This window comes from Lutjanus erythropterus, chromosome 5 (assembly GCF_056507025.1).
Source record: "Lutjanus erythropterus isolate fLutEry1 chromosome 5, fLutEry1.hap2, whole genome shotgun sequence".
Taxonomy (NCBI): Eukaryota; Metazoa; Chordata; class Actinopteri; order Lutjaniformes; family Lutjanidae; genus Lutjanus; species Lutjanus erythropterus.
This window is the reverse complement of record NC_139321.1, coordinates 20,138,379-20,210,467: the sequence shown is the minus strand read 5'-3', so window position 1 is coordinate 20,210,467 and position 72,089 is coordinate 20,138,379. Positions and strand designations below refer to the sequence as shown.

Sequence of the window (72,089 nt, the reverse complement as noted above, 5' to 3'; positions counted from 1 at the left end):
GCCTATAAAAGAGGTTAACAGAATATAACAGACTCAAAATAACAGCAACAAAACAAGGTGTTAACTGAACAAACTGACCTAACAAAATGAAACATGAGGGAACATGTATACTGGCTTAGCCAAACCAAATAACACAAAAGGGGAAAACAAAATGGGTATCTACTAAAACTAATACACAGAAAAAACTAACTAAACCCAAACCCCCCTCTGACATGGCTGGAGATGGTACGGCCTGATGAGCCGATTTAACAGGTTCCACCCCTGTGCCACACCTTTTGCCTGTCCAGGAGGAAACCACCCCCACCAGCATGGTAACTCAAAAGAAGACAAAGAAAAATGATTAATACAACAGAAAATTACTCAATTTAACCTTACAGTGTGAAAATGTGTGCACTCCATTTAAACAGTGTAAAGCTAAAGGAAAATAAAGAAATTATAACTCAAATAAACTGTAGCGTGGACCTGAATTGTTTGGGGCGTGGTTGACTGCAAATTAAATCAACCTGCGCATTGAACAAAGGAGTGAGGTGAGTGTGTGCATGGCTTTACCCTCGACTGTCCATTTGTGTGGCCTTTGCCATCACAGATACCCAAACTTTGTCTCAGTATCTGGTTTCCAGTTTCATAGGCACACTGATTCGTTTCATGAAGACTATGCCTCTGGAAAAGCATTTTGACGCTGGAAAAAGGGAAACAATGCATGTATGAGTAATAAACACTCAGCACATGTTTTATGAACTGTTACAAGCAGCTCATATACAATGATAAGATTATTGACAGCAAATATTCAGTCATTCTGTCATATGATAACATGGTAAATTAATACACACAAACCATTATAAATGATAGTGTTACTATAAATCATATATCGTTAAGTTGTTCCAGTTGAATCATTATAGTCATTTTCCATTACAGGCCTGTTCTGTCATCTATAAATCAAAGAGAAAAGTTACGCTTTGCACCATTTAGCTGTTTGGTTATCCACTTCCTGTTTTAAGTCTCACTCAACTCAAAAATATATTTTGCATCTTAGGTTGTTTGTTTGATGTTTGAGCGTCACTGTACAGAATGATGTATGTGCAGAGTTTAATAGTACTTCAGTCCACAAACAATGGGCTTTTCACTCAAGGATACATCGTGTGTCCAGTATGAAGTTTTGAAATGAACAATATTTGCATATTTAAACATTCTGGACTTTTCAATGTGGTAGGAGTGGATGTTGAAAAAACATGTAGTTGTTGGTGTTGTGGTTTATTCAACTGGGAGTCCTGGCATGTTACTATGTTGGTAGGATGAGTGTTGCATAGTGTTTTTTTTCCTGTCATATAATCTCTAATAACGATGTCCAGGTGTTGTTATTAGCGCTCTCCAGTGGACGAGCAGCGACACTGACATTCACATCCATCGCTTTGATTGAGAAACAGCTGATCTCAGTAGATCTGCCATCTGCCACTGTGGCCTGTTACACCATTACTGCGGGGCATGGAGCCCTCTACAGGGGATGATCTACTGCAGCCTATATGTTTTACACGCCTTTAGAATTGCAGCATAATTATGCCTAAAAAGGAAGCAATATACATTTTCAAATACTCGAGATTATACGTTCAAACTCCTCTAGGAATATGTAAAATGTGCAAATAACAGTAAATGTCACAATTTAAATTCTCCTTTCACAGTCCTGAGTTTTTATACACATTAAAGTCCAGAACTACCAGAAACATTACAGAGATTAAAAAAAAACAAAACAAAAGAAAACAAAACTTTGTTATACAGAGTAGCTTTTGAACTCCAAGTCTCAGCCCCACCCGGGCATCCCTCATCGCTCCCTCCTCCTCCTCCTCTTCCTCCTCCTCCTCCCCCTCCTCCTCCACAGAGCCGCTCCGCTGACCGTCGCTCCCCGTGACGCCTCGACCGGAGTCACAGTACACGGACACCGGCTACACCGCCCTCACACCGCAGCAAAGAGCTTGTTTTCCGCATAGAGTTGAGACCTACCGATGGGAACCTTGGTGCCGTCTCCATCTCCGTGTGCGCACTGTAGTCTCCAGCTGAACAGCCGATAGTAAGAGGAGGCTGCAGGAGCGCTCAGTCGGACACCATGAAGTTGGCGGTCCTCCTCCTCCTGGTGTCGGTGTCCTGTCCGGCGTCCCTCGCTGCCAACATCCCCGGTAAGAAAACTCTGATGTGTCTTTTCTAATTATTTTTCAGTATCCACTACGATGTGGTTTCTGTTTAGAGAAGAGGATCAGCACAGACAGACCATGTGCTGCAACATTCATCTCTGATTAAAACTGAAATCAGCTCCGCATTTAACCTCTGATGACCTCGCCAGCCAAAAAGTACAACACCCTCAGTCGCTGATCGTCCAAAAGTAGTCCGCTGTTGTTCATTAACGGCAATTTTTCTTTCAGAATTCGTGTTTATCACGTCCATCATATCTCATTTCATGTCTGTCATTCAAAATATGGAAGAAGCTAACGATGAAAATTTAAAGGTTCCTGAGAGCTGCTCAACTTACCTCTGATATTTGGAGGGGGAGCCATCAAAACAACACACTTGTGGGCTGGATTTGTAATTGCAATGACAATAATGCAATGGAAATTAGAGCCCAACCAATACTGGATTTTTGGAGTCAATACCAATACCAATATTATTATTATATAGAGCATCGAATATACATAAACATTATTTTCAGTGGTCACTCAAAACATTGTTTCAGTGTTATTTAAGTCACCTTGCACTTTGATTCCCAGAGAGACATTTTTCATAATGCCTCTCAGATATGTTTAGTAAATATGACAATAAATGGTTTTGATTTATGGTGATGGTTTGAAATGTGGTTATCAAATCCCTGTGACAAAGATTTGTAATGGAGACAGGATATTTTACAGTTCAATATTAAACTTTATGTTCCAAAATTACATCAGATCGCTGAAACAGTAAACTTTCACCTATGTTTTTATGCCAGACGCTATTTGCACCCAGAGTGGAATAGCCAGTGTTCCTATGGTGTGTATATAGCCTAGCACAGCAGAGACAAGCTCCCTGGTTTCCATAACCAACAAAGCTATTTGCACTCAGGGTGTAAATGGCCAATGTGGCCATTTACACCTGCATGGCAGAGACAAACCATGATCTTTTCCTAAAACTAACCAAGTAGTTTTGTTACCTAAACCCAACCAAACTTGAGATAAACTTGCTGTTTAGCCATGTGTTTGCCTTCATGAATGTGTAGCATTCATTTCTGAGGACATGTGCAATCATTGCTCCAAATGGACGCTGGATACGCGAGACAGCCATGATGCATATGCAAATATATAGCCAAAAGAACGTATGTCTCCAGGTTAAGTATAAAAATGTAGTTAACACTGGCCTCTAATTTGATACTAGTCTAAAATCCTCCTCCGCCATGGGAGAGCGAGGTTCAAGTCCTATGCTTAATCCATTCACCCTCTGCAGCCTCTTGCTAACACCAAGGTTCATATTGACGCATATCGAACAACATATATGCCAACTGCCATATAGATGAATCTAGCTCTAATAGGCCAATATTGGGCTGATAATATCTATTGGAAATATACTATTTGGAACATTGTAACTGTAATCAGTTGATATCAGAGTTATTCCACCTCAGGTCCACTGCACTCCTGCATCAACCAGATGAGTTAATGTTGACTTTATCTAATGTTGACTTTTTTGTGTGTCACACGGGACACAAACTCAGGCCTCTGAGAGAAAGTCCCATGTTAGATTGCTGCATCCATCCATCCCACAACTAGATGAGATTTTAAGCAGCACAGTTGAGCAGTAATGTGTCAGGGCCCAGTTCTGTTTGTCCCGAAGTCCACGGGTCAGGGACACAGTCAGGAACACAGGTATTGGATGTCAGTGTCCAGCTCTCAGCGCCTCTCACTGAGAGTCCTTGAAAGCACAGACAGAGGTGATCCAATGGGATTAAAATGCCCTGTTACTGATTACAGAAGGTGGTTTTAAGCTGGCCTTACTTTACATGAGTCCAGACAGATGTGAAGCCAGAGGAGAAACCAGCAGCAGGTTAAAGGTCCACACTCCTCCTCGTTGCACACATTAGTTCTTGCACTTGATGTCCCCTGTGTCTGACATTACAGCTGTCTCTGGTCAATGTTACTGTCTCTGTCCCCCCCCAGAGACGTCATATTGCCTCAGGCGGACTGATGTGCTGACTGCCTGGCTTCTGGACAGTTATATTATCTCTGTACCCTCCCCCTCCATTTGTTACTCGGTGACGAGCTGCATCATTCACTCCTCATCCTGTCTTATAGTCCAGTGTATCTACAATACCTGCCTCTGTACACAGCTGGAGGACTGAAGTTATGATGATTCCCCAGGCGAAGAGCGCATTGCTTCTTATGGATGATGAAGGGATGTTTTATAGACTTTTGTTTGCGCCTTCTATTCTCTGTGGTATCCAGAGTATAACCATGTTTCAATAGGGTTACTGTTTATGGTGCTGACACATATTTTCAAGGTTTTAGCCATCTTTCTTCTGTGTGAAAGCTCTATTCTGAAAGCTCTCACTTGTGGGAGCACACTTACCTGAATGTCTATGTGCTGCCGCCAACCCAGCTGCAGTTTACAATCAGACTTCACCTTTACAAAAGTAGCTGAAAACTTCTCCAAAGACGTATGTAAGGGACAGTAGGCTGTTTTAAATAAAATACATGAATACAGTACCTCAAAACAGTGTTTTGAAGGTAAGTATTGTCATTTTCTCTCCCCCTTTGTTATATATATTCATTATTCAATGGACTATATTTATTATTCATTGTGATTATTAAAGCTTTACTTTATCATTACTTACTTCTGCTTCATTCAGCAGTTACTGTAACACTAAGCATTATAACAAACAGTTGTTGATCTATATTCCCTCTCTTTTTTCCAGCTAAAAACGAGTTTGTGTCCTTGGCGGAGATGGAGGACACCTTACTGAAGAACCTTTTCCAAGGCTACCAGCGCTGGGTCAGGCCCATCCAGCACGCCAACGACACTATTAAAGTACGCTTCGGACTCAAGATCTCCCAGCTGGTTGATGTGGTGAGAACACATGAAATTACAGACACAAATTACAAACACATATCCATACATTTCTGTCCTCATGAGAAGATTTGGTGTCTTATATTCCCAATCCCTCAGTCCAATAGCACATACACAACTAAGACTTTACCTTTATCTAAACCAAATCCTAACAATGTCTCCCAAACCATTGTCCCTGCTAGTGGGTCTGTCACGACAAGCACACATTGAGTTTTTCACAAAACTCTCAAAGGTCAATGACATAGAAATGTGCTCAAAAAACAAGAAAGGTACAAGATGCTCTTTCAACAAGTAGTGAAAAAAATCTTTATTCAGAGTACCTTGTACCTTTCTTCTTTTTTGACCTTTTGTGTTCCCTATCAAAGAACACCTTCATTACACTTTTTCAAACTTCTGAACATTCCAGACTTTTTCTTTCTTGAATACAGAAATGTGTATTCAAGGTTCATTTCACCCATGTCATGAAAAATATGTCAGCGACCAGATAGATATATGTAGTTAGATAAAATATGAATGTGACATGCACGGAATGGCAAAATATTTTTCCCATATTTAAGCTCATCGTGCCTCTGATCTTAAAGAACCAGTGTGGAGAATTTGGTGGCATCTCACTTTGAGTTCGGAGATTGCAAACACCTCACTCTCCCCTTCCAAGTGTGTGAGAGAAATTACAGTGGAACTACTTGAAAAAACGTGAAACACCTATCTAGAGCCAGTGTTTTGTACTGTGGGAACCTGTCTCTACAGAAGACGTCCCGCATCCTCTGTAAATATAAACATCCCATTCTAAGGTAATGAGAACACAATTCTTATTTTCAGGTCATTATACACTAATGAAAACATATTTATAAATATTATATTCCATTACTGCCATATTTTGCCAGTATTGCTTGTGTGGTCAAAGCCTGATATAGCTTATTCCTCTGGAACATAGAAACTGTTAAAATCAGATCAGTGGATCAAAACTGTTCCTTTTTTTTACAATGATAATGGGCGCTGTAATTTATTTGGAATCAATCCCACATGTATTGTTCTGCTGTCAGAAATAACAAATCTGTAAAGAGTCTCCAACAAATGAGCAGTTAACTCCATTTTGGCTTAAAGATACCTTCCACTCAAAAATGTGTTTTTCTCATGTTTACGTCCCTTAAAATGTCTGACCTTGACCTTGAATTCACATTTTTTTCCCCTTACCTGTCAGGGATTTCATCTTCCGAATGCAATGAGTGGCAATGTCTATTTACAGAAATCATGATCTGGTTACTCAAGATAATCCACAGACTCTGTTATGAGCTGTTTCATGTATTGTAGGAACTACTTTCTTCAAAGAAAGAAAGTGCTATGAGCACCATCCAGTTCCATGATATTCAAGAGAAGGCTGACACCTCTACAGCTGATGTCTCGGCAGCCCACACCAAAACAAACTAGAGGGACAAATACCACTACAGACCAGTGAAAAAAAAACAGTATTTTTGATTTTGAGGTGAGCTGTTCCTTTAAGAAACATGAAACTATAACAACAGAGAACTAAAGTTAGTTGTGGTTCGTTCTTGCTCGAGTCTTCTGTCTCAGCAGAGCCGTGTCTCTGTCCATGGTGATGAAACCAAACAGGCCACTGGCAGCTTCACAGCGAGGAGCTTTCCTTGGTCCTGAAATAGATCTGGAACACTCTCGCCATATCCACAAACACACACAGACTCTCTCTGGAGTGTTCCTTTAATATTTCAGAGGCTGGCTGTGATAGGTTGAGATGGTTTAGGTGTTCAAGAGGAGAAAACGGAGGAAGATAATGGAGGAGCCGCTCTTCTCGGCTTGAAATATTCATCTCAACCGGTTTAGATTTAACTCTTCGTTTTTCCACCTAACATGGGCGCCTGTTAAAGTAATAAATTAAACAAAAAACCTCTCATGGTTCCAAAGAGGAGAGAGATTTAGGTTGGTGATCGGTTTTACTTGGGAAAAGAGAGCAGGAAAGAAAGCTTAACAAGGAACACAGCAGCACAGCAGCAGCTTGGCTTCTCCATGGATGTCCCTTGGGCTGCTGCATGGCTCTGTATTAGATTATGGTTCACCTCTGCTCTATATGATCACCAAAACATCCAACTCGGTCTGACAGCTGAGGCCTGGTCTGGATATGCTGAACAGCTACATCTGTGTATATCTCTCAGTCAGGTTTATTTCATTCAAGCCTTGTGTTCTCAGTCATCTTATTTTTCAAACTTGCCTTCGGTGATGTGGAAATAAACCTGTGTTAACCACTCTCCATCTCTATATTCCTGTCTTCCTCTATTTACCCCTTGCTGCATTTATATTGCCTCGGCGTGGTTCACTGCACCCACCTCTGGTTTTATGTTTCTTTGTGTTGTTTGCTAAGGAAGCAGCAGAGGCAGGTAAATGAGATTCTGTCTGATTTCATGGAAAAGATGATTTAGTTTTACTTCCAACCAAGTCTCTCGTCTAGTCCGCTAATCAAATCTAATATTGTGATGGAAGCTGCGAGATCAGACAGTTTGTGCTGTAAACAAGTTGAATCATATACAAGCTTAAAACTTCTGTTGATTTTCTTTCTTCTTGTTAGTAGAGATAAATATATTGTACATATTGTTGATTTACATCATTTCAAAGTACCAATATTTGCGTGTTGTTTGTCATCTATGTTGATGTGTTAATTTTTTACAAGGATCTATTGGCGGAATATGGCAGAACTGGAGTATAATATTCATAATTATGTTTTCAACAGTGTAAAACCAACTGCAAATAAGAAACAACATGTTTTAGTCAACTTAAATGGTGTGTTTTGAATTTTGGTGATGTGAATCCACTTTTGTTTCAATTGTCATAATGAAATTTGCCTATAACCGACACACTGTTATCTAGCTTCTGGGTTTTTTCCCCCCTCAAATATTACTTTTTTGTCTGTTCTATTTGTCTGTTCTAGGATGAGAAGAACCAGCTAATGACAACCAACGTTTGGCTGTGTCAGGTGAGCAGGACACAAAAATGAACTGAGGCTATATGGTGACACTCGGTCTTGCCTTCTGTATTTGCAGAAGACGCAAGCTCATATTTATACAGTCTGCAATAGTCTGTTGAGAAGATTTGAGAAGATGTTGAGAAGTCCGTTGATATGATTTTGCAGGTTTCTTTTACAGAGAGACAGATAGCAGTCCATATACTGTAAATTGAATTCAGCACTAGTTCTTGAAGAACACTTGTTTCCATCCTGTCTGAGAAGTGTGAATATGTTTGATTGTAGGACACAGTAAAATATTTTTGTAAAGCGTTTTCAGATTGGATTAATTTTCCAGACATATAGCCACCATTATTTTGTAAACAAACAAATATTTCTTTGTTGTTCCTTTTTTTATAAGAGGTTGAATCAGAAAAGTAGACAGACAGGGGAGACACAAGATGCTGTTGTAGATGTTTTTCACTTCTTATTAAAATGCTGCTTCTTCAATTCTGATGTGGTATGCAGGTCTAATTATATTGCATCCTGTGTCCTGTGTTTATGTTGAACAGGAGTGGATTGATTACAAGCTGCGATGGAATCCGGAAAAATACGGAGGAATTACTTCCATCAGAGTTCCCTCTGAAAATATTTGGCTCCCAGACATTGTCCTTTATGAGAAGTAAGACTCTCTGATAGCCCAGGAACCAACTGACAGACTTTTATCTTAAAAGACACTCTGCCAGAATGAAGAGTACAGAAACAAAAAGTCAATGTTGTTCATTCATTTTTAAATATAATTTTTTAAATGGAGTTTCATTTTTAAGGTAATAAAATTTTCATATAGATTTTTAGGTCTAATCCTAACACATTAAAATATTATTTTGCAATACTGTAGGTCTCTCTTTCATTTTGTCAATTCATTATCAGTTTGCAATAGATTGTTAGTCTAGATAATAATATTAGTGATATTAAGACTACAAAAAACATATATGTATATATTATTTTCCTTAATTGTGGTATAAAGTGTTTCATGGTAAACTAAAATCATACTGTAAAAGATGCATAAAAAACCCTAAATCATTACAGTTCTTTTTCATGTTTCTTCAGTGCTGATGGGCGGTTTGAGGGCTCCCTGATGACCAAAGCCATTGTCAGGTACAACGGTGCCATCACCTGGACGCCGCCTGCTAGTTACAAATCTGCCTGCACGATGGATGTCACCTTCTTCCCCTTCGACCGCCAGAACTGCACCATGAAGTTTGGCTCCTGGACGTACGATGGCAACATGGTGGACCTGATTCTGATAGACAACCAGGTGGATCGGAAGGACTTCTTCGATAATGGGGAGTGGGAGATCCTCAGTGCCACTGGCGCCAAAGGGAACAGGAAGGACGGCTTGTATTCATACCCCTTCATCACGTATTCCTTCATTCTGAAGAGGCTGCCATTGTTCTACACCCTCTTCCTCATCATCCCCTGTTTGGGTTTGTCGTTCCTGACCGTCCTGGTGTTTTACCTTCCCTCAGATGAAGGAGAGAAGCTGTCACTCTCTACCTCCGTCCTAGTGTCGCTCACTGTGTTCCTCCTGGTCATAGAAGAAATCATCCCCTCCTCCTCTAAGGTGATCCCGCTCATCGGAGAGTATCTGCTGTTCATCATGATCTTTGTCACGCTCTCAATCATTGTCACCGTCTTTGTCATCAACGTGCACCACCGCTCCTCAGCCACCTACCACCCCATGTCGCCTTGGGTTCGCAATCTCTTCCTTCAGAAGCTGCCGAGGCTGCTCTGCATGCGTGGACACACCGACCGCTACCACTACCCAGAGCTGGCTCCTGAAAGTCCTGAGCTAAAGACTCGCTCAGGAGGTCGGAGAGGGGTCCAGAGGGCGAACAGCGGGGCCCACGGACAGACAACTTCTGAGGGGAAGGAGGATGAGGCCTGGGCGACCATGTTGGACAAGGCAATCTACTCAGTGCGCTACATCAGCAGACATATCCGCAAAGAGCACTTCATCCGTGAGGTGGGTTTAGCTGGATCACACTGCTTAAGAAAGATTGAAGTAAACATTAGAATAGTTGCCATCACAGGGTGGGCAAGATGACCTACAATTTTTATTTATTTAATTTTACAATATTATGGTATTACAAAAATAATGAGGAATACTTGACTCACAACATAATTCTCTCTCTTTATACTCTATTAGTAAGAAAACAAATCTTATGAAAGGAAACAAATATTTAAAAACAGATGTGTTTATTGGCTCCTAATAGAAATAAAATTGAGGTATGGGTCTACATGTGTCTTGAGAGGAGTAGCCTGTTTCATAATGTAGGTTAATTGGTAAACGGAATGAAGACAAGGGCTGGATCAGGCATCTAAGAAGTATTTGTTTGGCAGAAAACCCAAAGTATATAAATATAAGTAAAACAGTTCGTCTACCACAGGTCAAGTCTATCAGTACATCTACATACGGCAGAAACAGACACACATACCAGCTTGAGTCACACAGCAGCGGAGGCGTTTGTGTAAAACCAAAACCAGATGAGCTCGTGTTGCAGTATGAAGATCCACGAAAAGCAACATGATGTCCCACATCCTGCCTGCTACTCTGGTAACTTAACTGACTTCAAATAACATTCCCACAATTCCTCATTACTGTCTGTCAGTATTACAGCATTGGCCAAACATCGTCCAAGCCACGTGCTTGCAGATTACAACAGACTATCTTGCAAAATAAACAGTAAAGCAACATAAAAACAGCAAAACTTACATCTTCCAGTGTTGAAGATCACTCTGAAGTTCGTATTGTTCTGGCCCTCATTAAAAAAGCAGTCTGTAGTCAAATGGTAAACCTAGCACACATTTAAGAGTTTTACAGTTATTGTGGGGACATTTACATCAAAAATGAAGTTAAGCCAGTCAATCCTTGGATGATGAGAGTAATGTTCAAAGACTTTTGTCTCGGTTCTTGAAGCTGACAACAGAGGAGTTGTCCTGCTTTGCTCATAACGTTACCTTCCACATCTTCCTGGTACACAGTCACATGTTGAACTGGAGTTGCGCTGGCAAGAAAAATAGTAGTTACTGGATGTAACTCTACTTATGAATATGTGTGTAACCCTCTACCTGCACGTTATTGCAGCCACAGTAAAGCACATCAGTTGTAATATGTTAAAACATTTATCATGGTAATGACAGTATTACAAAGTCCATGTCCTGGCAGAACGTGACAGCAGTGACCGTCTCAAAACCTCCTATTTCTTCTATTTCCCAGGTGGTGCAAGACTGGAAGTTTGTGGCCCAGGTGTTGGACAGGATCTTCCTGTGGGCTTTCCTCACTGTCTCAGTGCTCGGCACGATCCTCATCTTCACTCCAGCTCTGCAGAAGTTTTTGAAAATCCTTCCTCCAGCTACAAGTGAGGACCCACCTTCAAACTAGTAGCAATAACGCATCTGTTTTACAGGCAACTGACGATCCACCTTCAAGAGCCTGCAAACCACTGAGCAAGAGGAAGCCACTACAGGAGAACTTTGACAGTTTGATTTTTAGTTGGTTAAGTTTCTTTAATGTTGTTAATGTTCCTTATGTCATGTTCTGTCTGTCCGCATTTTTCAAATTATTATGATGGCATAATATTTTGATTTTACATAAACAGCGATGAGTGAAAACTGGTGCAACATGAGTTGCTTTTCAGCTGGTCCATTAAACTACACATAGTGGCTTTAAGTAGCATGCAACTATCAGTACACTAGATTACACATGGTATTTATGCTAAAATTAAATTTAACATCAACAAATGTCTTTCAGCATCAGTGAAACAATAGGATGATCGGTTTGATTTACGTCCTTAACTCACTTCCTCATTATTGTTTTATGTTCCTAACTGACATTACCTTTCATTTTCCAGTTATTTTCCACTTGACTGAAACGAATTTCCTCGTGGATATGGTACAGTTTCAAAGAAGCTTTAAAAACAACCTTCTAAAATGATCACCATCAAGCTATTGCATCAACAATATTCAATTATTAAATTAATTTTATATTAATTTTCACAATAATAGTGATAAAGTTGTTTTTGTTAGCACCTACCTGATGCACAAAATACCTCTTAATGTAACTACTTGTTAGTAGTGTATTGTGAAAAAAAATTAATGAGGTATCAACAACATTTGAACTACCTTACACATTCATCAGAGACGCAACAAACCTTAACATGTTTGCAAAATCTTTAAAGAAGTTAGCATATGTTAGGGGAATAAAGTCATGAACTGACTGATCATATTAACCGATTGATTTTCTGTTAAATACTGTGTCTTTGTCTGTTTTGGTCGCTGCAGTTAATGAAACCATATCAAGCAACATAATATAACGTGTAACGAATAAATGAAGACTTATTCTTCTTTAAACAACACAATACTCAGAACTACAGTATTCGTATTGTTCAGGTATACTTTAATACACTAATAAAGATGTTTTAAATGGATGATGATTTGTCATAATTACTGACATTTTTGCTTCTGCTCCTCCATTCAGTGAAAATTAAGATTGTTCATAATGTAATTGATAATGTTCCATTAAAACATTGAAACAACTCAGACATACAGATGCCACAGATAACAAAGGCATAAAAAAGGAATATACTTCAACTACAGATGGAATGAGTGAAGTGACAGCACCACCCAGTGGTAAACCAGAGACATAGAACATGACACTAATACAGAACACATAACTTTTTTCCTCAAATAAGAAATAAATTCTTCTTTTCTCCTCTCGTGCATTAAAACAAATTCCATTTCCAAAAGCACAACATGCAGGATTTGTTATGGATGGATATAAACTGCAAAACATTGAATTTCTAGAAGTATCTGTTCAACATATTTTTGCTTTTGTTGATGTTTGCTGAACGAAACACTGCAGCTTTAAAAAGCACCATTTCATTTGCTTTGATTCTAACTTTTATTGAATAAAATGTGTACACTTATAAAAAAAACAGCTGTAATGGACACATTTTATTGTGAGTATTTAAAAACATATTAAGTTGTAAATGTTACACAACTGCTGTATTTAACTAATTCCAAACAATACATTTTTTTTCCCATTTTAATTTAGAAAGGAAAAAAAGAGCACATTTCATATTCAGTTGAAGCCTCATAGTCAATACAAGATTGTGGACATAATTTTCCATAAAAAACTGTTTATAAATTGTTTCTGTTGTCTTGATACTTGTCTGATATTAAGGACATTCAGTTCAACTAAAATGGACAACTGAAGTGTAGCCGAAACATGTGGACTGTTGTTTTTTAAAATAAATTCTGACAGGTATACTATCTGATGCACCTTTTTAACTGGAACAATTTTAAACTCTAATGTCAATTTAAACAGTATTTAAAGGCAAAATTAACACATTCCTTCATAAAAGTAGCTCACGGTCAAGGCTCAGAATATGGGAAATGTATTTCACCCTGTAAATCACATTAAGGTATATGTTTAAGGACTTATATCTGTCTACAATGTGATTTATCATCCCTTCAGTTTTCCTCTTCCCGTTTTTATCTGCGTCCACCCGTCTGGCTGTCCAGGTGAGCTCGTGCATTGCGCAGCATCTCCATATATAGCCTGTTGTTTTCCCTGTAACATAACCAGACAGAAGAAAATTACCAAAAGAGGATTAAAATTTTAAAGAGCTGTGAGTAATTCTTTCATTGTTATAGCATTTTTAAAAGCAAGATATAGCGCAGGGGTGGGACAAGTGTCAGGGTTCAATTTGAGTACAGATGCAGCTTCAAAAAACAAGAAGAGGTGTTAGAAAAAGAATAAATAGACTTAAAAAATGTGTTTAAACAAGTGTTATTGAGTAAGGACCTCGATAGATAATAGATAAAGTGGGGTGCATTGCCTTGTGTTATAAAGTCATGATACTGTAAGGCACATTGGATAAAAATGCCAAACAACTGGCACATGCTTTGCTGCTGATTATCTCACTCACGTAGCCACAGAGCGGTCAAACATCAGGTTACTCATGTCCATGTAGTACTGAGCATCTGTACGGAGGGCTGTCCAGTACTCGTTTGCCTGAGGAGGAAAGACGCTTTGTCATAGAAATGCCTCTTTAATATCTGAAAAGTATTCACACCGCACAGCACAGCGTTACCTGTTCCTGAATGGTGTAACCCCACTGGTTCTGAGAGTGGTGTGGATCCCAGTATCCTGACTGTCTCTTCAGCCTGATGAATTTCTTTGCCTCCTCTTCCTTCATGAACGGGGCCGCAAAGACCCCTGAACACAGTGTTAAAAACAGACAACTGGAGCTTGAGGAGCAAAGAGATGGCAAGCTGACAAACAAGAATAAGGAATAACAGGTAACAGAGTTTAATCAAGTAATAAAAAGATTCGCTAAAGAAAAAGTGTCTTAAGAAAGACACTGAATGTGTTTAATGGCTGATAAGGTCTGTAAATGATACAAATGCAGGATAAATTCAAATATATTTAGAAATAAACAGATTATATTGCTCAGTCTGAATATTCAAGTGGATTATCGCTTAAGTCTAAAATGTCACCATTTAAACAAACAATTAAACACTTTAAATAAAAACACATAGTCACTCATAAAATTGTCGGACTTACCACTTAAAAGAGCAAACAGGATCACAAACTTCATGTCTATAAAAGGTTAAACAAATAGTGTAAGTTTGAAGTTCTAATAATAAAGGTTTAATGATAAAAATACAGCACAGAAACATTAAATCATTTTAAAAGTAATTAGCAGCTGGCCTATTTTGAGAGATCTAAATTTTAGGTCAGTAAATAAGCAGTGTAGATGAAGAGTTGTAGAAATGTGGGATTTACCTGCAGTGTGAGCAGTGAGCTGATGATCAGCTGAATGTCTGAGTCTCCTCACGGCTCAGAATCTCTCGTCTGAACGTGAAAGTGAACAAGAGTTTCTTTCACAGACTTTTGACCAGGAGAGGAATGAATGGAGTCAAGCATCGGGCCGTCCACTCAAGGTAAGCACCTCTGTGGCTGCCAGAGCTCTGAATGACCATCCCAAAACACACACACACACACACACACACACACACACACACACACACACACACACACACACTGGTGCCTCCCGACAGAAACAAGTCCAGCTCTCAGAGGCGACATAAAGACGAGCCTGTCCAGACGAACAGTCTGTCGGTACTCAAACACACTGCAGAGCAAACGCATTTCTCCATTTTTTCCAGTCAACATTTTTTGAAGTTTGAGTCATAATATCACTACGGGGAGTTATTAAAAAGTTAGTATATTGATATTTAATTAATGTATTTCTTGTTGTTGTTTTGTTTGTTTATGTCTCTGGTACTTTTTGCTTTGATTTACCGTCATTAATAAATGATAAAATTATTTTACTGTTAACAAACAATGAAGTTATGATAAATAATTTACAAATACTGTAATAAAGTATTGGTAATGCTAGAATTTATGGTATTTCATTGTTAGTTTGTATTATATAAAAAAGTTTGTTATAGTTTGTTTCATAGAATCATTTTATTGTTGCACACATAACAAAGACCAACATCTTTTTACCATTCAGACACAGAAACATCTAAATAAGCATCAGATTTTGACTGTATGACATGTTTTTGTGGTCACCAAAGAATGATGTGTGTTATTCATATACAATTTTTTTTTTTATGTACATTAACATTTCTTCCACTGGGTGGAGTCCTAACCACAGTTTTAGCTGGCAGACAGTTCACAATTTCTGCCTCAGGCATTAATGAGTGACTTAAAAGACTTAAATATGAAAAAAAAAAAAAAAAAGATTTTGTGTTATTACAAAATCTATTGGAACCTGTCAATGGATCAAAAAATCAGGAGATGAAAGCAGACCTGTTCCAAAATAGATGTTTGCGAAATATTACGGTGCAGCAAATGATGGATATAAAAGTGATAAAACCTGAAGATATGAATTAAAACAGTATGTGATGCATCTAACAAGAGCAGGAATATCACCTCAGGGAGGGGAATTTAATGACTTGATAAGACCTCAAAAATTTCAAAGCCGGTCCCAGGAGTATTAATTTGGGTTCCTGCTTCTCAAGGTGCTGCATTAAAGCTCCGTCTCTTTAAAGTATGAGCAGACGAGCAGGAGGCTTCCTGTGAATTTCTTCATGTGATGTAATATTTACACTTCCACTCAAACACTGATGCACATGAAAATGACCACTTAAAAGCTGAGGTGAGGATAAGAGTTGATGCACCGAGGCAATGACTTAAAGTCCGACAGAGCAAAACTTATTAATAATGTAAACTCCATTATTTATGAAGCAGAGCATCTCTAAGTATGTGAATATAAATGCGTGAAAGTATTTCTCTGCATGTAATCGTTTGACCTCTTCTTTCTTTGATCACACATTGTTGGTGTCCTCCCGCACAACTGTGCTTTGTGTTCTGTTTGTGTTTTCAGACTGTTTGACTCTCTGTCTCACTTGTTTGCACTGCTGACCTTTTCCACAACAAACTCCTAAGTGTGCGTGAGCGGTCTGACCTTTCTTTGACGCCACCTGTGCACTGTAACGGAGACAAATGGCAGCAGACAACAGAGGACGAGCAGAGGGACCAAGATGCACTTCATCATGTGGGCAGATCTTCCAACACGTACACCTAAAAACAACAAAAAGACTCACATTAATTATTGCTTTTATACTTTTTCCAAACATAATCGGCTAAGTGGAACCTTTTTGGAGTTCTGCCTAGAACCGAACATCCCTAGAACCAAAATACCTAAAGTTATACCTACTCTTTCAGAACCCCATCAGGCAGGTTCTACAGATAACCCCCTATGGTGTAATGGATCCACCCAGAACCCTCTAGTTCTATCCAGAATCTTTCCACTCTCTAAGGCTGCAAACAAGAACACACCCAGGGGGGTTCTGGCGTGAACCTTTTAATATTCCAGGGGTTTTATCTGGGGCACACCACAGGGGTTCTGCCAAGAACCTTTTTAGATTCCAACACACCAAGGGGGTTCTACTGGGGACCATTAGGGTTTTATCTAATACACACCCAGGGCATTCTACTGTGATCCTTTTATATTCCAACAGTTCTATCTAGGACCCACCATGGGGGTTCTACCAAGAACTTTTTTAGAGCCTGAACCCTTATAGTGCTAAATTAAATTAAATTTCACCAATCCTTAAAGAACTCTTTCTTGCAGAAAGGGGTCTTTGGAAGAAAGAGGTTCCTAATGAAGGCATTAGTCTTACAAAGAACCCTTGACAAACCATTTCTTCTGAAGCAAATGGTTCTGGGTAGAACTTCATCCCTTCAGGAGGAATCCTTATTTCTAAGAGTGCAAAAACAAGAAGGCTATCATTAGTTGCTGCTTTTATAACTTTTCTAAACATAACTGGCTAAAATTCTGTCATGTGTACACACATTTCTGAAAATACCCCAAAAGACAAGCATGAATGTGCAGTTGCAGACGCAGACACACATCACACGCACACTCACACACATATAAACAAATGCAGATTCACAAAAGCATGCACACACACACACACACACACACACCTTGGGTAGCTCTGGGACCCTTGTGCTCTCTGTCACTGCAAAAGCTCTGCGTCTTCCACACATCAAAGGTAGAGACTCAGACAAAACTAAAACTCATCTGACCCCATTCTATCACACACACACACACACACGCACACACACGCACCCTGCTGGGAGAGGCGAATATTCCAAATATTTAATTTAGAAACGGGGAAAGGGGGTGAGGTGGATGTGTAACAAAATATAGGATTAAAAATTTTATACAGATCATTTGTGAAGGAGTGTTGATTGACATTAAGTCTGTCTGTCATCATCTTCGTGAGCTGGCGTTTACATACGAAATAATGTAGCTCTTCCTCTGTTTTCAGCAATTATGTATTCACTAGGTTTGTTTTGAGTAAGCAGCTGAAGAAGACAAGCGGGATGTGGGGAAAAAAGGACAGAGAGAAGAGAGATGCAGTGGTAGCCTCACAACATTGAAGTCCATTAGTAGAACACTTCTCATTTATAAAAGATATAGAATTAGCAGCTCCCCCTGGTCTTCGCGCTCTTTTCTGTGCTTAGTCTCTCTGATATTGTTCACCTCCTATCAGTGGATCGCTGCATTTAAAAATGCCAAAATATGATGCAGATTCCCTTTCTGTCCTATTTAGGGTGGGGAGATTGTAGGGTCCAGTTTAGTATCGAGAGGTATTTAGTATTGAGAAACTCAACCACTCAGGACACTCAGGATTATCTGAAGTGCAGTGTATAAGTTACAATAAAATAACTTTTGTCGCCGACCCTGTTCACAACACTACATTACTTAGCTTCATGCTGGTGCTCTTCTCTGCTTCTTCTAACTGAGGATGTGCTGCCTGCCATCTATTGTAGGTAATACACTGACAATCAATCAGTACCTCATACATTCCCACTTCAAATAATCTGATTCATCCCTTTAACTAAATCTACAAGTGTTATATTTTCTATCTGATCTTTAGTCTTTCAACAAAACAGTCTGGCTGCCACCCAAGAGTCAAACACCTGTGGTGCTTCTGAGAAGTGCTCTTTCTTTGTTGTTTCACCTGATAATTGTCAAAGAAGTGATAAAACTGAACCGAGGGCTCCGATTTAAGTCAGTCTCAAAGTTTCTGTCTGATGTTTGGCCGAAAGAGACCAGAGTCTCAGCAGTTAACAGTTTGCTGATAGAGTGATTCTACACTTTTTTTTTTTGTTAGGATTTTTGTTGTGTGAGTTTATGCATTCTTTTCTCTAGTGTGTGACAGCATGTGTTTGCAGCCACTCTGCTCTCCCCAAAGGAGCACAATGATGTTGAGAACACATGGAGGAAATATGGGGGAACGTAAAATGTATATTTATGGTGAAACAGATTCCCAGATGCACTGCGCAAACACACACAAAAAATATGTTTATCCTGCATGCATATCCAGATGTACATCCTTAAGGAGTTATAATGTAATGCAACAATTCAATAAATAGAAATGAATTACGTAAAATATCTCAATACCTTACTGGACTGTCAAAATCTGTACTTCCGTATTACATGGTTAATTATTTTATTATCTTTATCTTATTTTATTCAAGAGCTGCTACTCACTGCTCCATTGTTTTTGGTTTGCTGTTATACACTCATTGCTAAATACATCATGACATGTTTTTTTTTTGCATGTTTAGGTCATGGGTGGCTACTTTATTTTGTCATTGTCAAGTCATTAATTTCCTAATTGTATCATGGACTTTTTATTGTAGTATTGTCATACCTTGAGTTTTTGGGATCATTACATCCCTTCCTATGAATGTGACCAGTGTTCAGATGGTGCCAGCAGCTCTTCACGATTCACGCTGTCAGACATCTGTGCTTCAAAGCCTTTTTTACGTTTCAAAATTGATATGACATGGTTTTCTTGTTATGCGTGTTCTTTTGTCACACATGGCAAATCAAATCTGACACTTCCAACCGTGAGCTGCCAGATCAGACTCATCAAAGTTTATAACAAGCCTGACTTCAAATAATAAAATGACATTTGTCATGTACTGATGTTTGATTTGCATGTTTACAACTTCTGTACGTCCTGTGGGCGGGTTTGCCATGTTAAGTTCTAAAGTGGAAAATAATTCATAGTGTTTCATTTTCTTGTTTGATAATCTTTTTAGAGACCAAAGTGTGACTGTGTTACCTTTCCATTCATTAGGGAGGAGGAGACATTACATATGAAAATAATGTAACTGAAATATTGTATTGACACTGCATCTATATATAATGTACAAAGTACATTATAATGTATATTATAAATGTACTTTAATTTCCATTCACACAGTAACATGGAATGAAGAAAAAAAAAAGAAATATAAACACTAGAATTACAAAATGCATTGTCACACTAGTCTTTTTGTCTGTAAATAGGACAATACTTATGAGTAAAATGGGCTGCTATAACAAATATAATATGATATAACATATATGAAAGTGCAGCCTCAATTATAAAGACTGCAGTAATGGTGTAGGTGCTCCCAGTTGGACATGAACCAATGTAAGTTGACTGGAATTTGACCAGATAGGTTGTAGAAGGAAAGTTGCCTTTTTTTTTTTTTTTTATCATCATCCCGAATGCTTGCATATTTTGCTTTGTTATTTTTACTTTATTTACATATATATTTTTCTCAGCTTGACATGAAAGCCCTAATGTATCTCTGTCTTACCTGCATGTGTTTGACTTTCACTGACTTTTTCTGTCTGACATTTCTTTTTAAAAATGTGCAAACAGACATAAACATACCTCTTCACATCTGTGTATTACATCTGATCACAGAACAGTCCTGCTGGTTATTTCAGTACTATGGATGTCTCTTCAGTAAAGTCACTAGACTTTTTAACCAAACTTTTTTAGCTGGCCCGATATGGTTTCCTTGGTAAAATGGGGATTATTTTAATGTTACTGCCTCCTCGCTGACTAGACTTTCACCCAATGAGAGCAAGTACAAGGACGAAGGTTGTGATCAGAGGTTTGACTGAGCCCACTGGGGCTGTTGGCCCACCTACAGCAAAGACAGATATGGGATTCTGTACCAAACCACATCTAACAGCATAAATCTTCTCTGATTGAGCTCCAGACTTAGGAGACGTACACATGTGGGGTATAAAAAAACAGCAAGAACTGGTCTAATACCGCTGGCACAGGACTGCTTCTTAGATGATGCACCCCTGTTCCATTGAGAGGAGGAGAGGGGAGTAAAAGGGAGCCTGGCGGTGAGAACATTTGCAGAAATGTGCAGTGTTCCCCCTAATCGCTTGTCGGATCCTATTTCCGACTGGAATTATTTATGGACTGGAATAAATAGGTCATTTGATTATGAGCCAAGCTTTGCACAAAAAGGTGACAAATACGACAAAAATGCAGTTGATGAACCTCTTTGTAACATCGGGAAGTGGGAAATTGCAGTGTGACACACATTACATTCATAAATGATCGTCTACAGCTGTGGGAGAAGGAGGGTTGAGAGCTGTGCCTTCTTTAGAGTTTCAGGCCTGGTTGTGTCCAGCACTCATAAAGTCGTGTCTTATGTGACTCCATGGCCTTGACTTTGCTTTAAGCCAGCATTAATCGATTTCTGGCCACTCTGAGGCCGCTCACCAACACTGACTTATTATTAATTTATAAAGCTGATATGGTGAACGTGTTAGCAAACCATTGCTTATTTACACATCCAGCAGACATAGAACATCATTAGCATTCATTTGGAGTTGTGTCTCTGTCCACATGATTAATGTTAAGTCCATGCTCCACTATGTTCACCAGCTGGTGACTAACTTTGTCTGTCTGTTGTTTTTCCAACCTACTCCAACTACAAGAGACAAGAATGAGGGACATGTTCACTCTGAAGACAGTGAGTTAAAGTAGAAATGGTCAAGTTTTATGCTTGAACTCATCATTATCAAGTAAATGTTGATTGCACAGTGTGTAACGGCTGTAGAAAAATGACACCATCCATGTCTCTCTACAAGCCTCCCTTTCACAAAGCAATGCTGTCTGCCACCAGGGGCAATTTTTCCCTGGAAGATTATGTCTCCATTAAAAACAAAATGAATAAACAAACCCACCGTTTCTCTCCTAATGTTCTCTTCTAACATTACTCCCCCTTCCACCCACATGCCCACCCCTCCTGTAGTTACACATTTTTATGAAGCAATAATGTGAAAAGTTGCCTGTTTCCAATTTAACAGTTTGTAAAGCATAGTGCACATGGTTTCATCTGATGCAGGATGCTAGTCAGGTAGTGTACAGCAGGTTTAAAGGAGCAGTGTGCAGGATTTAGTGGCATGTAGCCACTTGCAGATTGCAAACACGTTGCCTCATTCTCGACTTTCGAGTGAGTAAGACAATCAACAGTGGCCACAAAACCCGCACAAAACATGAAAGGCTGTGGCAAGTGTTTGGTTTGTCCGTCCTCTGTTACTGTGAAAACATGGTGGTGCAACATGGCAGACTCCGTTGAAGAGGACCTGCTCCTTCTGTAGATATCAACACAAGGGTACCGAAAAATGAATAATTTGTCTTTTCAAGTGATATATTCCATTTCTGCCATATTCCGCTATTAAACCCCTGCAAATCTTACACACTGGACCTTTAACAGAGCTTTGAGCAGAAAACAACACTGATAAAAGCAAAACAATGAGCTAAAAAGACAATAAAAAGTGTTGAAGAAACTGCAGAGTCTGACTGGGGTCACGATCGCTCAGTGTTGGTTTGTAGTTAGCTTTGCACTTGCAGACAATCAGAGGTCTTGCTGCCAGCAGATTTTCTCAGGGGATTTCTAAATACAAGTTAGTTGCTTGAATGGCAGCGAATATAGCTGCTAACAAACCAACACATTGTTTTCAAGGACATGCTTTACTGTACATGACGCTCTCACCCGGACTGTCCAAGCACATGACTTCTGCATGTCACCGTCCCAATATGAAGGGCCACCGAAAGACTTTGGATTGGTTCTGCAGCACAGTGTCTTTTTCAGCTCTCTAATTGCTTTCACTCAGTTTTAGAAACAAAAGGTCAGAGATTCCCTCAAGTCTCTCTTGATCGAAGCATTTAGAGACTGATTTACGACTTTAGCGTGTAATTAACTACATGTGGTCCAATTACTAGTTTAACAACAATTTGAAGTAGTTGGGTGGTAGTTAAACTACATTCACACCTCTGTGGCTTTTTCAGTAGTTAACAACTTTGGTTCATGTAGTTTAGGTAGTTTATTACAAACTACATATTTATATTATTCACATGATATTCTCATGTGATGTCATTAATATTAAAATCACCTGTGTGTTGTGACCAAGATGTCACAAGTAGTTTTAGTCCGACTTTATATTTTGGGAATAGTTGTAAAGTTGTTTTGCTACTTTTTTACTGGCAAATGGTCAGTTTTGTAAACTACGGTTTAGTTTCCCCAACGCTACGCATTACTAAGACACTAAGCATCTAATGATAATAATACTAAACCTGTAGTCTAACTGATAAATTAACTATCAATAAATGATACAGTGCAATTTGTGAACACCTAAACAAAGTCACAAAAACAAACACATACACACTGTGTCTGCGTCACACGCCCCCCCGCTGCATGCTGGGATCTTAAATGTGCGTGAGCACAGTCTGGAGACAAGTGAGGGCACCAGACACAAAACAACTGACGTTTTATGGTTAGTAGAGCTTAATTAGACTCTAACGTTGCTAACTAAACATTTTCGAAAAAACGCTTAAAACTGAAAACTCAACAATTTAATATTTTAAAAATAAAAGTAAACCATGGCTATATGAGTAATTAAACAAGCGCGATAAGGTCTAAATAAATCTGTAAACACTCTATATAACTGAAGTAACCGTCTCTATCAGATATTGCAGAAACTTTCCTGTAGTTTTTATCATCCTGGGTTATTTACCTGTGAAGTTCCACGCGCCGTGTTTCAGTCCAGCTCCAGCTCGCAGGCGCGTCCCCGCGCAGTTCCGTGTTGTGTTTGCGAAGCCTCGTGAACGCGCCGCTCTGAACTCCACACTCATTCTGGTCTGACTGTCAGTCTGTTGTATCTGACACGCTCCTGTCTCCCTCCTCTCCGTCTCCCTCTCCAGCCTCATGTTCACACCGCCGTCGAGCCGGAGCAGAGTCCCCGTCTAGCAGACACTGCCGGGGGCCGGAGGAGTCCACTGAGCGGCGCCAGGATGCGGTGCCACAAGTTTTGGGGACCGTGTTCGGTTGGATTTTATATTTGTGTGGCCATGCTATTCAAAGGTAGGTTCAAAGTCGCGCTTCAGTTCAGTTTCTTTTAGGACACTTCTGACATTGAGTGTATGAGGATGAGTGTTTGGATGAGTTTAAGTTTTTGACTGAAAAATCACCAATATTCGTGCAGGTTTTTATTGGTCCTTGATCTGTTATTCCTGAGCTTTGGAACTGACTGTTTTGAAAGTATTTTTTTACAATTTGGCAATTTGTGCTTTTGCATTAGAAACTATTAAAAAAACAGGCAACGACTGAACCTGAATTTGAGTGGAGGCAATTTATTATTGCTTTGCTTTGGACTGAACTGAATCACTGTAACCGAGTGAATAAGTGCAGAGTTTCTTACACAGACGAAAATCACAAAGGGCTTTACATTAATAAAAAACAGACTATTTTAAAAAAAAGTGAAAAACAGTACAGGGTTGACAGTTAAAATACACAGTAACAACAAATAATTGGGGACAGAGTCATAAAAATAAAAAAAAAACTGAATAACTCTCTGAATGTACTTCTCCACAGACCGATCTCACTCTACCTATATAAAAGAGTGATATATTACACAGAAAGTTATTTTTAAACACTGTGCGCATGTGTGGGTGCATTTGTGTGTGTATGATAAGAGAGTGTGCGTGTGTTAATGTTCGCTCATTCGTGTACAATGAGATGTGCATGCATGACTCTAATTCTCTCCTAAGCCCCGTCCCATCATCATCACCATCAGCATCATCATCTGGAACATCTGGGCTGTTTACTTAACAGTTTGTGACACAGCGGCTTTGCTGAAGATATGCTTTCAAACCCCATATGTGTGTGTGTGTGTGTGTGTGTGCATAAAGATAAGTGTGTGTCCACCATGTGCAAATATCAAACCTGCCACCTTCCGCTGTCCTCACCTCTCCATATCCACTCAGTGGTCATCGTGTTGGGACGAAGGGACGGAGGAATGATGAATGACTGAACCAAAGGAGGGATAAAGAGGGCAGATTACATTTTAACCCCTGACAGGAGGCATCCGCTGTCTTTCATGGACAGTTCTGCTGTCTCATGATAGGACAGTGATAGTGTAACTGTATTTGAAGGGGTGTGTGTAAGACTGACATGACAGTGATGAATCTTGGATTTGTCGTAAAGATGTCATTAATTATTATTACATTGTCAAATGCGTTTATAACGGTGTCATGAATAATTCCCTTCACCTAAATTAAAGTAGTGAATTTTTGACTTGTAATAAAAATGTCATTAAGAGTCATTAAGTTTTATTACACTGTCAAATGCTTTTATAACAGTATCGTGAACAATGTCAAAAGCAGCCACATATGACAGTATATGAAATGTTAAAGCTTGATAGTTTCTTTAATTTTGACAATGTCAAGTTGTCATTACAAAGACATCTCAAACAATGTCAACTTTGCACTGAAAATGACACAGCTGACCAAACGACATTTGAGAACAACCATCATAAACATTCATAAAGACTCCTTCATGTCCATGACAAGTGTCATGACATGGTTATGATGATGTCATATCAGTCTTATGTAGGACCTGACCTTTACTGGATATTTGTGGCAGATGCGGATACTGATATTGGGAAGTAGAAAAAAATCAGGTATCGACCTGCATTTTTATACAGAATATAGAATATATACATGAATGCACTTTTTTTTTATTACAACGATCTCTCAAAAGTGAGTTAGTGTGACACTTGTGAATAAGATTCGTTGTGGATGTAGGATATCTACAATAAACATTATTGTTCAAAATAACATCAGTAGATTGAATTAGTAAGCTTCCAGTGGTATTTTTCAATAATTATGAATAACTAAAAATAAGAAAAAAAACACAAATAGAGCAAAATATATGTTTATGTTAAACTCAAATTAAAAAAAATGACCAAATATGAACAGAATGCTGCCTATAACTATCAGCATTATGGTTTACTAAGAAAAAGTTTCATATCAGTGCATCACCACATACATGCCAGTATAGATATAGAGCGATAAAACCGTGGCAAACCACTATCGGGCCAATAGTAGGTCGACTGATATATTGGTTGGACCCTTGTCTTATGAACATTCCTTCAAATAAAGTGTTACCATAGTGTTCAGTATGGTTCCAGTCTACTGTGAAGGACAAAGACATATTTAAAGCTTCACAAGTCATGTCATTTAGCACCAAGTCTCAAAATAAAAAATTAAGAAATATCCGCCCAAAAGATCAGAAAGTCTTATTTAAGTTAACTTTCCTTTTAAGAATTTAGTGCCAAAACCATGAAAATGGAAACAATGGCACTAGATAGATAGATAGATAGATAGATAGATAGATAGATAGATAGATAGATAGATCACTATTAAAATGGCTACTGAAAATTTAACTCAGACACCCCCTACAGTGGATGTCCATGGATATCCTCATGATTTAGTGCAATGGTGAGTCACGTTTGGCTGTTGGCAGGAGAGCAGGCTTGCTCACGAGTCTTTGGGCATGGGGATTAAAGAACCAGCTAGCCGCTTGTACGCCTCGTATGTTCTCATTCACTGTACCATTGATAAGCAGCTTTAGTCTGTCAAGGGAAACACAAGACAATAGACCAAAAGAGGCGAGCTGGGACAACGCAGTTTCCTTGAAATAGAAACACGGTTGTGTGTCAACTTGGGCTCCACACAGCTGTCTAGACAGATGTTATAAAAGTAGATTCAAATCTGTAAATGCAGATACGTTCTGACTGAGCAAGATTACTCCTCAGGGAACAGACATTCTTGTTTTGGTTGTAACGACACTGAACATCCCTATGTTCAATTGCACCGTAAATACATTTATTTTCCTGAACCTGACTCAGAGGTTCAGAGACTGGCAAAAGTGAAGTTTCCTGACACAGATGCTGTAATAATGTCTACTTAATTTCAGTGCAACGCCTCATCTCTCCCAATGTCTTCCTTTGTTTCTTTCATTTAGAGACTTACACATTCTGCCTGCCTCTTATTTTTTCCATGCTCAGCAGTAATCTGCCAGACTCTACAACATTTAATCATGAAGTTTGTGTAAAATTGACTTTTTATGCCCTTGTTAAGCATTTCAGTCTTGTATTGAGGTTGTGCCAGTGCTGCTCTTCATCACAATGCTAAAATGGTGGACAGTTGCAGCTGCCTACAAGTTATCTCAAAAGTTTAAATGTGTGGAACTGTATATGGAGGGTCTAAACCAGCACATATCTCACACTTCTTGAAAAACTGCAGTTAAGTTCTATAAGGATATGAAAGGTATGGTAGATTGTGTTCAAAATGGCGTAGACGTATGGCTGTGGTAGCCATGCACTCAGTGTTGCAACACGACGAAGGTCTTAGCTTCAGGATTAGGATTAAACATCCAGTGGTTTTAGGGCTCTGAGCCCTCGAACATAGATTAAAATCTCTCCTATATGAATCCATCCATCCATCCAAAACTCCATTAACACACAACACCATACGCCTTGATCCCTGCTTGCCTCTGTAGATGGTCGCATGATGCTGAAAATGATGTGTTAATGGATGGGTCCGTGGCTCATCAGTTGCTTTAAGCATGACACACATACAGTGGTAATGAGCACGTGTATATGCACATGGAAACCCGCTTACTTACAGAGAAACGCACAGAGACACAGTCAGTCGCAAAAAGAACTGAAAAACATCACTAGACAGCTACGGAAAGTGAAGAGGGATGAAATGGGTTATGTAGAATTGATCTTATTACTTTTATCGCCCTTTTATTCCCTCCTTTACTGCCCCTCATCCGTCTCTGTTCACACTCCCCCCGGTCTCCTTGACACCCACTTTCCCCCTCATTATTACTGATTTTATACATTCTTGTCAATGACATGCTGCCCTTTTCTGGCCTTTTTGTCTATTTTAGTGGTTGTTTTGCGGGTTTGAGAGGCCCTGATTGAACCCCTTTTTACAAATAGAATTGGATTTAAGACAAATCAGCACAGCATGAACATAGCAAATCAAAGCCAAAATTTCACTCTAATTACATCTTTAAGGTCACAAAATCATTAAAGAACATGTTAAAACTGTCAATATGCACGTGTACCGAACTAACCAACTGGCAGTTGGCGCTAATGAACAACCTGAAGTACCAGAGCTAGTCTTATTACTTGACTTGATAAGATTTCATTGATACCAATGCTGTTATCAATACTGCTTACTTAATTTTGTATGAAAAAGGAGGCCTATAACACAGGTTTTCAGCATCAACACAACTGTTTTATAATCTCTGAGTCTGAACACAGAGGAGAAGTAGAAGTAACAAACTTTTTACAAGTTTCCAGCATGTAGACATCAAGTTTTAGAATTCACAACTGACAGATAGACAAGTTGGATCTGGATTTTTTAACAGGAACTGGTTCTTGATTCCCACTCACAAGATGCTAAACTTACGTCTGAAATGTCGCCATTGCAACATAATGCCTAAGTGTTATAGAAAGCTGAGTAACACGATTAAAGGAATACATTTTTAATATGGCTTTATAGATTTTCCTGGAATTTAAGGATCCATAGATGGGGAGGCAGACTGCATTCACAAAAGAAAAACATGACATCTTATCTAGTAATTATAATAATAATTACTCATAATTGCGTGAAAAGATCTCTTAATTACGAAAAAACTGGAAAGGTGCCACATACTGGCTGACGTCATCTCATATGATTCTGTAGCCTCATACAAAGAAGGAAATAAAAGCGGATTAAATGCGATAACACCCTCATTGCCCACTGTCTTTTCTATAACCTAGGTTAGCATTGATTGATAACTACGCTACTTCAACCATAATTAAGAGATCCTGATCTCATAAAGCTCTTTTATTGTAATCACTGGTTTCTAACTCACAAATATATATTAGTTCGTCTGCCTTATTTTTTTGTCTCCTGTTATCTCTTTCATTTCTCCGACTCTCTTTCCCCCTCTCTCTCTCCCTGTCCATATCTGTCTGCATTTTCAGACAGCTCAGACAATGGCTTGCCACCTGGGTTAACATGTAGGCTTAAAGCTGCCGAACATCTGGAGACTTCACTGCTGACCTCCCCTGACTCGACTTGTGATGATAGTGAAATAATGAGGTGCTAGACCATCGTAGAAGTGACCTTAATTTAAATAAATGCGCACCTGGTTAGTTTTACAGACAGACCGGCGTGTAAGATAAACATATACACATATACATACAAATCCATGCATAATAACACTTGTTTCTTAAAAGCATAAATACAAGATTGCACTTTTTACTCACACATGCAACACACTTTGTTGCAAAGACTTTGTTGTCTGAGGCTGCGTTTTTATTGAAGACAGTTAAATGATGTTTTCAAGGTCTTGGCAGTAATCTTAAGGGTAGATAGACGGCCTCTGCGAAGGTGAACACCCTTTTACAGGTCTGAGTAAGTGTCAGAAAGCGTCAGTGTCATGATATGTATTTGGCAGGGGCTCGTTGGCTCACTAATGTGAGGTCATCCACTATATTCTAGAGCAACTGCTGCACAAGTACCATCTGTATCAAACATGCTTGATTTCTGCAAGACGCTTTGCCAATTCTGTCACTCTGACTGAGCAACTGGTGATGGCCACATATTGTGCGCATATGTCCCAGAGTTTCGGCAGATGAGTCCAAGTGGCATGTACACTGTATTAAGAATGCTAAGTACGTTTGCTATGTCCAATGATCAAAGGAAATAGACTCACAAAATGTCAAAAAAAGGACATATTCTTACTTATTTTCCTTGTTATATGGTGAATACAATCATACACCTTCTGAATCCAAGTTTCTTTCTTTTGTCAAACTAAGACAAGTTTAATTTCCTTGTTTAATTCACAGTAAAACACGCTTCATTCAAACTCAAGATAAAATGAAACTCACCAAAACCATCTTGATTACTTTTCCCACTAACAATCACCACCTCTGGTTGAATTGAATCCTTAATTTCCCGTGTTAGATCTGAAAATATTCCCGTGTGACTGAAGCAAAATGTGACGTCAGGCCAGTTAATCTAGCAGCTCACTTACTCAACTGGTCAAATGCTCAGTTTATTATCATATTAAGCTGAATATCTTTGGTTTTGGACTGACAAAAGAAAATATTTAAAACACATCACTTTGAACTCTGACCTTGACCAGCGGTCCTCGCTCTTTCTTCAGAGGCAAAGTAAAGTGGCAAAAATCCAGCAAAAGATTTGCTGAAAAAAAATCCCAAAAGAACTGGTGATGGTCTGTCACTGTCAACTGCCAGGTCTGCTGATGTTTTTAGTTTGGTATAAAAAAAAATCCTAGTGGAATAAGGACCAGGATAAATTCTATTAAATTTCTGACATGACATCAAATTAAGTTTATGATTTATTTCCATCGTGGTCCCTGATGTTCCTGATGGCCGTTTTCATCATGACTGCAAATGAAAAGCATGTTTTAATGCCTTATCCAAGTGGATATGGATTTTTTTTCACAGATATAACAACCAATAATTATCTGCTTCTTATGACCAACACCAGTAAGATAACCTATAATTTCACATATTCTTTTAAAAAAGAAGTTTATATCACCTGTAGTTTATGCACACCTGACGGTATGAAATGAAGAGAGCGGAGATTAATTATTTAATGTTTCAACCAAAACCAAATCCAAGTGTCACCAAAGTGACATTACAATAACAGAAACAAAGAACACTTTTTTTTCAGGTAAAGTGCATCAAAATACTTCACAAACATGCGTTGGCTTTTTTATTTTTTAATAAAAATCTTTGCCATATTCGTGTAAATTATATTCAGCAAATGTAATATGGTGTCACACCAACAAAATTTATTCCTGGAGTTTGGCCTGAGTTATATCACTCCTTTATAAACACTTCATCGTGTGTGATGCTTTTAATTTTTTTCTTTTTAGTTTAGTTCCAATTTCTTACAGCCCCATACACACACACACACACACACACACACACACACACACACACACATAGACTAACACAAGATATTTGCATCAGAATGACTGTAGTTGTGTGGCGTTTGTCGTGGTGTTGACTGTTCAGACCCTCAGGGAGTGGCGGTCTGTCAACAGTTTCTTTGTGCAGCCCTGTCCCCCCTCCAGGTTCATAACTCTGGCCCTTCTGTCCCACAGAATTCTGGGATCAGAGCCCCTGTTATTGTCAAGACCAGATAAAAGACTTTGCTCTTCTTTTCTCATTTTTTGAGATTTAGCATGCGTTCTTACCATCGCATGAAATAAGATTACTCCCAATAATGAGGAGATTGTTTCACAGCAGTGAGATTTTTATGTTAGGATTTGATGTACTTTTTTAGGGCTGAGTCTCAAAAGAAAGAACTTGCTGCCAAGCATATAAATTAATTCTGAGCTGATTTGAAGTGAAATGAAGTGAATGAAATGTTTTATTTAAAGCCTTTTATTTCTTTTCTTACCTTCTCAACCATTTTTTTCCCCACTACAGCTCTGTAGCGTTCTCACTGTTCATTTATCAGGATTCATGTTACATCATTGAGAACCTCAGGGGCCCCAGCTACTCTAGAGGCCCCATGTTAACCCTGTCTACAGAGACAGACTTAATATCTTCATGAAACAATAAATATATTTCCCATGACTGTTTCCTTTCGAGATGGTGATACACAAATGCATTTTACATAGACAGTCAAATGAAGTTGTTGATAGGAGGTAGTGGAGGCAGAGGGTCCACTTGCTAAGGGCCACATACTTGTCCCTCAGCGAAGACAAAAGCCGCTGTAAATTTTGCTTATCCCACCAGTCTGTCAAAGTCACTGCTGTGCTGCATTTCTTTGGAAGTGGATTATTCAAGCATTGCTTGAGTTTGCACACAAAGTGATCCGTTTGCTCAGTAGAAAACTGCACGCTTTTACCACTGCGCCAAATGCGCTCAGTGCGCAAGGCGATCTTGGCTTTTAAAGGGGATATCAGATGACACTGATAATTAGTTTGATTCATGTTATGGCCCAAATGCACCTATGATTTATGACGATGTGATGATATGTGTTGTTTAACCAGCAAAAGTGGATTTGGACTTGTGCCGTGCAAATTAGACCATGCACTGTAGATTGTTTAAATAAGGACCTATGTCTTTGCCTGATTGGTGACCCACATGTTCAACTCTCCGCAGGAAACATGATGGTGCAGTCCTTAGCTCCTTCCATTATTGTTTCCTGGAAAACAAAGTGTTTTATTGTTTTTTATCACTTGCCAGATCAGCCAGGTGTGTTGCTAGATTTATTAATCTGATATGGCAATTTACTTCAGCAGTCCTGTTGTTGAGCCTTGCATTCTAGAAAAAATGTGAACTTATCCTTTACCTCCACATTAGCCTCAGTATTCAGTCGATGTTTGGTGACATCATGTCTGGGTTTCCCAAAAGCATTACAGTGACAAAATCCTGTCTTACATGATAATAGATTAACTAATCTGCATAATATGGTAGATTATTTTGGCAGAAAGACACTAAGGAACAAAGCAATGAACGTTCCTCTGCATGCTTTCATCCTACCAGCTGAAAGTGTGTGTGTATGTGTGTTAGTGTGTGTTGGACAGCGGCTCAGCCTGGATGGGTTTAGCCGGGCTCATCAGGGGCACTAAAACACCCTGATGTAAGAGGTGGTCATTTAGTGCTCTGCCTAAAATAGCAATCCTGTTTGGGGTTTTTTTTTTGTTTGGGTGTGTGTCTGTGAGGTGTGTGTGTCTGTGTGGTGTGTATACGAGAAAGCGAGAGGGAGAATGGGTCCCTAAGGCCATTTGTGTTTGGATAGCCTGTGTCTGATGAGTGTGTTTTGGAAGACTCATCTGAACACATTGACCCAGTAAAAAATATTCAGATGGGACAGAGCTGAATTTCCATGTATATGTTAATGTGTGTGTGTGTGTGTGTGTGTGTGTGTGTGTGTGTGTGTGTGTGTGAGTCTGTGACAGAGAATGAGGGTGAATAGTAATGTGCTTGAGTATTTGCACGGCTCCTGTATTTCCAGTCACCATCATGAACAAAAACCTATAATTTTGGCCTATCAGTTCCACGCTGTGAAACAAAGTTCACCTTCTGCGTAATTGGCCTCACTTGCCTTCTACCTTAGGGGACTTTCTATTAAAATCCCACCGTTTGTTTACAAGTGATGCCAACAAACTGGTGACAGCACTGATCATGACCACGGTTTTTCCAGCCTCTGGCTCATTTCTTTGCAACATAATCTGCTCTAGAATGGGCACATTCATTGCAAATAAGAACAAAAAACACTGTAAGCAGACAAAAACAAGTAAATGTGGGCAGGCAGGAGACACTGAAAGGGAGGAATAGGGGTAACAAGAAAGAGCATTATATATAGAGAGAGAGGACTCAAAAGAAGGGATATCACAAGATTTGGAAAAGCTTGTAAGGGATAAAGCCACTGATAGAGGGAGAGAGGTACAGTCAAAATGGAGAAGAATGAAAAATGTATAGTAGAATAGAAAAGTAGGGGGTATTCCAAAAATTGAAGTGGCTTTGACATGAGAAGGAAAGAAGGTGTGAATAATGGAGATTAGCGGGTGGAAAGCTGAGAGGGAGTGAGGAAAAAAGGATGGGAAGAATGTGCTTCTGATTTTTCTGTCATATAGCTATTTACATTTATATATTTAAAATGGTTTCAAATCCCACCATGCTGCTACTTTTTGTATGTGAATATACACAACAGATCCACTCCTCATTCATCCATTATTTACCAGTTAAAATGTTGCAGTTCACATTTACAAAATCATGAGAAATCAGTCTAGACCGTCCATTATATGATAATGAAAATAAGTTTTAGATTTCACAAGACTGTAACACATGATGATTTTATATGTTAAACACATAGAAGACCTGTGCTTGTACATTAAGCTTAATGTCACAAAGTTTGTACATTTAGTTTATTGCTTGTTAACTCAGTTTTGCAAGATGGACATTCAGCTGGCTCTCTGTCTGGGTGAGCGTTGCAGAGCCTTTTATTTCTCTTTGCAGAGGACAGAATACAAAACATTAAGGACAGTTAAACTGCACATAGTGTTTTGGTGCTCAGTTGTGGAGTTGGATTATTGTTCCCTCAGAGCATGTAAAATTAATGAAAGTGCTAAAACAAAAATGTACACATTTCCAAAACTAATAGACCTGAACTTGCATTTTAGAAAAAGTACACATTAAATGAATAAATAGGAAAAATAAAACTTGTGAGCACTGACCGAAGTTCAAAAATTACAAATTAAATTTACAGATTTATCTGGCAAGAAAGTTTTTTTTTTTTTTACTAAAGCTTAAAAGTTCATTCTAGACCTTAGAAACAATAGTATAAACCAACCTCTTAAAGGGTAACTTGTGCATTTTTGAACTTGGACCCTATTTTTCCATGTTTTTGTCTCAAAATGGGGACAACATTTTTTGAAATTGATCTGGTACTGAGGGAGAGTGCTGCAACCAGCAGAGATGAAACTAAGCAATGAAATGCTCTGGACAACTGTGCACTCTCAAAGTACGTCCACTAAGAGTCCTTGTTTTTGCAGCTTAACAGGCTCAGAATTGTATAATATGTCTTGTCTATAATATTTGTGTATCCCTACAGAGGTAGACCTTTTGTTAACAAATAAGATTATTTTTTTTGTCAGAAACAGCTGTTTTATTGGTCTCACTAAACTCGCCCTCACTTTACAGAAATAGTGTTTTTATCATTGTAAAACACGCTTCATTTAAACCCAGCAGAAATAAAATGAAACTCTCCAAAAACATGTTGGTCTGTGTTCGGCTGAAACAATGAGCAACTCTGGTTGTTTCGTTGAAATAAGCCCTTTATTCACTGTGTATGAGAGAATATTCCATCTGTTTCTGCCTGCTGCCTCTCTGATGTCCAATCTCACTCTCCCTCCTTTTCCGGTATTTTCACATGTGGCATGGTGATTGAGGGGTTTATTTTGACCAAATCACAGGCCTGGGTTATAAAACCACAGCAGTATGTATCAGCAGTTGCCAGTCATTGAAACTAGTCCTACTTGCTAAAGAATTACATTAAGGTCTACTTGCCAAAGGAAGCTTTTTCTGAAGCTTTCATCCTTTGATGGAGACTGAGATTTCAGTTCAGAGCTGTGGAAAAAGGTTGATCCTGAGTTGATTGATAATGAATGGAATTAACTTTCATGCTCTGAAATCTGTGCAATACAAAGCTTGAAAGCATCTGGAAAACCTCTGACATCATTTCTTTTCAACAAACAGGCTGATTGATGGTACATAATAGTCTTAAATACAGTATCATTCTTCTTTTCTTCTTCCCGTCTTTCAACTTTGTGCAGAGCCGCTATGTATCTTCATTCTCATCTTACCTTGGACACAGAATGGAAATGTTTCCATTTAGCTGATGCGAAGCAAAATAATCTTTTATTGTTCTGGCTGCAGCCATTGCATCCTGACTCAGTAGTAGCAGTTGTTGTCAGTATGAATTTTTCAAACCATCCCTTTGTCCTCGAGTTGTCAATTCTTAATGTGTTTTTCTAATCCTATCCAAAATTGTGGGTGCCATTCCAAAAACACAAACAACATTATTTATGTCTTTAGTATTTGAATGGCTTTACAACATTACTTCAGGGACTGGAGCCTCTGCCACTGAAGACTGATTGAAAGGCAGGGTGACACTTTCTTGGACAGGTTGTCTCACAACCACTGGGCACAAAGCATCATGCATAAAGATATACAAACCTAATTTACATCTCTTTGTGTCTCACATTTTTCATTTCCTCTCAGTTCTCTTTCACAATAACCCAGTTCTCTATAGATACTTCTCTCGTCTAATATTCCTCTAATAAATGTTGATGTCGAGGAAACTCACACAAAGAGAAAATTGACTTGGTCTCAAAGGAGACTTTGTGAATATGTGAAATGTATTAACATTTTGTGGGGTTCTGCCAAGCTGAAATAAAAGGTCCCCTTGGGTGCTGATGCCCCTGGGGTCCCTGAGGTGCCCAGGAACAGTCTGGCTCTGCTTATTAAACTAGAACTAATTCTATATGCAGACATCCTGGAGCACCGAGGCGACCTCAGTGAGCGAGATCAGTGAGTTTAGGTCAACATGCAAACATCAGTGTTTACAGGGTTGAACACACACGCAGAACACGTCTGTGTCTGTGGGACATTTGTTTGAGGTTAAATGAGCACAGAAGAGACAAAGAAAGGCAACAGTGAATTCTAAGATTGTGTGCATGTGTCTAAATCCCGTGGCGCAGCGTGACCTCGAAATTATGAGGTTCTTCCTGCAATCTGAGTGGTTCTGAGATACTGAGTTTTACACTGAAAGCTCCTTTCTGCTTCAAATGTTACAGTTCCCACTTGTAACACATTAGAAACGACAATGACATTACTTACTTAGACTTATTATTACTTATTTGATATAAAATTCCAGGGAAACCAGGAATGCAGGACCCCAAAGGCAGACTGTAAGGCTAAGCAAGTGCCGTTCAAATGGTAGTTTAACAAACAAAATGAAAATACAGCTCACGGGCAGGAGCGGATCAAAATCAATGAAGGAGTCCGGTGAACACAAACAAATCCAGGGAACAGACAAGATCCAATAATCCAATAAACAAGCTGACAGTCCATCAAATAAAGTCCAACAAGTACTATGAAACACTGGGGAAGGTCTAAACTGACATACTGACACTGAGACAAAGAACTTATTAACTAATGAAATACAGGTGATTCATTAAACAGGCAGGAGAAGACAGGAAGTGAAATAAACAAAGACACACAAAAGATAACCCATTAAATGAAACAGAACTTGACTGACATAAAACTTTGAAACCGATGACAGTTCTGTTGTCCAAACGTGTTTCTGTCTGATCCTGATCTGAGAGAAAACACAATTCAGCTGTTCAGTGATCATGAAGTTCAAGGGAAGGATGTTCAAAAAAGAGGAAAGACAAATTTCCCAGTGACTGAAGTTATTTGGTCCTACTGAGTACTAATTCAGGCCTCAAGTTAAAGTACCAATTCTTAAAGTTAAATCAATCGGTGTCAGATTTCAAGACCTGGGAGCGAAGACTATCTCAGAATATAGAGAAACAGAGAGAGTTTTATTTCATTTTATTTACTTTATTTTCTAAATTCTTATTTATAATGAGAGAAGGAGTGTAACATTAGAGTGAGCAGCAGCTTGTTTAAGTCAGAGCGAAGTGACGGACTCAGGGTAAAAATGAGATGAAAGCAGTTGTAAGTGTCGTTAAACTTTTTAAAACTTGACACAGACAACAGTGACCACTGTCTATGTAATATGAAATGCAAAGCTGGCGAGGGCGACACGTCTAAACAAACAAAATTCAACACATGTAAAAGCTAATGAGGGTACCGCTTTCATAGCCTGAAAGCTAAATACCCCAGCAGCAGCTAACGTTACCTTAACCCTCCATGGATGACAAAACTTTGAATGAGGCACTGACGAAAAACCTTTGTTTGAAACCAGTTTTTGTGAATTGCAGACTATTAACGGGGCACAGTTTGAGAGGGGAAGAAAGCGTTTTATTTTGTGTGGTGTGTAAAATGCTCTAAATAAATAGCAAAATAATTAGCGCTGATGAAATTGGGACGTTCAGACTTATTTTTGCCCATACAAATTAAGTTTTTTGATATTACAGAGAGCGTGAAGTACAGAAAAAGGTACAGTTGGGTACCAGTATGGAAATGCAGGTGCTGGTATCGATTGAAATGTAAACAGTACCCGACCCCACTGATAGTGAAATTAGAAATTGTCTTCATAATTGTTTGATAGTTTTATAATGCAATGATAAGATATGGTTGTCACAAAAAAAAAAAAAATCCAGCAGAGCGGTGTGTGGAGTAGCAGTTCTGCTCAGGGGCAGCTCAGCACCATGGGAGTTTCTAGAAGAGCAAGAAAATCCATAAATGTTTGGAGGGGAGGGGTGGATGGATGGATTGGTCAAGCACACAGTACTGTCACACAAGGGACGAGTTTAGTTCCTGCGTGACACCAACAATCAGTGTTGGTGGTTTTAAGGAAGTGTTTGTTTTTTGACCCAAACCACACTCTTCTTTTGAAACCTAACCAGTTACTTTTGGTGTCCAAACCTATCCAAGACCTTTATTTTGACAGTCTAACTAGATGTTGCATGTTATTATTATTATTATTGCTAACTTGACCATTGAATGAAAACGACGGCAGATAATTCATTAGTTTGAAAGCTGTGCTAAAAAAAATGGAAAATTTATGCCTATTCTAATTTCGATGAAGTTTCGTGACTATTTTGCTTTTGTTTGCTTGTCCACCTCGTTGTTGTGACGATACTTGTAAGGGTTGGTGACCTTAAAGTAATGAGGTAGCTATAAATAATGAACATGTTTCACTCATAATTTGTCATTTGGATAACTCCACTTATCGGTGACCTTCTCACAGACCGAACAAGACACACTGGTGACCCCTGACATTTCCTGTAATGACCGCCAAGGTGTTAGACTGATGGAGTATTGATCTGCCGTAGTTGCTCAAGACTAGCATGTCAGAGTTTAACATACACACAATTATTACACTTATTGAGATGCTTCAATCCTTTTCTCTTTATCCAGAAAGTTAGCAGTAGTAACATTTTGTGTGTGGTTGTGAGTGTGCATGAGAGACACTAAAAGGTCATATCAGCTACGGTAAAATTACATCTAATGAAGACTAAAGATCGTTATTGAGTTTAGTGTCAAAAAGGTCAACAGGTCAAAGGCTAAATGCATCATTTGCTTTTTCTAAAGTTATTCCTTAGCTGTCCTTTAAAATGTTGCACATCGTATTATTGTTTTTCTTAATCCTATGTTCATCTGTCACTGCTTAACAGTTATTGTATGTATTTAAACAAAAGACCACCAATAAGAATCATGAAACTGTGCTGTGTTATTAACCTAAATAATCTAAAACCAAAGGTATTTTCCTTACAATTGACTTTCTTTCGTCCGTGTTCTGAGGAACATGTCTCCAGAGAGCTTTCCATCATGCTGTTTAAATAAAAGGACAAAGGTGGAGAACACAGAGATAAAGAAAGAGGTTGATGAACAAACGACAGGCTCCTCCAGCTTCCCCACCCCTCTCTATCCCCCCACTCTCATTCCCTCCCTCTGCTGGAGTTTGTTTGAAGAGGCCTCTTGCTGTGTGCGGAAAATTATGTCTTCTTGCCAGCTTCTCATATCAGCTTCATTAGTAAGAGGGTAAAAAAAACAACAACAACAATAACTAATGGATGTATCCCTTCATCCCTTGCATACGCTGCACACTTTTGTTTGCGAATTAAAGTTGACACAGTGGTTTATTTTATTTGATTATTTTAATCCCTTCCAAACGCGGTTTTATGAGACAAGCAGCAACGGAGACTGAGCTTTCAATTCTTCCTCACTGATTTTATTAGTTTGGTTATGTTTGTTTGGACCTCATTTTACAATTCACAGCAATAAAACACAGGAGAGACACGGGAGGGAGGTTGGCAGGAATGCAGCTGCAGATGAGGCCGTAGCTAAATTTGAGTGCAGGTTTGTATGCAGATTAGATCGTGCATAGATGGACAGATTTATGACTTTGTTGTGCTGTGTATTGATTTACTGAGATTGTGTTTTTATCTTTGCAAAAGCCACGAGAGCTGCAGCCATTAGAGCACTTGCCAGGGTGTGCATTGAAACACGTTTACAAACGGAAAAACGGTAAAACAGCGTGGTGCAAAAATGTGTCTGCATCCATGTCACTTTGCACATAATGTACTGGCAGCTGTATAGACGGATATATAGACAGAGAGGATAATGTTGAGTGTGTTGTTCAGCCTGTGTGGCTCCACAGCAGCAGTGAAAGGGATTCTGCTGTGCTGAGCAGCTTCTTGTAGCTCCTCCATCTCTGACCTCAGGCTCAGTCCTGCCATAACTCTCCTCATTACAGCCTTAATGGGCCAATCAACACCGTGCCGAGCCAAAGGCACACTCCTCCAGTGTTCTCAGCTTTTCAAGGCTGTGGAGTCGCCCCCCCTCCTCCTCTGGAACGCTCTCTCCTTATTTCTCATCCACATCATATCTGTCTCTGGTATTCTTTTCCTCTTTCTTTCACCTTCCCTCCACCATTCTCTAGTGGGTTGTTCACTGAATATTTATACAAGAGAGTTATTATACTGTCTGTGCATAGGGGCGACCTCTTTAGCACATTTTATCTTAATGGCAGGTTGTATATGTATATATGTATATGTGCTGTATGATAATGTTTCTTAAGGAGTATTTGTTGGGGCTTTTATGCCTCAAATCTCTAGGACAACTGAAGATATGACAGGAAAGGGGGAAAGAAAGTGAGGAAATGACATGCAGCAACAGGCCATAGGCGAGAGTCAAACCCACGGCTGCTGCAGAGGACTCACAGCCTCAGTATATGCTGCTAACACTACCAACTGAGCTACCAGTTACTATACTGTATCACAGTATGTGTGCATGTGGAAAGTGTTTAGTGAGTTTTATTCAAAACTGTGTGCAGTTTTCTAAGAGCGTGTTCACTAGCTGATGTGTGTGTACTCCTGGTTCATAAAGCCAGTCACGCTGCTGTCTGATTCATGTGGTTTTCATAATTTCAGATCCGTCATTTAAGAAAATATTCCAACCTGTTGGCCCCATGAAACTTTAAAAATCCCACACGTCTACACCCACTAGACTGCTCTGTAACAAAATATTTTTTTTTTTTTTATGGAGCAGATGCATATACAGACAGCTACAGACACCACCGATATGTGAACTGCCACTGGCATTTATTATGAGTGTCCAATATTGTGTGTCACCTGTGTCTGTTAACACTGGGGTATTCAGCTATAAGCAAGAAAATGGGTTGTTAACGTTACCAGGCACATAATCAGAACCATGAATGAAGTATTGAAATTAGATTAAAATGGTCAGGTGATAACACCCGTGGGAAAAAAAAAAAACGGCTACAGCGACAATGAAAAGTGATATTGGACAAAGTGAAATGTAATCACACACAGAGCGTAATGAGAGGTTTTAGAAAAAAAAACTTTTCATATATTGAAAGTAAAGCTAGGGTTCTTTATATGGCAGCAGTGCTATAAAGCACAAACACCACCACCCCAAAGAACTGCTGAAGAACCGTCTTTTTGTGCGTGCAGGGAGAATATATGGCAAGAGACTTGCCATAAAACATAATGATATAAACACAATCATGTCACAATTTCAGTATTAAATCAAAAATTGATTAAAACAAGCTATCAGTCTCAATAATTGAAATCAAAGGCAGAATCAGGGACTCTCACAGTACTTCTCTGAACCACCTACTTGCTGAGTCCGGCATGTGTCAGAGGGAAAAAATAGACTTCAAAGACAAAACAGTGGATCTTACCGGCTGTAACATCACACCTGATACCATATAGACTGTATATAGACTGTTTTCAGGCCATAAAACCAATGATCTGTTGATCTTTTCAAATGAAGACTCAACTTACTGACAATGGCATAGCTGTGAGTGAATGGTGACCTGCAGCCCCCAATTATTTAAACGGATGTGTTGCATACCAAGGAAAAGCACTGTTTAGTTTGACTTCATCAGCCGTGTAAACACCAGGAGCACAAACCACTGGGCCAATGAGCACGCGAGGCTTGAATAAGACTTCCACAAATGAACTGTTAATGTGAATGATTTTTTTAATATGAGTTTTTTTTCCCCTGCTGCACCTATTTCTTTGTTTGTAAAATACACTAAAGTGAGATCAGTGACTCCAAGGTCATTAACAATGTGGACTGATGGTGTGTGTGTGTGTGTGTGTGTGTGTGTGTGTGTGTGTGTGTGTGTGTGTGTGTGCGTATGTGTAAGTGTAAGTGTTTCTGTCTCCCTTTATTTTGGGACAAATGGAGAGTGCTAAATGTGTGTGGAAGGTGAGGTTGGGAGGATCAATAATGGTGATGAGAGTCCGGCCAGCAAACACATCATTTTAATCAACCTGGACCTGATGACTAAACCAACTCACAGTCTTGCCACTGTGTGTGTGTGTGTTTGTGTGTTAGAGTCTGCAGATGTATATGCAGATGTCAGCACATGTTTATGTATACATTATTCATCAAAACTTTCAGCTGAACACTGGCCTTTGTTCTTATACACTGTTCATACCAATGGCACGTTCACACTTGCAGGACATACTTTAGAAATCAGGGTCATTTTGGCACAAACTGTACAGACTCAGTAGGTACAGTACAGAAAATGGCGTGTTTGAAACTCCACCGGGTAAATTATAATCTGGCTGCAGCCCGGTGCCAGCAAAGGAAGGGTAAAAGGTTAGTTAGGCAGACCATTAAAGCTACTTTCTGGATTAAAATTCAGCCTCAGTACACAAGAATATGTTCCAAAGTACAATTTGCAGGAAAGGGATCGCCCAAGCCAAAACACTGAGAGTATTATTTAAAAAAAAAAAAAAAAAAAAAAAAAAAAAAGAGTCCTGCTCTGGAACATAATTAATCTAGCACTGGATTTATGGTTTAAAATGCAAACCACAGGACTGCAAACCCTGTCTCTATAAATCAAAGAGTGACCTTCAGAAATGATTTGTAGTGACTGAAGGGGTGTACAGTAGCTTCAACGAAATATTTAGTAAACGCTAGTGGTTATATGCGACAAAATAAAATGTATTGATAATATAATAATAATAATAATGTAAAATAAAACAATGTTTTCTTTGTTTCTTTTCTTTTCCTCCAGGATCCCTGCAGGGAGAGCACCAGAGGAGGCTGTACAAGGAGCTGCTGGCTAACTACAACCGACTGGAGAGACCAGTGGTCAATGACTCAGCAGCCATCCTGGTGGAGCTCGGCCTCACATTGCTGCAGATCATAGACGTGGTGAGGGGGACAGCACTGACTTACATTTTTTATGTGTGTGTTTGTGTGAGACATGGTGTTTAGTTTGGGCACTGTAGAGTGTAGCAAGTGTGGCAAGATATGAAGTTTGTTGGGTGTACAGTCTGTCGTTTAAGTGGAATTGTGCCACTATGCTTTTGACTTACAATTAAAAACCTCAGTGGCATATAGTATTGAGGTTGCAGACTCCACTAACTCCCAGCTAATCCAAAAAGGGGCAAAGATGTGGAGCGTGGGTGCAGCTGAGGTGGCCAAAAGAAGCAGCTACCCAGCGGTTATCCATGATGAAACTGTACTAAAAGTGGGTGCAGCATTAATTAAGCGTAACTTTGAGCCTTCACATAATTTGAACAGGTGGTTTTATGATAAAAATGCCTCTTGTACAGTTGTAATGAAGGGGGAAATTAGCTGTAGAGACCAAAACTGTTGCTGAGGTTTTGGCTTTATTTTGATAGTGACAGCTGAAGATATAACTGGAAAGGGGGTAGAGAGAGGACTAACAGCCTCAGTACATGGGAGGTGCATGGTTTACATGGTTTTAAGTTTGCCACTTGGGTCAGAATCACAGTATTGTACTTGATAGATGCAAAAAATACTCCTGTTACTCTGTATTATAATAGTCACAGTTGTACGTTCATACATCCAGACATTTTACCAGCTTGCACTGTATTATGACTTTTATTTGTGTGAAACTTGTGTGTGCTACTGCTCAACTACACTGTACTTAATACAAGGCACGGGCACACAGGAGCTCCACTTCAGTCTTTGCAGCCTTTATTCACTGACAAACTTAAACCTAAGCTGCAAACTTACAGCGCCATCTCTGTACGTACTCTGCCAGAATGACAACTTCACTGCTCACCTTTCCCTCCACTCGACTCCAGTTGTGTAGTAATTAGTCTGCCCTCTCTGTGATGCTCGCTAAAATTACATGACGAAATGCTATACAGTCAGTAGTCTGCAGTGTTTGTTAGCTTACCTTTATCATCCGGACTTATTCAAAATTATCCAAAACAGGGGCAGAGGCATTTTTCCTCTTTTTGACTAATTAGTCCTGTAACTTTATGCCCAAGACGCCAAGTTTCTTCTCCTTATGAAAGCTGTTTGTCTGCTCAGCTGCGCTGCTGTGCAGAGACTGACCCCTGGTGGCGTAAGCTGCACACTACAATACAGCATCTCCCCATCAGTTAGATAGAAAAAAGAGCATCTGCATTTATGGTGGTATTGATAATGATGCTGTCGGGATTTCTTAATATCCTGGTATGCCATAATACCTTTATACCACCTAAGCCTAATGGAGAAATTCAGAGTGAAGAACTGAGGGGAAAATGAGAGAAAATGTGTATGTTTGAGCCGTGGGTATCTGTAGAATAAGTGACAGTGGTTGGCTAAATGTTGGTGGAAGTAATGCACTTCTGTTATTTGACTTCTATTACAAGACCCTCAGCACTGGACTTGGTCTTTGGTGTTCAGGGGTTTACTTTGCACCTGAAAGCATACCTGCTGCAACCTTACCTTAACTGACACATTATATGTCCTCATTTCACTTTCAGCACTAATGTTCCATTCATTTTATTCTGTATTCGCCAAGGTAAACCTGACTGAGTGTAGCTGTTTTTTTTCATAGAAAGTCAGTCATCTTGCTGCTTCACTGAAACTGACTGTTGGCTCCGTCAATACCTCAGTAGCACTGCAGGAAAAAACAAGGGGGTGGCAAAAAAGTTGAACGTGGCTCATCTTATGCTGCAGCGTGATGAACGCCAATCAAATATGTGCACACATTCCTAGTAGATAACTTTGTAGCGTGAACGCCGTTCATCTCTCACCGGTACCTTAACCCACATGCCCTGCAAAGTGTCTTCCTCCTTAAGAATCATCACTGAGGAATGGGTTAATGTTGCTTATTTACTTTCCTCATCCAAATGTTCGCATCTAGAATGTAAAAAACAGTTGTCAAATAGTCCCAGAGGAGCTGCTGTCCTGACTTTGACACCCCGGACACATTCCCAGTTTCTGAAAATTACCATTCGTTGCCCTCTAGTCCGTGACCCAGAAATCAATGCAGGTCTACTATCTTTAATGACTTTTTAAACTGTTAAAAATTCTTCTCAAAGCAGCAGGGGGCCTTCAAATGAATCCTCGACTCATTAACCACCAGACAGGACCAGAAACCCGTGAGACGCCTTCGTATCCATTCATCAGTCAGCCCGTCCACAGAGAGAAGACTCTTTAGGGAGGTCTCTTAAATTCTCAGATTTTCAGGTGTCTGCTCTCATTTGTCAGAACACACAGATATACCTTTTTTTTTTTAAATGGATGTGAGTGTGTTCTTCCTACAGGGCCTCATGCTTTCACTGCGGGGCAGTTTTAGGGTTGTTTGTCCTTGTTTCTGGGAGTTGTTAAAATCTCATTTATCTGAGAGGAGGAGAATAGAAGAGTGATGAATGTTTTGTTATTAACCCTTTCTATCACTACCACCAGTGTTGACAGATGGCCTGCATGCTGATAATCATATAGGCATTATTAGTGACCAAGACCAAGCATTGTAATAATGAATAGATTACCACAATGTCAGCGTTTAAAAAGCTACACATCACACATATTCACATTTTTAAATGGGAGTTTTTTTTCTTAATGATGGTTTGCTTGTGTTTTGTTTATTTGCATGTTTTCTTTAGTTGTGGTGTGTTAATAAAGCTTAGGTGGGATGCAGTCTAGCCAATAATCTTTCAGCCAATCTCTTAGCAAATAGCTTTTACTCTTCCCTAATGTGCTGTTTTTTTTTTTAAATAAACAAAATGAAACAAAAAAATGTTTTTTTAACCTAAAGACTGAGAATACCTTTTGTCAGTACGTGGGAATTAATCCAATTATGTAGCAGCAATTGATGTGCTGAGACCCTACACTGCAAGCGGCCCTACACTGTAATTTTACTGCCATAAAAACACACATGTTCATTCAACTCATTTATTCATCAGCTTTAAAGTAAACAGTGTTGACTGACTAGTGCTCGTCTATTTCCAGGTCAGGCTCCAGGGGTTTCTAGGTAAATCTGTCCATATAGAGAGTCACAAAAACACACGGACACATAATAAAAGAAGTACACAAACACATATATTAAATATTCATTTTAAATCAGAGGATAAAAGTCAAGAAAGAAGTGTTTAGAGGTTTTTAATTGTAAGGAACAAAAAATGAAAAGACATTCAGCTTGCATATTGTTTGGGCTGTCCCCTAAAAGTTGATGACTGGAGTCATCAGTCGAGTCATATTTTGTCCTGTGTGACTGAGTGTTTAGCTGACGGTGCTCCATGGTACACAAGGATTTTATAACTGACGTATGACCTGGATTATGACCTTACATGGTCTGATCTTGTGGAAATTTATCATCGCAAATAGAGTGTAAAAATAAATCAATCTGGATCAATATATCGAGACAATATCATCAATCCATCAATCCAATATCACTGATTCAAATGAAAATATCGACCTATATCATCATCTTTATTTTGGAATTCCCATGGCATGTCTATGTCACAAATGTCTGGAATAGTTCAGTTATATAATTGCTGAATCATAATTTAGTTGCTTTTTTAGAGCTGACATAAAAGTAACTGAATGGACGTAGGATAACGTCTGATATTGATCGCAGGCCACTGAATTTAATTGAATCAGAATCGTATGGTGGGAGACTTTGTGATATCAGTAATAATGTTGAGTGCATGTAAAAATGAAAAATATTTTTGGAAAAAATAACGAGAACATAAGCAGAGAAGCATAAGCACAGTCCGTCAGTGTGTGTATTGAATGCTCACTAGTCACAGAGTGCTGCAGGCATTCTGGTTTCTGACCTTGAATAGGTGAGTGAAGTTAATATTTTCAGGTTATAAATTTTATACGAACCACAATTTCATCATTTGAACAAACTGCAAACAGACAGACACACAAACACAAACCATGAGGGGATTCAAAATCTCTGTGGACACACATTTCAAATTATTACCTTCAGCTGTGACTTTTGCTCGATCATCTGGGTCGTCTGCTTTCAGAGAAGACATTCTGGAAGGGCTTGTCATATGTGCAAACATTTCCAAACCCATGCTCAGAAAAAGGACAAAAAGAAAAGAAAAATGCAGATAAACAGATAAACAGATGCAGTGCGAAAAAGAGAAACGTCTTTGATCCCGTTCAGCCTTCCCCTCCTCTTTGTGGGAAATTCTTGTTCTGACTTTTTCACTCAGAGCAAAAATTCTGATGCTCACAGAAATGCAAATTTCACCTTGCAGCTAGAATATAGGAAGCATAATTTCACAAAAAAGTTATGAAAAACAAACAAACAAACAAATGTACACTTGTACACTTTTTTCTCAGAAGTTCATTCTTGGTAAAGACAAATACTTCAGTCTGCAAGAATAAATTGATTCAATTCAGATGTAAAATATGAGTGAAGAATTAGTTAGACAGTTTCTTTTACATGATTTAATTGCTGATTTTTTGCTATTGCCCCCGTTTTGGACAGTACAGTTTAGCTTAATCTTTTTGATCATTAGTGTGTTTGCAATAGTGCTCTTAAGCTAATGCATGAACAGGTGACAACATTTATAGATCATGTTTAGGTGCTCATCAGTGAACTGATACAGATGAGCCTGCTATAAATCTATTCATTGTGCATCGCTGAGTGCATGGAGGAAAAAAAAAGATGTTGAGATATATATTGAGCCAGCATGACATTTTAGAGTTTATTGGCATCATTTAAATCCACGTGGACCTGCAGTATTTTAGCTGTTTTATTAAAGAGGATTGTGTAATTTCCAGGATGACTCCACAATGAAACCATTTAACAGAACTGGACTTGGTTACATAAAACCAGCTTTTACACATTTTCACATTGCCTGGTTTGTTGGTCTTTGAATATGCAAAACAAATGTTCTGACTTGCCGATGACAAAGCCCCCTTTCCACTATATTAAATATGTATTGGCCTGGTTGTCCTCTCTTTAAAAAAATGTATCCTCTCTTTTCCTCTTCTTCTTTTTGTCTGTCTTCAGGATGAGAAGAATCAAGTGCTGATGACCAATGCCTGGCTGCAGCTGGTGAGTCCAAGTTTGAGAAGGACGTGCTGTTATCAACTTAATGTGCTTTAATTATATTTAGCGTTTTATGACACAATTATCTTCTCAAGACAGTGTGACTGTGTTTCTCATTACCAGCGCCGCCAGTCAATATATTATTGAATAGTGAATTGAATTAATATTCAATTTTAACCATGCACATCCAGAGATACAATTTATTTCCTGGATTCATTCTTTATGCTTGCTCACAGTCTTAAAGGAATATTTATTATCTATTATCGTCCATCCAAGTATTTTTTTTTCAGAGTTTACAGTTTCATATAACACTCTCTGTTATAAATGTCCTCATCAATACTGGAACTCAGCCACTAGTTGTTGCTGACCAAGTGTGTGTCTGTGTGTGTGAGTGAGATAAATTGCTTTGTGTGTGTCCACGTTTGATGCTTGCATCAGCATACTCTGGAAAACATCACTTCAGGCAAACTGTCAAGCAGAAAGTGTGACGCGGGAGGAGGAAGAGGAGAGAGGAAGAGTGCAGCATATCTAAGTGGCAGTCAAGTCAACTTGATTGTTAATGGACTGAATGCCAACAGAAGAAAAAAATCCACAGACTGTTTCATACCCTGCAGCTAAATTAGTCAGTGTAATAGTTCTCATTATAGGACACAGTTTGCTTGGTGTTCACTGTTCTGCACAGCTGAAATCTCAACTTAATGCTTGGAGAAGCAGACCAATTTTCAAGAAGCAGAGAGACAAAAAAGCATATCTTACTCATTATCCCATTGTGTTGCCATTTTTTGTCCAGGTTTTAAATGAAAGCCTTACCTGTGCATGGGATCCACAACAGCTGTACTACACTGAATTTAGTTAATTGGCTGAAATGGTTACAGACTGTTTGAATCATCATGCATGCATGGTTAGAGATATGTTTACAGGAATATTTTCTGTTTCCTTGCTTGATAACGTCAGAATTGCTGTTTAATTTTGAAAACAGCAGTACTGCAAAAATAATTTTATCCCTCCATTTTCATTTCCTTCCTGGCAAGATACAGCCCTCCTTGTTTCCATTAAATGTATCATTGTCTTGTAAAAGTTCAATTAGATTAGTTCAACTAGCCATTGGATATTAAGGGTTAGTCATTGGAGACATTTTCTTTATTCTTCACTGAAAATCTCTCTTTGTGTGTCTCAGTACTGGACAGACATCTACCTAAGCTGGAATCCAGAGAACTACCCTGGTGTCCAGAACCTACGATTCCCTTCAGACCAGGTCTGGACTCCTGACATCCTCCTTTACAACAGGTCAGAGCTGCTTCCTTCTACTCATCACAGAAAACAATGTTGAAATGTGAAAAGTGGTCGAATCTACAAAGAAGCTGCAGATCCGCTCGGCTTTGTGCTCTTCCATATTTCAGTTCACTGTTAAGCTGTGCTGCAGCAGATTTACTGTTTTGATCCACTCTCGAAGGCTCTTATTAGGCCCTCATCATAATGTCGGGGTCTTGATCCCTTAAAGATTCTTGAAACCTTTGTGCTATCAAACAAACCAGTCTGCATTTTTACCAGTTTGGAGTGGAACAATTGCAGTCAAGGATGTCGTCAACAGAGGGTGTTGCACAACAACCTGTAGAATATTACACGGCCACTTTGGTTCCTAGTGAAAACCTAGTATGTTGTGGTTCCAGCTAGAAACCAACTTTTTGGGTTCCAAACCAATTTATTTTTGGTTCAGAATCCAAAAAGTTGGTTTTGGAAAAAAAAAAAAAAAAAAGAGCAAATGCACCCACCGGAACAGGAATGGTTCCATGTTGGAACATAGTCTAAAAACCTCAGTACACCACCTGCTCAGCATGGAACAGCAGACAGACACAATTTGGAGACTAGCTGGTGAACATATTTGAGCATTTTTCAGGTAAAGAGTCAGATATATCCCCCTGTAGTTGATTGGGACCAAAAACAGAGCTGACAGAGAGTGAGTATTAGACTACAAATGAATGTTTATGTTTATGTTTGCTCCATAACTACTGTGTAATATGCAACTGTTTATTGCAATGCAAGTTTGCCATATCAATGTAAAAGCTGATGATATGTCAATGCTGTGTTTCTGCTTCGCCCCATTGCCCCCCCCAAGTAATCAGTGTTTGCAGGTTCAAGTTTGAAAGGTTGCCACCTTTTTTCTTGAAATGCTCTCCTGAGTTTAGCATAATTTCATCTTTTTCTTGCTGTCAAAAATAGGCGCTATGATCCACCATTGTCAGTTGACAGCATCAGATAAACACACCTGTCAGAGGCAGAATGTTTTCTTACTAGTTTTATTTCTGGGTAAATGTGTTGGAGTGATTGAAATATCACTCTAATCCTTCTGATATGCCGCTGTTTCATTACATTCTGTCTTTAATCTCTATAAACCAAAGCAGCATCAGGGGTTACTTTAAGCCAATGTGATAAATAATCACAACCAATCAAACACAAAACTGCAGCAGTGACACAGGTGGAGGAAGTTCACATAGAAACAGCGGGAGAAGGATAATTGAAAAAAAAAACTTAAAGACTACTTCTGCTGCATTCAAGTACTCTAACTTCCCCACTGGTGGAACTTTTCTCTAATAACTTTATTTTTTGGAAATTAAATGATGTGTTTAGAGAACAAAAATTTTGACAATTAATTTATTTAATTAACATATTGGAACATATTCAGACTGTTAGTCTCTGTGGTGGCTGACACAGGCTGTGGATCTCCTTAGTGATTTCATTTGAACTTGCTTGATAACAGTAACAACACAAATGTCCTAAAATTAAAGCTGCTGATAGAAAATTAGAGCTACTGATCATAGAGGTCATTTTTTAAAAATGGCTGTTTTTGGAAGAATTAAGGAGATATAAGGTCACATAAATTAATACGAAATGAGGCTGAACAAGCTTGTTGCATTTTTTGATTCAGGTCAGGCTCATGCTGCTTGCTTTCCCACTGTTCTTCAGACTTTCTCAAGTCAATTAGAAATGTAGGCCAGTTGTTTTTCTCCAAAACAACTAATTGCATTGCGTTTGCATGCATGAGTGAGAAACGGATGATCAGGATCTGAGACTGAGGGGAAAAAAAAGATGAAGAGATGCATAGTTTCAGTCACAAAAAGGAAGACAATGGCAAAGATACAGTGTGTGGAAAATATTCAAGATTTTGATAGAGTTGAGATTAAGAGACACAGACAGCTTTGCTGTTGGCCTTCACTGATGTTAGTGGATGAAGAGCAGAGCCTCAGATGCCCCCCCCCCCCAATACACAACACATGCACAGGGAGCACAAGGACAAAACAAAGGTTTGGGGGTATTAACCCAAATTTTAAAAGCTCAGCCTTTAAACCTGCTGGGATTACCCATCCTAATCTCCCTGCTCTCACCCCTCTCTTTCCCCATCTCTGCCTTTTACCCTCTTTTCCTCCCTCACTCCCTCCATCATCCATCCCACCTTACCATCTCTCCCCTCATCTCATTCTATTTGTGTCTCCCTCCATCTCTCTTTCATAACTCACTGTCTCACCATAATTCACTCTATTCAATCAACCCTTTCTCTCCATATTTTATCGTTCCCAGCCTTCACCAAGTCCTCTTTATAAATCATTCCATCCAGCTGTCAGTGACTGTCAAGGTGTCAGTATGTTACTCTCCCCTTCTTCTCACAGACTACCTGTTTATGTGTCTCGCTAGGTTCTTGGCTGCTTTCCCTCATGCTGCATGTTCATCTGCTACCTGCTCAAATCTTTTCACACGTGAAAACAGTAACCCTAGCTTCTAAAAACATACATTTAGAATATAATTAATTTTGCTTTGCTAAATATGTGTTTGAGGGATAGTAAATACATAACTGTATTATGTTCATGTAATCCAAAATCCACAAAATGTGTTCTGCACCTGACTTTAGACCTGGGTTTTTGTCCTGCATCTCATGTGCTGTTAGGTTGATGCTTCAAAAGCGCTTCGTTAAAAGAGAAATCTGTAATGTATTTACTGAAATAAATCATAAAATAAAATGATATGTCATCAGATATTATGGAAATATGCTAAACCGTGGTATCCTTTGAAATTTCTGGGCTGGAATGAGTGTTTTTGGATGACTGTTTTACATCAATTTGAGTTCAAATTAATGCTGAATGTTTACAGAATAAGAAACTGTACTTTTTGACTCATAATAAAAAATCATTAATAATCTTTTAGAAGGAGTAGATGTTTATAACGGTTAAATTGAGCAATATGTATTTGGAGTCTTGCAGGCAGAAGGCAGGAAATGACTGAACTCAAACTCCAAACTGTGCATTTTAGAGCAGTGAGCTTTTGTTTTGAGGATGATGAGATTAGCTGTACACTGTACACAAACTGCTGATCAACATACAGTGCAGGACTTCTTTGTTACATGGTGTTATCATATTATAATGTGCTCATCTTGGGGTCCTGCAGCATGAAAGGTTTGTGCTGCCTGTGCTGCAGGCAGGTTTGAGCTTCCCTTTTGCTCTTTCCTCAGGATTAGGATATTCCTGTATCTTGTAAATATGGTTCATTCAATCTTCTTTTTTTTAAATAGTTTTTACTTTAAATCTATGATGTCCATGTTGTAGGTTTGTGATTATTTTGCTAAAGATTTCTGTCTGTCTTTTTAAGGCTTAAGGTGATGTCTCTCTCATTGCAAGCAACACAACATCTTGCTATGGTAGATCGCCCTCTGTGATTTAATCTGTCAAAATGATGGATGGTCTTCAGAATTTTCCATCATTGTTACAAAAAATTCTGTCAATGATGGAAAATATTCTGTTAACATGACCTCTGAAGCCATGACTATCTGTACAACAGTTTGTGCCAATCCACTGAGCAGAGCTTGAGATACTTTACTGGATAAGTGAACACAGGGGATCATCAAAGTCATCAGGATTCATCCTCTCAAGGCCATGAATATTTGTACCAGATTTCATGGCAATCCGCCAAAGATGGTTGAAATATTTCAGTCTGGACCAAAGTGGTGCTCTGCCCAACCAGCTAACATTTCCATTCATGTCAACATTGACTTTCACAATATTCAGCCACACCTTTCCCCAACCTTAACCAACTCTTGAGTTGCCCAAACATAATCAGAAAACATTAATCATGTCTCGGTTACTCGGATGGAACATTGTTGGGAAAACAAATACAATATGTTGACAGCAAACAGTGTGCAGATTTTAATATCTGTGCTTTGCATATTAACAGAATGTTTTCAGTGCTCAGTTGTATATGAATGAACTTTTAGAAGACATGATTGAAAACAAACATGAATTCATCATAATTATTGTATCATCTGTTGAAACTAGCCATACATGCTTTAGATTTGATAACTGAAAAAAAACGGCGCTGATGTCGCTTGTTTTCAGGCTTAATATTCAGACTGTTGCTTACTTCGTTGAAGTTGATAAAAATGAACAGCAAAGTGAAGCTGAGGGGGAAGATTCAGTTTACAGCTGAGCTAGAAGGTTTACATGCCCCCTGAGGAGATGAGAATTTACAGTTTTCAGCAGTAATATGGATCGCTGCTGGAAATGTACACACACACATGTGCATCTACCTAATTACACCACACACATCTAAACTCTCATCTCACTAATACACATAAATATCTATGCAGGGACATGGGCACAGGTTACAAACAAACAGTCTCTCTCTCTCTCACACACACACACACACACACTGTTACACAATTATAGGCAGTAATGGCGCAACACAGGCCATTACACAGTGAGCCATCAGTGCGCAGCCAATAACACGCTAGTCTTACTGTGTTGAATAGTAGATTCATTCAGGCTTATTAGCATGCTGCTCAGACTAGAGCTCGCTGTAAATGCATTTATTCATTTTCTGTTGTTTTAATATGAAGTTAATGATATTTAAGAGGGCAGAGGTCAGATGCCATCTCAATATATAATGTGTTCAAAGAAGAGAGAGATTGAAAAATCAGATATTATCTGTGATGAGTCATTCAGCTCATATTATCGCAGTGTGAAATCTCTCATATCTCTCACATATTGCTTTTCATATTTTCTGATCATTCTGCTCACACTGACTTACAATGATGCTCCACGCATGGATAATGCATACTGTGAGTGATAGATTTACCATCCAGACCATATCCATGCATACTGCCTCTGGAAATTGTTTTGTTATTTATCACATTTGCAAAGGTTCTGTGGAGTTACGGACAGCTGACAATCCTCCAATTCAAATCTTTAAAGACTTTAAATTACAGCAAGTCCAATGGCTGACAGCATGGATGCTAAAATATTTTTATGCCTTTGTGCTGGTGACAGCCGTGAATGGAGGAGTCATGTTTTCAGGTTGTGTCCGTCTGTCAGGAAGTCCATACATCTGTCCGTCCATATGTTGGTACGTCACAACATGATATATCAAAAACTCTGTCTCAAGAATGTTTTGAGGAAACTTCTTCAAACTTGAACTAACTAGATTTTGGTGGTCAAAGGTCAAGTTCACTGTGACCTCACAAAACCTGTTTGAAGAATTGAAATGCTAATTATGACCAACGTTCACACAAATGTTTAATGATGACATTTTATATCCAAAGCTTAATTTCACTGTGATCATAGTATTCAGCCCTCTATCAGTCCTGTGTACTCCTCTGTAAAAATAAGTGAAGACAGAATGTCTGGAAATTATTCACTGGAATCATACGTGTCAATATAGTTAGAACTTCAATACACTTAATTCATTTAAAGTCTGCATTTCATACAGTACATGAGTCTGGAAAGACATGGATATAAACAGGAACTTGACTGGTTGGCAGAGGTAAACAACCATGAAGTGGTAATTCTTGAAGGGTTAAAAAAAAAAAAAGTTTTTAATTTAATTTATTTTAATTTGGAGAAATTTAATTTAATAAATTCTGCCAGTAGGGTCTGTCTCACATTAGTGTCAGATTATGGAAGTTGTCGTCATTGTTAAACAAGCACCATAAATCTACCTGACATGTAATGTATTAAAGTTTTATTCAGGTTCCGTTTAATCATATATCTGACATATGACCATTTTTCCTGGAAATCATAGCATCTAAACAGCCAACAGGAAACGCACTGTCACGTTTAATAATTACAGATCTCTCTGAGTTTGACCATTGTTTGAAACATTTGGGATAATGTAAGTACATAATTCAGCAAAATATATAACATAGCTTTTTTAGACATTTTGATTTGGGAATGTTACATATTATAGCTTTCAAAAGAAGGTTATGACAAAAGACAAATGCATGTGGCCTCCACTAAGACTGAGAGTGTTTACGATGAAGCTCTCTCACTTCATTGATGAAAAGTAGCTGTAAACTTTATGTTGGCTCCGTCTTGTCTGCCAGTGTGTGCGTGTGTGTGTGTGTGTGTGTGTGTATGCGTCTGCTTTATATGCGTTTGCCAGGCGAGCATGAGCACAATTGGCGCAAGTGTGTGTGTGTGATTGTGTTTCTATAAAGAATATCTAAATCTAAAACAGCTATGTAAGCCACTGACCTCCTCTCTCATTAGAGGGAAAAGTCAATGGTCTCACTTGACTGGGGATCGATGAGGCACAAGAAGGACGTCCAACTCAGGTAAACCACAGACAGAATCCTAATTCTGCCAGCAGGGAAGGTAGACGTACACCGCAGACAGAGCACTGTGACAGGCCGTTAAGATGAGAGGGGAATTAATCGAATAAATGGATAGTTGGGGGGAATTTTTTTGTTGTTGTTTTTAGATGGATGCGCGGTTGACTGCATGGACAGATGGATGGATTTGATGACTTTTCTGTGATCACTTAAATGACTGAACACCCTGGGAATGAAAGAATAGATGCACTGTCTTTAGGACTGATGTGCATGATTTTAAAGTGGAACATGGATTCTAAAGACCCCTGAGAGAATATGTGACAGTAAAAAAGGTCAACCATAAAACCAGCTGAAACAGCCTGAATTGGAACAAAGCGATGAGCTGATGAAAGCATCACTTAGAGATGGCTGCAATGTTTCTGTCTGTGTACAAAGAGCTCTCTTTGAGGGTATCAAGTGCTGTTCTATGGATATTATTCTTACTGGAGAAGTGCCTGATGACATTTAAATCTTAATGCTAATCAACAATAATGATAACGTAACTTTTATTTAAGGGGACAGTGCAACCCAAAATCAAAAATCTTTTTCCTCTTACCTGTAGAGCTATTTATCTATCTAGATTGTTTTGTTGTCAGCAGCCAAGTTTTGGAGAGAGGAGAGAGAGGTGTGACGGCCCACCCATGTGTCTTGTTTTGTTCACCCAGAGACTGGGTGGGTCGTCAGTGAGACTGGTTGCACCTGAGAGTTGGGAGGAGCCAGAGGGCATAAAAGGGCTGCTCTCCCTAGACTCTTCCTCTCTCTGGCTGGGCTGCTGCCACCATTCCTCATGGCCGTCTGCCATATTAGTTTGGGTTTGAATCCTTATTTTCGGCGCTCATACATACACCCATTTCCACCCACACATGCACTACACTACTGATTACATCTTATCTCTTTCTCCACATTATTTATTTGGGTTTTTCAATAAAATATCTAGATCATTGATCTTTTTGTGTGTGGACTCCCTCCTTTTGTTGCAACTTTGAGTCAAGCTGTAACAGAGGAGAACAGATTTCAAAGTTTGATAGCAGCTAAATCTGATTGGTTAACAGAAAAAAAAACACAATCAGCTGATTGAGAATAAGCAGGAAAGAGAGTACGAGAAAGTTGTGAATGAAAGAGGCATGGACTTCCTGATCGAACTTATGCTGAGCTTCATTACTTTTGCACCTTGTTGGTGGCCTTGTTGCACTCCAGAGTTGAACTTCTGGTCCAGTGAACTGTTGACACCCAGAAAGCTTTTGTTGTTAGCTGTCCAGATCTCGTCCGTGGTGGAAACAAAGTTTCTGGGTGTGGCCTTCAGACTAGATTAAATCACCACATATTCTCTCTCTCAAGGAGCCAGCGATATGAACAATAGAACAAGGACAGCTACACGTGTCAGACAGTTACATCATCAAACTTTAAACAAAAGGAGGAAACACTTCCAACTTACTAACTTAGTGAAGGAGCTCACAGACAGACAGAGTACAATTATACTCACAGAGAGTGAAATTATAATGGCTGAATTTTATTCTTGTTTTTATTCAGTTACTGTGGTATCAAATTGGAATTTGATACTGGTACTGGTAGTCATGACTAAATTTCTGGTATGGTGACATCTTTATAATGGAACTGAATGGTGCTCAACATGCCAACAGCAATGTTTCTTTCCAGAATTAATGACCTGGTTACTTATACTCCAAAGAGTTTATTGTGAGCAGTTTTATGTAGGAACTGTTTTTTCAGCGTGGAGAAGGAAGTGTGCATCTACTCATGGACGAGAAGGTCGTGCTTGTGACAATGCATGATGGCGTCCTCCTTGGCTGAGCAGCTGGCATGTTGGCAGAAAATAGTTCCTACATAAAACTGCTCACAACACGCAGTGGATGATCTTTAACCGGGTAATGATTCCGGAAAGAGATGCTGCTGTTGAATTTTTCTTTTTCTTTTTTGCACCACAAGCCGAGTGCCATCGCATTCCATTATAGTCAGAAAAGGGCAGGCAGGCAGACACCAAAATCAATCTGGATGGATAGTTCAAGTAAGGGAGAAAATATGTGTTTTTGATTTTGGGTTGAACTGCCCCTTTAAATGCTGAGGCGGTTCTAAAACAAAAAGGGAAAAAAAGTATTTACACTTCACAACAGTTACGTAACATATCATTATCCCAACGTAATGATCCTGAGCGTGCTGTGCCCTCTTGAAGATGACAATGAAGATGTTTGTTTGTAATCCATGAATCGTGGGTGATGTACATCCTCTCTGCCTCTATGGAAATAAACATCTCACTGTGAAATGAAAATATATGGCATTTCTTGTCTGCAGCCTCCTTGACCACTGAGTTAACCAAAGGGCCTCAAGGCTGTCAAGCGGAGTGCCTCATGTCAGGACTCCCTCAGGCTGTTTGGTTGAATGCCGTGTTCTTGGGTTATGACATAATATACATGGATAGGTCTTTGCTTAATGCAGTCCGAGTACTGTAGACGCTGTCCGTGTGCAGCACTCAGCTGTGTGTGACTAAAAGCTTCAGGTAAGGTGTTAGCTTTCGCACGTTCTTTAGTGCTCCTTTCCTCTGATCTAATGTGAAAAAGCAAAGTGTTCTGTCGTACTCGTTGCTGCTCTTTCAGTCTCCACAGCCTGATGTCAGGCATCGAGGCAAGGCAATCAAAGCGACATAATATTGTTGTATGTTATTTCTTAGTCTGTCATTGAGATCTTGCTTCAAAGATCAGTGCGTTCTACATATTTCTAACAGTGCAGGATAGTTTGTCCCCCTTTGCCTGGCCCTTCTTTCTGCTTCACTCTTTACTTGGCTTTCTTCTTTTTGTCACTGGTGTGTGTGTTCCTGTGCGAGGACAGCAGCAGGTGTTGAGTGAGCGAAGAGGAAAGCTTGGTGACTCACGTCCCATGGTGCAGGAACCTGTCACTGCCACCATTGTCAGTGTCGGTCAGTCTCTGTTTCCACCTTGTCCCACTCTCACATGTCCACAGTTCTCTTTCTCCAGGGTGTGTGTATGTGTGTATGTGTGTATGTGTGTGTTGTGCACACACGACTACTTCCCATTCTCCCAGGGCTATCACTTGCCCAGTGGTTTGCATATTTAATTATTTTTTCAATTATTTTTTATTTTTTTTATTTTTTCATTTCTATCTTAGAGCAAGCTAAAATAAAGTACCGAATGTTTTAAAACAGTACCTGACATAAGCTTTTTTACTTTTGGGATAGTTTGGATTATTTGAAGTGGGATGGTGTGAGGCACTTATCCATAGTCAGTGTATTACTTTCAGATGGAAGTCAACAATTTGGAGAGCAGTTTGGAGAAGCAGAGAGGAGTACCAGCATTGAAGCTAAGTGACTTACTGTTGTGGACAAGATCAGCAGCAAAATATATTTTAGCCGCTTAAATAAATTATATAATATTAGTTGAAGTGTACATTATATTTAAATGATCTTCACTGCTTTAGCTTTAGTTTCCATCAGGTAACTACTTCTACTACTCTCTCTCTCTCTATCGGTCAACCAAACTCCATCTGCAAAACCAGTAATTTTACCTTGCAGAACACAGGAGTTGCAAATCTGTGCATTTGGTGAATCTGCACTGACCTTTTAAAATATGAAAGTCACACAGTAACACAAACCAACTGAGCAATCAAGAAAGTAGAAGACCAGCAACTCCCTTGTTCTGTGAGGTAAAATTGCTGATTTCACCAATGGAGTCTGGTTGAGTCAGAGAGATATTTGGCTTATATAAGACAGAAAAGGCTGTCTGACAGCAAGGTAAAGCAGTGAAATTATTCTAAATGCATCATATATAAACTGATATAGATTTTTTGAGCCAGGCTTTTTATTAATTGGGTAGTTTTGCTGCTGACTCTGTCCACCACAGTACATTACTGAGCTTCTGTGCTGCTACTCTTCTCGGCTCTTCCAAATTGGGACCGCTTTGACTGCCATCTACTGCAGGTAATACACTGACTATGGATAAATACCTCATACAGCCCCACTTCAAATAATCTGAACCATCACTTTAAGATTTCAAAACAGACAAACCGTTGTGTGCACTTGAGCTAATTTACCTTTTTCTTTCTGCACATAAATAACTTGTACAGTGTGTACTCTCCAATACACACACAGCGTCCAGGACATGCCCTGCTGTGATGTGTGTAAGCGCTGATTGCAGGCGCAAAGCGCACACCTTCAGATAAAGTGAGGGCTTTAATAATTCATCACATAGCTCTGCCTTGGCCAACCCACCCATCCCTGCCCAGCACCCGGAGCCACAGCTGATAGCAACACACACACACACACACACACACAGAAGAGAAATAAATTACAACACTTAACCCTGCTGGAAAATGGTAAATCACTCAATCTGAGCAGAGGCAGGGACAAATAAAATGGGTCCATCCACAAATTCTGTTAAGATGCACACCGCGTCCTTTTGTCAGGGCTGAATGAGGCTCCAGGATGTTTCAGACACACTGACGTTATCTCTCTCACTGGGGATTGCTTTGTGTGTGTGTGTTGATTTGTGTGTGCATGTATAGGTGTATTGTGTGTGTGTGCATTTATTCTGTAAATGTAGAGTCCAGTGTGTAGGTTGTGTGGGTTGTGACGTGAAAGGGACTGTCAGCTCGACAGTGGGCTTTTGTTTGGCCTAAAATGACAAATGCAGGACTTGGCTGAGAGGAATGCGTGTAATAACACGGGACATTTCATGTAATGACTAAAAACTCTGTGCTACTTCACACTAATATTTCATTTTTTTGAATTTTTCAATAAAACTGAAGAATGGAGTGCTCCTTTATGAGTTTAGACAATTTACAGATTTCTTAGGCCAAACAACCCATTACAAAGCCACTGGATCATCTGAAAAATACCTTGCCACAAAGCTGAAAACATGGCTGTTTTCTTAGCTCCATTGGTTGGCATTTTGCTCTATTGCTGTAGATGCATTTTTACCAACATTTTCTACACCCCAAAGCTGTATGAGCTTCACTTCACGTTAGTATACTCTTTGTATTCTCCTCCTCCTTTAGGGACGATGCTCTTAACGTCCAAATGTCATCATACCTATAACATTACAGTAATGTGAACAGATGAATATATTAAAAGCTGCAGATTAAAAGCATCCTCTGCCAGGCATAAGCCTGGAGGGGATCATGAAATCACTTGTGTGTGTGTGTGTATGTGTGAGTGACCACTGCACCTGGAGCCTTTTAATTACATGTAACTAGTTAGATGTAATTAAATTACAATTAAGTTACAAAATAAATGTAATTGTAATCTGTTACAGTTACTGAGGAAAAATGCAGTTGCTAATCAAAATCATGGTGATTACTAAATGGTTACATCCAAGTTTTTCAAAGTTGTTCAAATCCAAGTTTTTAATATGTGTTTTATGTGATATTCAAAATGTTAAAACAGTGTAATATTTAGAACATGTTTTGCAGTGATTTTTTTAATTTGCTTTTTGGACCAGAATGTAGCTATAGTTTTAAAAATCTAAAACTGGGTTTAAATTTAGTTTAGTTCAGAAAACTGAAATTAGTGAACATCGTGATAAATGCTCTTGTTCTCTAAATGTTACATGATTTTGTACGACTCCTGTAGAGTTTTTTTTTTTTCCATTTACGTCCAGCTTTCAACAAGTGAGAAAAAAAATCCACTATCAGTAAACATGTCTTCTGGGTGAAAGAGCTGAGAGGAAATGTAAACCCCACTGTCTGGCTGATGATGAAAATAGATAGAGGGAAACTGGTTATGTAACTGTAAACGAGGGCATGTAAATCCAGATGAATTTCAACTAAGACACTCAATTAAATAACATTAGTGTCTCTGTTAAAGGAAATGGGGTAATCCAAAACAAATATAGCACAATGACAAATTGTATTTATTCATAATTTTTCAGGTTTCATAATATACACGGGTCTAAGCTGACTTCAGAATGTTTACTCTCTTCAGCTGCCCACCTGCTATAATAAAAAGTAACAATGAAGAGGAGGAGGGAAGATGTTTCCCTCCAGCTACAGTCGAGAATCAGTTTGTATGAGAACTGAATTTTGGCCACATACTGTGTAAGGAAACAAATCAGAAGACACTAGTTCTCTAAAAGTTCAAAGTTTGCCCCTGGCGCTTAATTTAAAAGTTCACACTCTGAACGACGCCACAGGAGCCCCTTTTTAATACTTAATTAGAGTTCAACTGGAGTGCCGGAGCTGAAGTGGATCTAAGGTGAGGTGGTCAAGGCATTTTCTTTACTGTCCAAAAGTAGTGTTTGCTACTCAAAGAGTTATAGAGCATACAAACTCTACTTTGTTCAATGATTTCATTGACTTTGGGTTTGAAAATAAATATTTCAAACTTGACTTATACGAAAACTGTCCACAGCCCAGCAGGTTGTGAGTCGCAGAGCCTTGAAGGAGGCATCTGTGGTGTTTCTCATGTCACCGATTTGTTCCTGTTACTGCATATTTGGCAGAGCAATGGAAGTGAATATTTAATTTCACTGCACCCTGGATTTCACCTGGGGTTTAACTGTGTGTACTATATATGTGTGTAAAGACTGGCGCAGCAGGATGTTGCTCTACAGATGGCTGGGTAGATAAATATCACTTCACTGCTCTATGAGGCGGGCTGAAGCAGCAAAGAGACGGGGACACTTAAGCAGGTATACAAATACATGCCACCTCTTACAACATGAAGAAAACTGCTATAATCAAATTGTATGTAATGATGATGTGAAAGGGGTCACTCCTGGTGATGAACCTACCTAACAAATCTGCAGCTCCCTTCTGCTTTACAGAGCTTTGTACTAAGTTTCAGCTCACTGTTCAGGTGCATCACTGTTAGATTACATTGTTTTGGGCTGCAGCAGGCAGCTGTTTTTAGTGGAAAAAGCTCTAAAAAAAACACTGTACAACACCTGCTCAACACCAAACAACAGACAGAACCACACCATCTGCCTGAGCAGCACGTGTGCGGTGCAGGACCTCCTGCTTTTCATTTCGGTGCACATATTAACAAGGTAGAGCAGCCACACAGCCCACTTGAGCAGCGCAGCTCACGTACATGTTGTGTTGGACTGCAGTGATGCTTCATCTAGACATGCAGCATCTGCTATTTTTTATGTGTGCGGTTTTCAGCAAAAATAGACAGTGAACATTATCTGCTTTTATCATATCAACGTCATACCAGCAACATAAAACCTTTCTCTACAGTTTCTAAGAGGTTCCAGACTAATTTTTGAACTGGTGTGGGGTTGCCAGGCCACTTCAATTCATCAGAGGGACACAAACATGACTCCTAACGAATAATCATGTTGCTCTGGAATTGGATTTGTAAATAAAGAACTGTTGGTAAAAAATTTTGTCATATCAAGTTAAAAGGTGATGATATTGACAGTGTTGTGTTCATAACTTGTTTCTGCTGCCTGCAAACGTAAAAAAAATCAGTTATTGCAGGTTTAAATCATACTAATCTATTGCTGTTCTTCAATTGTCCTTTGCCTCTAGCTATATGCTTTTCTTAATCCTTAATTTGTCTTGTTTATTGGAGCAAACAGGCAAAGATGACAAAATTACCCTCCTGTGACTTCTTCCATCACAGTTCACATTCATTTACAAGGTTATTATGTTATGAGTCTTCATCTCTCTCCGATGGAACAAATGCCAGCTTGTGGTACCCGAGCGTGATGTCAAAAACAATTAAAGAGGCAATAAAGAGATTTTCAGCAAGCTGGAGCTTTAGTTCACAGCAAGATGATGAAATGTTGAACACACAAGCAAATGCTCTCTGTTATTCTTTCCACAGTGCGGATGAGCGATTTGACGCCACCTTCCACACCAACGTACTGGTGAATGCATCAGGTTACTGCCAGTACATCCCCCCCGGCATCCTGAAGAGCACCTGCTACATCGACGTGCGTTGGTTCCCCTTTGACGTGCAAAAGTGTGACCTGAAGTTTGGCTCCTGGACGCACAACGGCTGGCTGCTGGACCTCCAGATGCTGGATGTGGACACATCTACTTACATACCCAATGGGGAGTGGGACCTCGTGGGTAAGAGAGACACGCTGTTATTCACTGCAGAGTTCAGTGTAAATGCATAATTCAGTAAGTAGGCCTATAGTTTAAAATAAACCAGTTTTTCAGGCTGTCTCCTAAGCTTCTCTGAGCTGAGATGAAAACAAACTTTGAAAACGATTCTTTTAGAGGGTATAAAAACACAGCACAACAATTGCTTCTGTATTCAGTATCTGCAAAACAAAGTGGGATACTCCATCATTAGTCTCTTTAAGTCAACATTTTCCATAAATTTAAAATATTTGACAAAGCTGAAATATTCAGACATAACTGACAAAGACTCGATACATTTTTCCAATGTACTACTTTTATAGGAGTGATTTCACAATGGGGCATCATTTTAGATGGTTGTTGCTGGATGAACTGGAAAGGGGAGAATTTTTGGAAGATCTCTCTAGAGGGGTGTTTCCAGCTGGGACAGAGTAGCAGCAGATGCCCCTGGGGTGATGGTTAGCTGGAAATGGGTGTCAGACAGCACCAGATGGCATGCAATAGGAATGTTTGACACGCTGGCAGGTGTGTAACCAGGCCATATGTGAGAGCAGAATACCACATCCCCAGAGTTGGAGTTCAAGGTGAGATAGTTCAGCTACCAAAATAGAAAAAAGCCTTTTCTTCCCTTCTTTTTTGACTTACTGAACATTTTCACTAATAATAAAAAGATAAAATAAAGGCAGGTCAAGCCTGGTCTGACTCAGATCCACTCTAGTCCACTTCTTCAAACCAATCCAATCTACCCTAACCCATTCCTATGAAGAGATAACATGGAGGGATACTGTACTTGTTAATTAAAACTGAATCACTTTGTTAGTCCACAAAAAATCAGCATGACTTATACGTGTGTGCTCTTCTCTTAGGTGTGCCAGCCAAGCGCAATGAGCTGTACTATGAGTGCTGTAAGGAACCCTACCCCGATGTGACGTTCACGGTCACCATGCGCCGCAGGACATTATATTATGGCCTCAATTTGCTCATCCCCTGTGTGCTGATCTCTGGCTTGGCCCTGTTGGTCTTCTTGCTACCTGCCGACTCCGGGGAAAAGATTTCTCTGGGTGAGGGGCTCAAAACACACCAAATGCATTGATTCTTGACATGAAATGACTTTTTAAAGTGACTTTGGTTTGCAAAACATTTTAAAAAAATATTTTATTGATGTTTTGTTTGATAGATTTTTCAATGTTTCCAAGGTTGGTGTCCCTGTAAATTACAAATGAAGAAAAAAATGGAAGAGGTTTAGTATAAACAAACAAACAAATAGACAAACTGAACTAATATGAAGGCAAAAGAGCACAGGGACGTGAAAGAATCAATCTTTTTGAAGGTGTTCAAGCTTATACAAATGCAGTCACAGCTGTACACTAACACATAAACACATTAAAGCTCCCTCACATATTTGTCGACAAACATGTCCTTGTGAATCATATAGCGAGTCATGAATACATGCATGTCAAATCACCTTGGAATAATTGAATTTCAAAATAAGATTTTTGCCACTAAATCCACTCTGGGATTCTGTCAGTGAGTTTTGATGAATAGCCATCTGTGGATGAGCAGTCACCAGTTACACAGTCAAGAGTATATGAGGGATTTCTGGAGCTGTAACCCACCTTGGACACGTCAGAGAAGCCAGCAGCTGATAAATGGTTGTAGTCATGAGGACATAACTGATTACATACATAAGTAATTACAGGACTGATTTCATACACCAGTGACCCTGATCACATCATTAAGTATATGCTTATGTTCTCCCTCTCTCTGTCTCTGTCTGAAGGCATCACCGTGCTGCTTTCGTTAACCGTCTTCATGCTCCTGGTAGCGGAGATCATGCCTGCCACGTCCGACTCCGTTCCTCTCATCGGTGGGTTATATTTATGTGTATGTGTAAAATATGTAAGTGTGCATAAATGTAGAATCACCAGGAACAAGTGATATTGGTGCGCCTAAAAATGGAAACCGTCCTGACAGATGGGACATTTTTCTGGACGGACATAAATGTTTGAACGGAAGCAATAGATCTCACCAGAGCTGTACCTATAGGCAGTAGAAGAAGAAGTGGACTGAGCTTTCAGGTCTGAAAAGTGAAGCCAATGTGGATGATCCTACTTCTCGCTTGATTTGTGACCTCAGTAAACAGTTTCCTAATGAGTTTACGGTCTCAGTCACTAATTTCAAGTCCTCGTCTATACAGCATGATGTTTATTTTACAGCAGTATGTTCATTTTTTAAATTACAGTCCTGTTTAGAGTAAAATAGACAATAAAGCAGGGTAACAGGACAGCAGATCAATTATGGATCAAGATTCTGGTATTATTTTCAAAATCTACTATTAGATTCTTCACCTAAAATGTTTTGAGAAACATAATTTAATGTACTGTGTTGCCGTAATAGCAGAAAGATTTGAATTTCTTATTTCTTCACTGAGTGTGTTGCATAAACGAATTATGTTTTATAATGTGACAGTGTTGTGGTTAAAATATGGGTAGGTTTATGGAGAAAAAGCACCTGGTTACGATTAGGGTTAAAATATTCACTCTCATGAAATTGCCATTGTTTTTGCAGTCTCCAGTAGAGCCTCCTGAAGCTCAGATCAAACTGCAGACTGGGCAGTGTTGATCAAATATGGATCAAGATTGTTGCTATATTTCTTGCTTATATATTTTAGTGCACTGTTTATTTGTAATATAAGAAAGATTGCAACTAGCAGTCTGTAGGGTCGAGCAATAGGACGAATATATTGCTTATCGGACACAGACATTACTGACCACTCCACAGTAACAACTTACCTGTTCCTCTTGAGTATTTCTTGACTCCCAGTAAACACCAGTAATATAAAACATGCATTAATTATTGAGCGTTTTCAATGTGGGGAATTGCCTGACCTCTCTATATAATGCATACCTTCTTCAGAAAAAAAAAACAAAAACGTGTTGGTGTGTGGCTGGGCTCTGGTTTGAGTAGCCCGAGGGCATCTATACATCATTCACAGCGCTCTCCTGGACGGTGTGTGGAGTAAATTTGGTGTCCAGAACTAAAACTGTCAGCACCATTAATAGGCTGTGAAATGTCTGATTCTCCGCTGGGGAGGCAAGAAAAGGAAAGGAGGATGGAAGAAGAAATAATGGATGAAGGGAAGAAGAGGCCAAGGGCTAAAGTTTTCAGAGAGAAAGACTTCAAAGGCTTTTTGGAGCAGACATGGTAGCAGGGTTAACACTTCTAATTCATCACTGAGAGTTCACCAGCCTGAGAAGAAACAGGTCGCTTTGTCTTGTATGTATGTGTGTCAGAGTGTTTTCAGTCCATTGAATTATAACTGCGATCCTCTGTGTAACGTATCATTCCTCCAAAGTGAAATATATTACACAGTTCAGCTGTACATTATGTGAGTGTATTGATGTGAGTAGTGTTTGGTCATGCTGAACATAGTTGCCTCTACATCAATGCAATGATAACTGCTCTTGTACAAGAAAAGCTTGATAGTGAGTGATTAATGTGTGTTTTTTTTCATTATTTTCTATGACCTCAACACAAGGACACTTTTAGTAACCTTGTTAAAAATGACTCATGCCCCTTTACAACACAGTGGCTGAATGTGGATGTGAGTTATTGTCGCTGCTCAGACTCGACTGTAAATATATAAAGCTAGTAGCGCCAGAATCAGGCCATATGTCTTTTATCATCAGCCCTTAATCACCAGATAAGCACAGTGTGTTCATTTCATTTCAGTTAATTTAGTTAGACCTCTCTTATCTGGTTCAAGACCATTTGGCTCAGTTCATTTTGACTTTAATTAGTTAGTTCAGCCATTATCAACAATGAAGTATGTGAGTGAAGGGCCCACAATTATGTTTTGAATTATTGTACGTCATATCTGTAGGCAATCTCCTTCTGAGTCATCTTCCACAAAGAAAGCCTAAGTGAGAAGGAATTGACCATAAAGCTGTCAGGACTATCCTTTCTCCTCTCATAAACACATCCTTTAATGCTGTTTTCTTTGCCTTTATTTCTTCCCTCATCTCTCTCCTCATTCCTTTTTCTTCTTCACCTCTCTTTCGATCCAGCACCTCTTACTTAAAGGGAAATTTTGACACTATTCATGTCAATATCCAGTCAGTGTTTATGCTAAATGTAGTCAGTTGAAGCCATAAATTACTCACTGCTGCCACACTGACTTCTTCTGCTGCAAAAATCTGTTGTTCTTCCTGCATCCAGTGATGTCACAGTGATGTCACTGGATATAAAGACGAACTACAGGCCATTTCAGCTTGGATTCCTAGTCTCAGCTTCTGGGTAGGCGGGGGCCATGCTCCACTCTTAGAAGTGAAGGCACTAACAAGAACCATAAGTGTCCCCATAGGAGAACCCTTTTTGGTTCCTGGTAGAACCTTTTTTATAAAGGTTCCAGTTGGAAAGCTTTCAAAGAGTTCTACCTAGAACCCAACATAAAGAGCTATACCAAGAACCATCTGTGAAAGGTTTCACCCCAAAACTCCCTTCGAGAGGTTCTGAAGAGAACCCTTATATGGTTTGATGGTTCAGCTCAGAACCCTCTCTGGGGGTTATATGCAGTACCTTTCCATCTTCTAAGAGTGCTGACAAGAACCCACCCATGGTGCTCCACCAAGACCCTTTTCATATTCCAAGGGTGTAATCTAGAACCCAGTCAGGGGGTTCTATGAGAACCTTTTCAAACTTGAAGGGTTTTATTTAGAACCCACCCAGAGGGATCTACCGAGAAACCCTTTATATTATGGTACCAAGAACTCTTGATACTACAATTCCTCAAGGACTTCAATAATCTTTGAAGAGCGCTTCAACGTTCTTCCAAAAAATGTTCTTTGAATGAAAGAAGGTATTAATGGAACCCATAGCCTTACAAAGAACACTTCAGGTTCAGTTCCGGGTAGAACATCAGCCTTTAAGGAGGAACCATTTTGGAGCCCTTATTTGAGTGTCAAGTATTTTTGGCACCTAATGCTATGCTTTGGCCAACAAAGTAATAGCTATAGGCTTGGGTGGTGATACTCAGCAACATGGGTTTGAGCACCAGAAGTTTACCTGCAATGCATGCTGGTACATGCAGGCTCTGCCATCATGGCTCCACAAGAAGGAGAACTCGGTTTTCTTGGTCAATATAGTACCCACTGAGGAATTTAGTGCATCATTTCACTACATCTATCATCAGCGTTGACTGGGCAGTGCCAGATTTTAAATTTTAAGCACCCCCTACCCATTTCCTTCCATCTTTCTTTACATGGTCCTAACAAATAAGGCGATAAACCCTGACCCCATAAGGCCACATGAAGTTTGACTTTGCTGGCACTGCAGTAGCTGTTGTGTTTCACTGTTAGCTCTTCTTTGTTCACAAACAAGAGAAAGGAGGGCAGGCCCTCAAATATACTTTGTGTGAGTGCATGTGTGTGTGTGTGTGTGTGTGTGTGTGTGTGTTTTCAGTTAATGCTCTCCTCCTCTCTGACTGTTCCCTTGTGTGGGTGAAAACATCCCTCCAGAACCAGTACTAATCTCTCTCTGTCTCCTTTACTGTTTTTTTTTTTAGTTTGTTTACCCCCATTTTCTATTTTGTCACAGTTTTTGCACATATTTTATTTCCCCTGTTTGAGAACAAGTGTGCATCTTCTCCCCTTGGCAATATAACCTTATGCTCAGATTGATCAGACTCGCTTTCCTTTCATGTTTGGGTGTGAAATCAACCTATTTTTGGAATTAATTCAGGCTTAATGTTTTACCTGTTAGTACATGTTCATTAAATTACCATGGGGTAGTTTAAGAGTGGTGGAAATGGGGAAAAAGATTACAAGAAGTTATAAAATGCAAAAAGTAAAAGCATGCTAACATTGTTTGTTGTCTACTCCGCAGCCCAATACTTTGCCAGCACCATGATGATTGTGGGAATGTCTGTCGTGGTGACAGTAATAGTGCTGCAGTTTCACCATCATGACCCTCAGGGAGGCAAGATGCCCAAGTGGGTGAGTAACTGATTGAAGCAGATCATCATCACTATTGTCAGTGATGTCATTTAGGACAAAAGCCTATGTTTGCATGAATATGTCATCATGTATTTGTGCCACTGACTAGGCTTGGTGCGGTAGAAAAGTATTACAGTATAGCATGGTGTTAAGAAATGCTGACAGTATGATTTTCAATAGCATCAAAAAGGCAGATGCTCCTCTTTCACATAAGGTGATACAGAGATGTTGTATTGAGGTGATGTATTGTAGTGTGCAGCACCAGAGGTCAGAATCTCTACTTGAGGGCAATGTACTGCAGAGAGTCAGAGTAGCATAGCTTAATAGTGTCTAACAGTTGAGGAAGTGTGAGAGAGCAACTGGCAGAGAGTGATGGTAAGGCTGCAGCTTCTAAGACCAAAGCAAAGCTCCTCAGTGCGTTGTTTCCCAGCTGTGCGATGAGTGTAGCTATGACAATAAGCTCCGCCTGCGTTGAAGGAGTGCTATCTGCAGTGGAGTAGAGTTGAGCTGAGCTGTTTTACACAGATACCTTTATAATACCTTCTTCTTTCAGGTTCGGGTGGTTCTGTTGAACTGGTGTGCCTGGTTCCTCCGTATGAAACAACCTGGGGATGAACGCAAGCGGCCTGGTTACAAGTACCGTCATGCCTCTCAGCACCACTCCAGCACTAGCTCCATAGAGATGGGCACTGTACCAAGCCTCAGTGTGCCCCTCTCTCAGACTTCCTGCCCACCTTGCCCCACAGGGACTTCAAACGGTTCCATGAGCCTCTACTTCAGCAACTACCACCCCATAGAGAGCCCACACTGCCCATCTTCTAGCGACTCCGGGGTAGCACTAGGGGGACGTGCCCATGGCTCCCCTAGTGATGAGGCCGAGCCACCTGGAGGAGTTGGCAGTGTGGGAGGCCTTGGGATGGGAGTCGGAGGGGGGATGGGAGTCAGCATCCCCCCACCAGAGATCCAGCGTATCTTGGAGGAGGTCACGTACATAGCCCAGCGGTTCCGGGACCAGGATGAGGCTGAGGCCATCTGCAGCGAGTGGAAGTTTGCAGCGGCGGTGGTGGACCGGCTGTGCCTGGTGGCGTTCTCTCTCTTCTCCATCATTTGCACGTTCACCATTCTCATGTCAGCACCCAACTTCATAGAGGCTGTTTCCAAGGACTTCACATAGCTGGTTGCAGCAGCAGGATAGAGATCAAGGATAAAGAGAGAGAAAGTTGGATGAGAGGAATTAAACAATGAAGGGTAGAGTTTGTGGTCCCCAACCTACAGTCTGGACAGCCCCAATGAAAAATAGTTGGGACATGCAGCGTTTTAAGAGAAAAATTATTACACGTCTGAAAACTAGTTAGAACCTTGCAGCTGTGCCAGGCTGATTAATTATGTAGTCAACTGAGCCAATCAGGAAACAAAATATTCGTGATTGAGTAACAAGTAATTGCAAAGACACATCATGTTACATTAGCACATTCCAAATTAAACATAAATTCATTGTCCCACTCTGTCTTGATGTCAGAGACAAAATTGTTCACATCTACAAGATGAAAATATGTCAGGCAGACTGGGGAGACTAGAGGCAAAGGGTTGGGAATCACTGGGGCAGTAGAGGAGAGCACTGTATAGATTTTCTTTTTTACGTTGAGTACTATGTCAATAAGGGGAAGATAATGTGGCTAATTGTCTTTACCGTGAAAAGAGTGTAAATATCATTGTTTTATCTGCTCTATCCATTTAAAAACAGCTTCATTTACTGTACAGTGACACATACAGCACCTCACTGCTTCTGTAGTTCATTTGAATCATCCCAACCACTGTTGTCCTGTGTGTTCCAACATATACTCATACACTAACTGGTCACCCTCTGGACCTTTGACAAGGAAGTCACAGACTTTTTTTCTGATGATGTACTATCACTGTAATGTTTGGTTACTGAAATGAGATGTTTCACTGTGAATTTTATTGTTTTTACATTTGTTTTTGATCAACAGAGCGTTGGACACAACTTGATTGTTTTGACGAAAGTCTAGAACCAGCAGGATCGCTTTTCACTTTGTTTTGCCTGTTTAATTTTAGCCAATAGAATCTGTAATGTAAAAATAACAGTTTGCGGGGAGTGTGATAATGAAACATTGAGTATGTTGTATCAAAAAGCACTGTTGACTGGTTTGTAGTGGTGTTGTTGACCAGTAACACAAAGTGCACAGGTGTCTTTCTAAACTGTAGTCAAATACTGACTGTTGGACTGTACAGTACATCTTTTAAACAAGAGATCTGACATCACATGTACAAGTCATTAGGTCATTTAAAAGTTGTCTAACTGCTGTAAAAAAAAAAAATACACATATTCATGTACCTTAAAAAACGTTTGCAGCAATTTGTACTTGTCTTGTTCACTGTACATAGATGGTCATTGAAGGCAAAGAGGGATGTGACTTTTGAGCCTCTGACCGCCACAGACCTTGGTGGCCAGAGGCTGGACAGCAAGAGGAAAACTTCACAAACCCATCCACCACCCTATCACTGGAGAATATACTGTAGATTTATAAAAGGCCCCAGTGTCAGTGACTTTCATCTGTGTTTTGTAGAAGAAGTC

General features: G+C 39.4%; 3 protein-coding genes across 3 annotated transcripts; 2 read left to right on the top strand and 1 right to left on the bottom strand.

The window, feature by feature from the left end:
* The first annotated feature begins 292 nt into the window (after nt 1-292).
* On the top strand, nt 293-12,513 carry LOC146326728 (neuronal acetylcholine receptor subunit non-alpha-2-like). The gene is made up of 7 exons (XM_084719062.1): nt 293-527; nt 1,874-2,168; nt 4,922-5,073; nt 8,012-8,056; nt 8,596-8,705; nt 9,134-10,049; nt 11,304-12,513. The coding sequence occupies exons 2-7, from the start codon at nt 2,099-2,101 to the stop codon at nt 11,466-11,468; spliced, it is 1,458 nt and encodes a 485-aa protein (XP_084575188.1). The 5' UTR covers nt 293-527; nt 1,874-2,098; the 3' UTR covers nt 11,469-12,513.
* Nucleotides 12,514-13,158: 645 nt separating this feature from the next.
* On the bottom strand, nt 13,159-15,066 carry LOC146326727 (uncharacterized protein C3orf85-like). Its single transcript, XM_084719061.1, has 5 exons — nt 14,877-15,066; nt 14,655-14,690; nt 14,182-14,306; nt 14,017-14,102; nt 13,159-13,658 (listed from the first exon to the last, which is right to left on the bottom strand). Exons 2-5 carry the CDS (start codon nt 14,686-14,688, stop codon nt 13,580-13,582), a joined length of 324 nt encoding a protein of 107 aa, XP_084575187.1. The 5' UTR covers nt 14,689-14,690; nt 14,877-15,066; the 3' UTR covers nt 13,159-13,579.
* An 8,135-nt stretch (nt 15,067-23,201) lies between these two features.
* LOC146326726 (neuronal acetylcholine receptor subunit alpha-7-like) lies at nt 23,202-70,819 on the top strand. Its single transcript, XM_084719060.1, has 10 exons — nt 23,202-23,262; nt 23,690-23,849; nt 42,569-42,708; nt 47,774-47,818; nt 48,990-49,099; nt 63,238-63,485; nt 64,367-64,561; nt 65,281-65,367; nt 69,384-69,493; nt 70,047-70,819. The coding sequence occupies exons 1-10, from the start codon at nt 23,260-23,262 to the stop codon at nt 70,665-70,667; spliced, it is 1,719 nt and encodes a 572-aa protein (XP_084575186.1). The 5' UTR covers nt 23,202-23,259; the 3' UTR covers nt 70,668-70,819.
* Nucleotides 70,820-72,089: the final 1,270 nt, after the last annotated feature.

Excerpts from the sequence above, each read along its gene's own strand:
- LOC146326728 (XM_084719062.1), top strand. The coding sequence starts at position 2,099 with ATGAAGTTGGCGGTCCTCCTCCTCCTGGTGTCGGTGTCCTGTCCGGCG. Across the intron at positions 5,074-8,011 it reads TCTCCCAGCTGGTTGATGTG|GATGAGAAGAACCAGCTAAT; the intron begins GTGAGAACACAT and ends TGTCTGTTCTAG. Across the intron at positions 8,057-8,595 it reads CCAACGTTTGGCTGTGTCAG|GAGTGGATTGATTACAAGCT; the intron begins GTGAGCAGGACA and ends TATGTTGAACAG.
- LOC146326727 (XM_084719061.1), bottom strand. The coding sequence starts at position 14,688 with ATGAAGTTTGTGATCCTGTTTGCTCTTTTAAGTG. Across the intron at positions 14,103-14,181 it reads GTTACACCATTCAGGAACAG|GCAAACGAGTACTGGACAGC; the intron begins GTAACGCTGTGC and ends TTTCCTCCTCAG. Across the intron at positions 13,659-14,016 it reads TTTGACCGCTCTGTGGCTAC|GGAAAACAACAGGCTATATA; the intron begins GTGAGTGAGATA and ends GTTATGTTACAG.
- LOC146326726 (XM_084719060.1), top strand. Across the intron at positions 42,709-47,773 it reads TGCTGCAGATCATAGACGTG|GATGAGAAGAATCAAGTGCT; the intron begins GTGAGGGGGACA and ends GTCTGTCTTCAG. Across the intron at positions 63,486-64,366 it reads TGGGGAGTGGGACCTCGTGG|GTGTGCCAGCCAAGCGCAAT; the intron begins GTAAGAGAGACA and ends CTCTTCTCTTAG.